The sequence below is a fragment of the Notamacropus eugenii genome, chromosome 4 (assembly GCF_028372415.1).
Source record: "Notamacropus eugenii isolate mMacEug1 chromosome 4, mMacEug1.pri_v2, whole genome shotgun sequence".
Taxonomy (NCBI): Eukaryota; Metazoa; Chordata; class Mammalia; order Diprotodontia; family Macropodidae; genus Notamacropus; species Notamacropus eugenii.
The window spans coordinates 453,934,430-453,995,377 of NC_092875.1; the positions used below are offsets into that span (position 1 = coordinate 453,934,430).

At 36.7% G+C, this 60,948-nt stretch overlaps 1 protein-coding gene and 1 long non-coding RNA gene across 3 annotated transcripts; one reads left to right on the top strand and one right to left on the bottom strand.

Moving 5' to 3' along the window:
- Nucleotides 1-34,749: 34,749 nt before the first annotated feature.
- LOC140501976 (uncharacterized) lies at nt 34,750-37,379 on the bottom strand. The gene is made up of 2 exons (XR_011966467.1): nt 37,089-37,379; nt 34,750-36,141 (listed from the first exon to the last, which is right to left on the bottom strand). It is a non-coding gene; the product is annotated as an uncharacterized lncRNA (long non-coding RNA).
- A 165-nt stretch (nt 37,380-37,544) lies between these two features.
- CCNH (cyclin H) lies at nt 37,545-60,694 on the top strand. 2 transcript variants are annotated; one of them, XR_011966466.1, is made up of 10 exons: nt 37,556-37,862; nt 41,101-41,223; nt 43,796-43,869; nt 44,026-44,236; nt 45,809-45,972; nt 48,972-49,042; nt 54,602-54,713; nt 55,977-56,037; nt 59,050-59,275; nt 60,536-60,694. XR_011966466.1 is itself a non-coding variant. In XM_072606202.1 (9 exons), the coding sequence occupies exons 1-9, from the start codon at nt 37,746-37,748 to the stop codon at nt 60,572-60,574; spliced, it is 972 nt and encodes a 323-aa protein (XP_072462303.1). In that variant the 5' UTR covers nt 37,545-37,745; the 3' UTR covers nt 60,575-60,694. The 2 variants fall into 2 exon arrangements, 1 of the variants encoding a protein (XP_072462303.1); XM_072606202.1 differs by lacking the exon at nt 59,050-59,275 and having other exon boundaries at nt 37,545-37,862.
- Nucleotides 60,695-60,948: the final 254 nt, after the last annotated feature.

Below are 60,948 nucleotides of genomic sequence, written 5' to 3' on the forward strand. Positions count from 1 at the left end.
GCAATTGAGTGAGAGAGCCCCTTCCTCAGCATTTCTACCATAGAGAATCATAGAATCTTGGAATTGGAAAGGACCTTAGAGGTCACTTAGTTCAAGTTCCCATCCAGTGCTGGAATCATATGAGCTTGCACACACCTCAGGGGTGGCATGTGGATAAAATAAGGGCTTCATAAGGAACAGTTCCATAGAAAGTGATATAATAAAGTGTACTCTGCTTTGTCTCAGCACAAAGAATTTTACTATACTTTTCAGGAAAGGTGAGTTTTAGACAGAGATCATAAGAAATTTCAAATAAAATAGATCTTTTGTCCCCCTCTTCTAAAGTACTGAATAGTATTGGCTAAGAATCCCAGAATTTCAATATTGAAAAAAGAAAAATATTAGTAAGGAGAAACTTCCACTTAACTAATAAAACTGTATATTGTATGTAATTTAGTCAGGGTGAGTTTGCTGGGCAGAACCTAATTTGGCAATATTCACTCTCATAGAATGTTAGAATTGACTTAATGTTTATGATTTACTCTTTAATGCATTGTGCTATCTCTGTATTTAGCATGTAAGGTACCAGATAAAGACCCTTAAGTAATCAGAAACTACCCAATTGAATGTCCGTTATTTAACATTCTGAGTATGAAAACTCCAAGAACTTATTTACAAGAATTTCATTCTTTCCTGGTTTATCTTTGGGAATTAAAACAATTAGCCGCAGAAACACTATGAAATATCAGGTGGGAAAATATCTTCACCTCTTCCTTTTGCCTTTTCTTTACTCATGAGACATGAGCTGTAGCTAGGGTCATCATCGTCATACTCAGACAGGACTCTCTTCACTTTCACGTATTAATCTAGCTTTTCTCATCACAAGATTCATTGCAAAGATTAGCTTCTATGTGAAGTCTGATCCCATTTAGAGGGTAAAGCAACAGAAACTAAGGGACTCTATCAATTCTGTTTAACCTTATCCCTACATTGACTAAACCTACTTCAAATTCCACCACTCAGAGTTGATATATTTCAGCACACATTTCTGGCTGAAATATCTCTTTTGAAAAGTAACTGGGTTTCATATCACAAGGATGTTGGTCACTTCATGGTGTTGGTTATACATAGTGAGCTATGTTATTTTTTTCTCACTTCTTAAGTACATATTGTGTGTCAGGATCATTTGAACTGTAGTAATTTATTTCTGAAAGATTGAACTTTAAGTAAAAATTTTGAGTTTCTACCATTATTCATCTATCAGCCTGTTTGACTCTGGACCCAGATCCCTTTCTTTGGTCTCCTTACTTGACCCAAGGGCAGATATGTTTTGTGCCTGTTAAGAACAGTATTTCCTAGGATCCCACCATCTTGGCTGGGCTAACTTTTCTTAAGGTCCTACACTATTTGGGTTAAGCCAGTTTTTTTTTTTTCTTAAAGAGGTACTAAATTCTCCTTGAGATTTAGTTGGTTCATGTCACTGATACAGTTTCCTGATTGAGTATAAATGGCCACAAGATGTTCTAGCTCCCTCTCTCAGGCTTCTGATCATAGACTCACCCACACTGGGAATCTGGGATCAGCTGATTTAATCAACTCGTTGGTGTCTTCACTGAAAATCCTGGTTGAAAATCCTTCACCTGCTATGGCTAAGTAAAACTCCTTTTGTTAACTGTTGAGTGACCCATATGTATCTCATTTCATTTCAATATTGGATCTAAACTACTACGACCGGTTTCAGTCTGGCTCAGCCCACATCTGGTTTCTGTGACCCATTCCTTGGTCCATTTTCAGGAAATTGTTCTAGCCTAAAACATCCTTTTTCTTCTGAACTTTCCCTTGAAATCAAATAGGCAAGTATTTAATCATCATTATGTCATATATAAAAGAAGACAAACTACTGATCTCATGGTACTTACAACCTAAATGGGGAAATGATAAAAAAAATAATAACTATAAAAATGTTTAAAGGAGATAAACATGATTATTGACAAATGACCGGCATAGACCATGCATCATAGAATCATGAATTTAGACTTGGAAGAAGCCTTACAGGTCACCTCATCCAACCCCTTTACTTTACAGATAAAGGAACTGAAGCCCAGAGATGACTTGCCCAAGGTTACATAATTAGCAAATGACAGAAACAGGATTTGAATCTAGGTTCTCTAATTCCAAATTGAGCTGTCTTTGTACTGTACCATACTGGATGGATTTCACAAAAGAAGAAAAGATTACCAAGCACTGGAGAAGTCTGAGGTTAGCTAATGTATACCTACTGGGGAGGCAGTGAGCCCAGGGAGTGCGACTCTGCCAACCTATATTTTTCTTCCGGGTGTTCATTTCTTTATCCATTCCTTCTCTCAATCTACATGTACTCAATATTGTAAAACACATGAAGTCTAGTACCTGACCATGACCTAAAATGATGATGAAAGGAGCACTGATAGACTGACAGAGGAATCTAGAGGAAATCTGAAGGCAGATTGTCACAGTTCATCAGATTATCTACCCAAGAAAGAAGATAAAGGAATTTGGTGGCATCAGTTCAAGCATCTAGTAAAAGCCTTCCTAATATCTGCCCTGTGGTACTGTAACATTCAGATAACTGAAAGAGTAAATGGTAGGAGAATCCATTGTCTTCTCTACGTTGACATATACATGAGAATGTTGGGCAACGCTGAAATTCTGAATGTATGGTGTATAAATGGTATATGGTATATATATATATCTCATGTTTAATAGATGTATTTATTATTCACTATTAAATATTAAAACTATATTCCCTTGAAGCAATATAGGCATCAAGAAAGAACAAAAATGGCACGCTATCTTTTTTTTTTTTTGACAAGGTGAACATTGAAAACTGTTCAAAATAAATACTAACTCTATTATGACAGGTGTGCCTGGAAATAGCATGATACTCTCCTAGGAGAGCATGTTATTTTCATAGGCTTATAACAGCCTGCATACCATCTCCCTTCATAGAATAATTGGAATAGTACCAGACAAGGAATGAGTATCTCTGAGCTACATTCTGCCACAAGAGAGCTTTGTGGCCTAAGATAAGTCAGTCAGTCAGTTGAAAATTGTTTATTAAGAGCTTAACTAGACTAAACTCTAGGGATATAAGGAAAGCCAAAAGCATGCCTCTGTCCTCAAGGAGGCCATATCATATTGTAATAGAGAAGATAACATGCAAACAACCCCATACATAAAAAATATTGATGAATAGGTACATAGTGTTCTACGTAAAGAATAGCCCCTTGATCTTTATGCCTGTTTCTCGTCTATTATAGAATCATAGCTTTAAAGCTGGAAGTGACATCAGAGTCATAGTCCAATCACTTAATCTTTATAATGAGACAACTGAGACCCATTGAGATTTAGTGGCTTTCCCAAAGTCACATGAAAAGAGTTAACAGTACTTAACTCATGAGTTGTTTTTGTTTGCTTTTACAATCTTATAAGAGAACAGAAAATATGTGTTTTGAAAAGATAAAATACTACACAAATGTAAATTATTATGTCAGAGTCACCAGACACTGACATACGCTAGCTATGTGACCATGGGCAAGGCACGTAACTTCTCAGTGCCCCTGCCAACTTGCTACAACTCTGGGAGCTTATTAAGTACTCTTAATAAGAAAACTTAATAAGAACTGGAAGGAAACCTAAGAAACCACAGAGTCCAGCTGACCTCATATACACCAGAGGAGCTCCTCATCTATATCAGAAAGAGATTCCATGCCAGGAAGTTTCCCACAGTAATCACCAGTCCAGACCAAAAACAAACAAACAAAATTACACTAAAATGTTTGAATATTTCAGATAAATCTGTTATGCTACAGATGGATAAAATTGCTTTTTCAACTAAGCCAATAATAATGGAGTTGAGGCAACCAAATGAAATTAGAACATGCAAACCTATAACTGAGTAACAGATACAAAGAAGGACTTCTGTGTACTGTTGAAAAAAAATACAGGCACCATCTATTTAAGCATGGATTGTGTAACAACTCTCCTGCGCTTGGAGATGATGTACATATAGGATGACAGAGTTGAAGGTGTGAAGCAACTTCATATACCATATTATAGAGTCTTCCTATTTTGTAGATGAGGAAACTAAGACCCGGACAGGCCAAGTCATTTCTTCAAAGTCACTACAAAGTAAAAATGAGTGAGAATTTGAATCTAGATCAGTGATCTTGCCACTAGTAGTGGAGACCATTTGTTTTTGCTGTTCTTTGTCAATTCATCCACTTCTTCACTGCCAAGTGTGGGAGTCTCCTAAGCTTGGAGCTTCTTCCATCAAGTCTCAATGACAATTTGGCCTTTGACGATCTCATCTTCCCATGTAGACACCTCATTAATCTCCAAATTTGAGTAAACCCCACCTTCTACTTTTTCCACTCATGCTCTTGAGCTCTGAGAAAGTCATGAAATTGGCTTAATTTGTTCTAAGAAACATCCATGCAAAGAAACTCAGTTATTGGATCATCGATCCTGATTAGCAAGTCATTTCTTCATCTCCTGTTGATGACGTACTGGATTGCTCATGGTGACCATTCCAATCATTTTCCATATCTTCAGATCTACCCAACCTCACATTCTGCAGATCATCTTGCTTCCTCCTTCGCTGAGAAAATTAAAGTTATGTCTCCTCTCTACCTTCAAATTTTGGGTTTCTTCCATTTCTACTTTACAGAAAAGGAGTCCATCTTCCTTTATAAAGTTTATTCTTTTTCTTGTGTCCCACCTCATCCTCTCCTATCTCCTACTATTTAGATTATGCCATCAATTCTCCTCTGTTTATCTTTCTGTCTCTCCTTCTTACCTTGTCCATTGTCTTTTTTCTCCCTGCCTACAAATACAAATTTGCAAGATTTAGAGAATCCACCCCAAAATGTTCACCCAGAGTATTTGTGCCTGACCTGTGGTAGAGCATGCCAAGCTCATATTGGTCTGATCGGCAACAGTTGGACACTTTGTAACTTGACTGTAACATAGTGATGTCACTTCAGTCCTCTTCAAGAAAGAAGGACAACAACCAACCAACCAAACAACAAATATGTTTAAATAGAAAACCCGTAGAAGACTCTGGTACTTTTTAATCTCCCACCTGTCCCTTTCCTCTATACTGCCAAATTTCTTTAAATAAGTCATATATATTTAGGGTCTCCCTCACAACTCTATTTACTTTATAATACATTACAATTTACTTCTGCCCCCTACATAACAGAGGTTACTGTTGACCTCCTATTCTCCAATTATAATGACCTTTTCTCAGTCTTCACCTTCCTTAACCTCTCTACAGAATCAGACACTATTGACCACCTTCTCCTTTTTAAGCCTGGGACATGTATCAAGGATGATATAGAAAAACTCTCAGGAATTGTCAAACTTGATGATAATTACTGATTTTTGGTGATTCAGATGGGCATAGATGAACATCCAGAAGTAATCTGTGGCTCTTGCCCATGTTCTTCCGTAAAGCCTATGTGAGGTGAAGGAACACCCAGGATGCTGGGGCTTTCCTCTAGATCTTTTGACACTGAGTAGACGCCAGTGGAGCATGTAAGCTATTGCAACATGGCCAGTCTAATTTATTTTCTGATCATACATCTCTCTGAAAAATAACATTTATGCCACTTTTCTTGCACAATTCTTCATAGTTAATATGCTACATCCTAATCATCCTACCCTGCATCTTTCCATTAGCCACTGAAGGACATGTAACTTTAACCCTTTTAAGACTGTGGTATTAAATGACTTGATCCATATAGCATCAGCAGAAAAATATTGACTAAAAAATAAAAGGTGGGCCCTTGTTTTCAGGAGATGCTTTTTACTTCTCAATCTATTATACTTCTCTGCAGTTCTGAATGCCTTAAAAGTCACTACTCCTATACACTTTCTCCTCTCTTGGCTTCCATGACACTACTATCTCTTGCCTACTTATCTGACTATTTCTTATCAATCTCTTATGCTAGATCATGCATCCTCTTAAATGCCTACTAAATGTGGGCATCTCTCAAAGCTTTAACCTGGATAAAAATTCAAAATGCTTAGTCTTGTTTAAAACCCTCCATTGCCTGTCTTCTACTTACCTTTCCAATCCTATTTTGTGTGGCTACGCTTTAAACACTCTCTTTTAGCTAGCATTCTGATTGTTCAGTGTACTCAGTATTCTGTGTTACCTCTCCATGCTATATACCCTCTCCAGATGGGTACCCAGTTCTGAAGTGTAGAATCACAACTTCCTTTGGTACCGTATGAGGCCTTCCCTCTACCATGTGTTAGCATTCTCTCTCTTTGACATACACATTTTATTTAGCTATTTAGGTTTACAGTTTATCCCACTCCCTGAGAGCATTGAATGTTTTTTCTTTGCATTCCCAGCACATTTAGAACAGAACAGAATAGAAGCAAATGGATATATCCTATACCTTAGTGGTGTCACAATCAAATAGAAACAGGGCCTCAAATTGATAGATAAGGATCCCTGTGACCTACATATTGATTTAGTTTTAAAATGTAATGGTATCTATGTTTTATAATTTTTATTTATTTTATTAGTTTCCAATTACATTTTAATCTGGTTGACAAATCTACTACATATATCTTAATTTGCTTTGTTAAAGCAAGGCTTTTTCACTTACCTGGCTCCCTATTACTTACCAAATAAAGTCTAAAGTCATACGCAGATATTCAAGACCTTCCATATTTAGGCCCTAACTAATCTTTCCATACGAATTTCTTACCTATCCCTATTCTGTGCCCTCTCCTTCAATTAAACTGGACAACTCATGATTCTTCTGATTCACGTTATACTTCCCAGTCTCCATTTTCACTCTCACCCCTCACATTTGGAATGTTCTTCCCATAGTCCCACCAATACTTTCTTTATATACATCCTTCAAAGTCTGTCTGAAACATTGCCTCCTCCATGAATCCTTTTCCAACATGAGGAAGTCATGTCTGCCTCCTCTGACCTCTCAATACTTTGTGCCTCAATTACTGGATTTTTTTTTTATTCTACCTTGTATCACAGGTATTTGGATAGGTTTTTGTATCTTCTAAAAGATTGTAATCTTCTTAAGAACAGGACACAATTTTATTCATCTTTCTTTCTTTTAGGGGCCTGACTTAGTGGCATATATAGGAAATATTTAGAAAATATTTGATAAATTTAACTGAATAGTCATATATGTATTATCTCACGTGTCAAAAATATTTACATTGGAATCAGGGATTTTGAAATCAGAGGTGCCATTTCAGCTTCTAACACTTTAACTGGCTAGTTCTCTAACGCCCTCACAACTAATGTTTTACACAAATTAGCAGAATCCTCTGCCACTCCCTTTTTAACCAGAAAGCAAGTTTTGATGTCTGCCTTTCCTTTCTAGGAGAAGCCTGGAGGTTGGCTAGTAACTGGGGACTTCTGGGTTTTTCTCAGTCTTGGCTCCAACACTTAAGTGTGTCTACACATTGCTGTCCACCTTGCTTTCTCCATCTGTAAAATGAGGGAATGGTACCTGCACTACCTCTCTCATAGGGTTTTGGGAAGAAGGCAGTTGGGAAAAACTAAAGGACTATGTAAATGTGAATTATTGTTATTCTGGGGCTAGTTTCTGCCCAGTTGTATAGAGCAGATGTTAGAGGTAGCTAATATGGGACAATTTTCACACCTCTTAATTCAACCAGACAGAGTTGTAGAAATTTTCCAGTACCAGTGGAGCTGTCAAAACAGCTGTGACTTATTCAGAAGACCCTGGGGTTTTGTCACTTAGAACCTATGCTCAGATTCTCTCACATTCCTCTGACCCCTTACCTTGAGGCTCTGAAGTATGGATCTACATACTACTCTCACACATACTACAGCTCACTTTTTGCTCCACCATCTTTTCCAACCACCAGCCTCCTATGCCCAGTCTTAACCCCAGTGTTTTCTCTAGTGCTCCTGAAGCAGTCTCCTACCAGCCCCATGTGGAACCACCATGTCTTGCTCCCTGTCAGGATTCCCTCAAGCCACATCTGTTCCTGCCTGCTCTAGAAGCTCCTAGAACTTCACAGGACATATCACAACCTGCCAGGAAATTGGGCATCAAGGGAAGACCTTGAACAATCTGGTCCCCTGCTTCCCTCTATACACCTTTCTCCAGCCACTAATAGTATGGTCTCAATCCTCAATGATTAGCATACTCCTCCCTCAAATTCTATCTATTCCAGTGATGCTGAAGCCAATGTCATTACATAAACTCCATTCCCTATTCTTCTACTACCTGCTCCTTTACTCTCATTCCCACTATGATCTTATTCTGCTAAAAGTCTCACTTCTGATCTATATGTCTTTTTCACTGTGTTCTTAAATGCCTGTTCCATAATCAATAAATATGCTTTCATTTTTGATGTTTTCCCCCTTTCCTACTCCTCCCGTTTATTGGATCTCAGTAAGATCTGATTGCCACTGCATCCATGACCCCATTTTCCATACTGGATTTCACTTTCATTCATATGCCTTAATTACACTGGTCATGACAGGGGAGTCAGAACATTCTTTGATCCCCTTTTGCCACTTTCGAGCTATCTATGATGATTGCTTAGCCACATCTCTTTCTCTAAAGTTCATCCTAAGTTTATCACCCAATAAAGATTCTGGTTCTGGTTATTTACCAATATCCAGGACATTCTTTTTTCTTTCTCAATTAGTTCAATACCTGGATCACAGTCTTTCTCTCTATTCAAACTGCTACCTTCATACCAGGGGACTTCAAGATTCTTATTGATTGTCCCTTAAATACCCAAACTTAACTTTTCCTCAGTCTGTGGGCTGCATATTGACTTAGTTTTAAAATGTAATGTTATCTGTGTTTTATCATATTTTTGTTTGTTAAATATTTCCCAATTACATCTTAATCAGGTTTAGGTCACATTTAGAAGTATAGAAATAGTATCAGTACTTAGGAATAATAGAAGGCTACATGTTTGATGCCTCTGCTCTATTCCATCTTCTCTGTTAACCAGACTTCCAACCTCAGTGTCATTCTCAACTCCTCATTTACATTGATACCCTTGCCCCATATTCAACCTGATGCCAAATCTTGTCATTATACCTTCATACTATCTCTCATGCAAGTCCTTTTCTCTCCACTCTCCACCCTGATTCAGGCTCTCCTAATCTCATGATTGAACTTCTGGTTGGTTTCTTTATCTCATCTCTCCCTTCTCTAAACCATCTCCCAAACAGCTTCCTAAAGCATGGGTCTGATCATGTCACTACCCTACTCAGTAAATTCCAGGGACTCCCTACTGTCTTCAAGATGAAATATAAAATCCTATTTGGCATTTAAGTCTCTTCATAACTAGGACACTTGTTGGCTTACTGACCTACTGTCAATCCTAAGCAGAGGTGTGAGGTAGGATGAAGTTTGTTTTCTGGGGTTTCCCATTTCCCATTTCTGAAAAAAGTTGAAAGTTGCCATTCCTCCCCACATACATTTTGTTCCACACTCCCCCAACACACACACACACACACACACACACACACACACACACACACACACACACACACTACTAATACTCTCATTACTATCTAGTAGTCAGTAAGCTAATTTTCCAGGATAGCACCTTATGCTCTAGGAGTCTCTCACCAAAATTCTCTCACCAATTTGCCTGTCCTGTGTTTTAATGTCAGGGTTTTGTTGGGTGACTGGTTTGCTTAACCTACTGATATCGTCTTTATGAGGTTTAATTGGAAATAATAGAAGGAACACTGGCCTGGGAGTCATGAGATTTTTCTTATCTGGGATCTTTAACTAAATGCTGTATGCAACATACAGGCAATTCAATTACACACAAGAACCTCACTTTTCTCATCAGCAAAATGGAAAAAGCAGAGTGAGACAGGAATAAATGATCTTATAATAGTCCTTCTAACACTAAAATTCTATGATTCTCATATTATGCTACAATCATGTTGGCTCAATTAATTTGTATTTTAGAATATGACTCTTAGAGAGCATTACCTTAACCCAAAGTAATGAGTTCATAATGGTGGACATTTCAGACATCTTTGTGTATCTTAAGGAGGGTAATAGAGGGGAAGAAATAGTATTTGTTAGCAGAGGAACCTTTTGTCTATACCCCTCAAATAATGCTACCTCTTCTTCATACCTGTAGTTCCAGCCCTGAATACCTACTTTTGCTTGGCCCTCTGCACTTACAGAACCAGAAGTATTATAAGCCTTGGTTTCCCTAACTTAAAAAAAATAATTACAGAAACTAGGAATTGTAGTTCTTCTAATTCAAATAAGAATATCTTTATAAATAAACTGCCACCAACATGTAATTATAGAATGTCGGAACTGGTAAGAAATTTAGTTGGGGGGGCAGAGTCACGATGGTGGAGTAGAAAGACACACCAAGGCAGGCTCTCCCCACACAGCCCATAAAACACCTGTAGAAAGGGTGTAGAGAGGCTCAACAAATTTTGGAGCAGCAGAAGTGGAGAACAACAGAGTGGTGGAGATTTCCAGCCCAGGGTGACCTGAAAGGCCCATGGGAAACATCTGTTGCACCAGACACGGAGTGGAACGTAGAGCCCAGCTCAACCTTGGCTGTGTGATTGGCTCGCGAACAGCCCTGGGGGGTAGAATCCCCAGTCCCAGCAGTAGTGGTCCACAGATCCCTCAATCCACAGGCGCCAAAGGTCAGTGACTGGGTTTTTTCAGCTGGCTGGGAAGGGAGAAGGGCCTTCCCATAGCTCTGGCCTCAGGCAGCGACCCACAGAGGCCATGGCAGGTGGCAGCAGTTCCCATCTCAGCCCCTACAGAAGCCATATCCATTGTTGGATCATAAAACTCCTGGGGGCACTGAGGAGCTGAATATTACCTTAGCCCTGTGTAGAGGCCCTGAGGGACTTGGTCTTTGTCTCACACTGAATGGCAGCCTTGCCCCCACAGCTTGACCAAATCCCAGCCCCCCCAGTGTTGGCTTGGTGGAACTGGAGGCCAGGTGACTGTGGAGAGGTAACTGCTAAGATTCTGGGCACAAAAATCTCATCCTACTCCTAGACCAGTGTACAAGCTTGATTGTGCCACCTTGGAGGAACTGAGATTTTACAGATTCCCAGAGTATACCCTACTCTTGACAAAGGATCCAAAAGTCAAGTAACTGGTTGGGAAAATGCCCAGAAAAGGGAAAAAAAATAAGACCATAGATGGTGACTTTCTTGGTGAACAGGTATCTCCTCCCACCCTTTTGGATGAGGAAGAACAATGTTTACCACCAGGGAAAGACATAAAAGTCAAGGCTTCTGTATCCCAAACATTCAAAATAAATATCCAATGGTCTCAGGCCATGGAAGAGCTCAAAAAGGATTTTGAAAATCAAGTAAGAGAGGTGGAGGAAAAACTGGGAAGAGAAACGAGAGAGATGCAAGAAAAACATGAAAAGCAGGTCAACACCTTGCTAAAGGAGACCCAAAAAACTGCTGAAGAAAATAACACCTTGAAAAATAGGCTAACTCAATTGGCAAAAGAGGTTCAAAAAGCCAATGAGGAGAAGAATGCTTTAAAAAGCAGAATTAGCCAAATGGAAAAGAAGGTTCAAAAGCTCACTGAAGAAAATAGTTCCTTAAAAATTAGAATGGAACAGATGGAGGCTAATGAATTTATGAGAAACCAAGAAATCACAAAACAAAACCAAAAGAATGAAAAAATGGAAGATAATGTGAAATATCTCATTGGAAAAACAACTGACCTGGAAAATATGGGGGAGAAGGAGATAAGCAGGGTGAGGGGGATGATGGAAGGGAGGCCAATGGGAGGAGGGAGCAATTTGAAGTCAACACTCTTGGGGAGGGACAAGATCAAAAGAGAGAATAGAAACAATGGGGGGCAGGATAGGATGGAGGAAAATATAGTTAGTCTTACACAACATGACTATTATGGAAGTCACTTGCAAAACTACACAGATATGGCCCATGTTGAATTGCTTGCCTTCTCAAAGGGAATGGGTGGGGAGGGAGGGATGAAGAGAAGTTAGAACTCAAAGTTTTAGCAACAACTGTTGAGTATTGTTCTTGCAACTAGGAAATAAGAAATACAGGTAGTGGAGTATAGAAAATTATCTTGCCCTACAGGACAAAAGAGAAGATGGGGACAAGGGAAGGCAGGGATGTTAGAAGAGAGGGCAGATTGGTGATAGGGGCAATTAGAATGCTCAGCGTTTTGGGGTAGGGGGAGGGAAATGGGGAGAAAATTTGGAACCCAAAATTTTGTGGAAATGAATGTTGAAAACTTAAATAAATAAACTTAAAGTAAAAAAAAAAGAAATTTAGTTGGTACCTAGTCCAACTGTCTCATATTAGAGATGAGAAAACTGAGACCCAAAGATGTAAAGTGATTTGTCCAAAATCATACAGCAAGATGTAAAGAAGTAAATCCAAGCTGATTTCACTTAAATCCTGAAGTTATAAGATTCTTGAAATTGTAGAATGAAAAAGTAGATTTCCAAGAGATAAAGTGCAGTTTGTCTAGTTCTCAGGTCCCCCATTGCCCACAAGATGGTTCAGTATTAAGACAGATCAAGGTTATAGGTTCAGACTGGGATAACCTCAGAGTTGATCCAATCTCTTGAGAATCTTTGGAGTGAGGGTAGTATAAACACAGCCCTGACCTTTTCATCCTACTATGCTTGTCACATAGCTCAAGCCCTTGGATCCTCCATGAGCAGGTGACCACAACCTTTCCTTCATCTGAGCTCATAGCAATTATTGTGATACTGCTTGTGTTGTATTGTTATTTAACTTTTTGTTACATCTTTAACTTGCTTCTGATACACTTATGCCTTGTCATCTCCAGGGACTAAAGGTGATTATAATTCTTTGTATTCCCCCACAGCACCTAGTGGTTCTATAACTAGCTAAGCTTATGCACAATATATGGATATAGAATTAAACTAGTGAGGGAGAGCGTGTATTCATATACACACACACATACACATACACACACACACACACACTCACACACACTCTACCATCATCACTGTCATCATAATGGAATGTTATGCTTGGAATAGTAGATATGTATCTACACTCTTCAGTTTTGCCTAACTGAGGCAATTTGTTTTGACTTGTTACAGCTCTGTTACCTAACACAATGCCTTACATAAGCAGGCACTCAATGTATGCTCAATAATTGAACTCCCTGTATGCTATCAATTAATTAAAAAAATGCAAACAAGCCCCTCTGGGTGGCATGATAGAAATCAGCATCCTATTGTGGAATAAAGAAGAATGTGGTATCACAGGACTTTGAGTCTAAACCCAATTGTGCTACTTAAAAATTTGTATGACCTTGGACAAGTTCAATTAACTGCTTTTCTGGCCTCCATTTCCTCATTCCTAAAATAAGGGGACATAATCTCTAAAGCCCCTTCCAACTCTAAATCCTGTGATAACAATCCCTGGTTTAAACAAAATGAGGCCTTGCTTACATCACTAGAGAGAAACGATCTGGGCATAAACTATTTGGTCAGCTGGGTTCACCATGGGCTACCTTAAAACCTTAAGAGCAACATAGTGCTTCCAGGTTCTAGCCACATGGCTCCACCATGTGGATGACTGTGGTGTGTCATGCTGATTTTTTTTCCTAGTCCAGTTTGCTGTTGACATGTAGACTATGCCTGAGGATGTTTTTCTGGAAGCAGGAATAAATAACACTAATGCTATCAATGCTTGTATGTTTTAATAAAAGGGAAAGTCACCTAGTATATTGATATTTGGGAAAGGTCTAAAATGTGACACTTTATTCAAAATATGGCTTTTTTGCCTTATATATTAAATGAAAATTTATACAATGAAATTTCTTTTTAATTCACTTTTGTGTGCTAAATTGGTATTTTTTAGCTTGGACAAAGAGTGAACAATATCTCCTAAAGCAAAAATACTTACATTATGGTTTATAAGTTATTGACTTGAAATATTTTGAAAAAAGAATAAGATTGAAAATGTGAATGATATACTATACACATGAGTATAAAATTCTTAGAAAATAGCTTCACAAAACTCTGGTTCTTTGGAAAATATTGGAAAATGACGGTGGAAAATTTAAACCAGCAAGTTAACTTTTTTATTATATCCTAATTTACTACTCAAAAATTCTATTTGAACATTCAAGAAGATTTGATTCTTAATGGCAAAATAAAGCATTTTCTTCATCTATAAATTTTCATATTTGACTATTGCAATTAATTGATATCTCTTGCAGTAAATTCCAAAAAGGAAATTATAAGACTAAAATTAATATCACATTTCAAATTTTTAGCCTTAGGACAATTTGCTCGATGAGCAATTCCTTCCATTCATAATTTAGTTGGACTTTTCATCTTTAAGGCTGTCTCAAGTTTATATTTCAGTTATACAACTTGATTCAATGTAAATTGCATGATTTGCATTTTGCTTTATTAATGTAGTTTTCTTAATTTAATAGAACTTTGAAACAAATGTTCTTTTTGTAGTATACAATATCTGAATTTCAATATTTGTGAAAAATTAAATTAGTTATGAAAAGGTCAGTGTTCCACTTCAGGAAATGATGTTCCATTGACAACAAAAAATCCAGAGGTGAATAAGAAGTATGCATTCAACAAATTCATTCAACAAATATTTACTGTATGATCACTGTGTGCCAAGCATTTTGTTAAGTGCTGTGGGGAATATAAAGAAGCATAAGACATTCTCTCTGCTTCTAGGAGTTTACAATCAAGGTGATGGGAGAGGATATATACACATGAAAGGTTTTTAAAAATAAGAGAATCATGATATGTATGATAAGGACCAAGTGAGTGGTTGAGTCAGTAAATGCTTGTCAAAGTTCAGAAGAAAGGTCATGGTGGACTGGAGTATTCATATAAAGCTGTATAAAGAAAAGCCCTTGAGGTTTGGCTTTAAAGGATAAGTAAGGTTTGAACAGCCTGAGAGGAAGGAAGTAAGCACTATAGGAAGGGAAAAATGATGTGATCAAAAGTGAAGGGAGGTATATGGGAAATGAGGTCGAAATATTCCAAGGAAATCAAGTAGTTGAAAATAAATGTTGAGGACATTTCACAGAATGATAGTATCTCTGAGTTAAAGATTTCAAGTTCAACCTATAACTAAACTTCTACAACATCTCTGACAAGGAGTAAACCAGGCTTTGTTTGAAGACCTTCAGCGATGAGTAACTCACTACCCTATAAGGTTACCAGACCATAAAGACAACACCAATTGTTGGGAACTGTTTTGTTCTATCAAACCAAAATCTTCCTCTGTAATTTCCATTCATTGTTACCAGTTGTTCACTCTGAGCTCAAATAAAAGTCTAATCCCTCTTCTACCAATAGAAAAGGAATATATCTTCCTCTCCTCTCAAAGCTAGAAGTTCTCAGTTCCATCATATAAAATGATCTCAAAACCCTTCAACATCCTAGTCATCCTCCTCTGGAAATCCTTTAGTTTGTCAATGTCCTTTCTAAAACATGGTACCTAGAAGTAAACACAATATTCCAGGTGTGGGCTATCACCTCCCTCACCTAGATATCAGAGATCACCTAATATAATAAAAAATCATTTTTAGCTTTTTTCTTCTCCCTTATCCTGTACTTGGGATTTGATTTTTGAATCCAACTACAGAAACTTAAATTTATCTGTTAAATTTCATATTAGAGTTGGCCCATTCTTCTGCCTGTCAAGATTTGGGGGTGATCTTAATTCTTCTGTCAAACATTTTAACTCGTTCTGCCAACTTTGTGTCATTCACAAATTTAATAAGCACATCATTTATATCTTTACCTAAATCATTATTAAATACATTGGACAGAATAGAACAAGGAGAGGTCCTCTAGGTAATCCACTAGAGTCTACTACACTCCCTCCAGGCTAAAATAGGTCCATTAATCACTACTCTTTGAGTCTAGTCATTCAACCAGAGGGCAGAGGAGTGTTCTTTTGCCATCTCCTTTTGGGGGCTTCATCTCTCTAACAAGCATTTTCATTCTATCCTTCTCCATCTAAAAATCATTATTCTAAAGGGAGCTAACAAAAACAAGACAAAAGTTTAATAGTTTTTCATTCTCTTCACCCTGTGCATCCATCCTATGCCTTCTTTGATTTTCCTCTTCTCCCCAGCATGGCTCATTTTAGAGTCCTTTTTATTGTCCTTAGCAATTGTCATCAGCCTGAACTTTAGTATATCTTACATTTTCCTGTTTTAAAAAATTGATGTATCTTGTTTGAACACAAGCATTTCCCATAAACAAGCCAAGAGGAAGGAAGAATGTATCCTTAAAAGTTGAAGGTATAGTGCTGCCCTCTTAAAATGTAAGCTTATCAGTGAGTTCTATTTTATTATGGTTATCCTCTAAATTACAATAAAATCAAGAAAATTGGACAATGGTGTGATTTGTCACTACGTCTTTAGAGAAAGCTGTTCCAAATGGCAGTGAGACTATTTCATCATTTCAGTCAGAAAAAATCCAATTTATTAATAATAAAGTTTTACAAATGTCTGTTAGATTTCTATCATATTGATGACCTACATGTATTTTTTCCATTTGATTTAAACAAAATATTATTAAGCATTTACAGTATATATAACATATATTGGACAGCAGGGGTAGTGAAGGTATTGATTTCTCTTAAATTGGCTTTAGAGCTTGCAATGGTAATTTAAATGGGAAATGTAATGGTAATTTAAATGGGAAGATCTTTCCTGTTCATTAATAGGCCCATGTGACCTGCTTGGGTCACCTGGAAGTCTGAGTCACATGAGTCTGTGGTGGGAGGAGCTTGTTGAACAGGTGGAACAGGAAGAGGCAGAGCTGGAGCAGAGCTGAGAGGAAATTGGTCAAACTAGTCAGAGTTGGGAAGGACAGAGAAAGCAGACAGCTGGCTGTGAGCGAGAGAAGGGCATTTTTCTTCAGGGCGTTCGTTTGTGGGAAGGCCTGATAATGCGTATAGACTTCTTGGTTACTATGATGGATTTGACTTTGTGGTGTCTGAATAAATCTTTTTCTTCTGCCTTCTGTATGGAGAATCTGTTATATTTTAAGATTTAGAACTACGCCAGCATATTCATCGTTGTGGTACAGAGATATCTTTTAATTGCTCTGTATTTTCCCATAGGTAATCACAGGTTCACAGTTCAGATGTATTTCACATAATACTAATTGCTTTTGCTTTCAAGGAGATTACCTCCTAAGAAAACAACACAAAGCAAAAACTGAAGAGGAAGAAGTCTTCATGCATTTATTCTTATACCACTCATGGTAAATAAAACCTGCCTGATTCCCAGACTACTCTGCTTTCATATGTTTTCAAGCCCTCCCGGACATAACTAATAGCCCTGGAACTAAAATCAGATTGGATTCAATGAGATCATATCAGAGGATAGGACAAAAATGAAATCTAATATGCCCCATCTCTCCATTCTATTTCCTTTTTGCTTTTAATAGTAATCTATTTTTGAAAAGAAAATTCAGTGTATGTGTTACAGAGAAACCTCCTGTATTCTCACAGACTACAGATGTGGGAAGCAAAAGGCAGCATGATTAGTGGGAATATATTGGTGGAACCAATGCAAATTTGACATTCCAAACAGGGTTTGGCCAGGGCCAAGGGACAGGACTAATCATTTTTGAAAACTTTGCAAAGCTGTGCCTAATAAAATGTTCAAAAATCAGAAATATATGTCAGTAGCTGGAGGTACAGTTTTTTGTCAGGTTTTAAGGTGCAAGGAATTCTATTGTTTGTGTTTTATTTAACTTTTTAAAACTTTTTTATCTCAGAAAATATCTGAAAAGTATCTATGCAGTGGAAAGAATACTAGAATTGGAGTCAGGGACCAGGAATTGAATTCTGGTTTTATCAGTTACTACTCGTGTGATCTTGGACAAGTCTTTTTACTTTTCTGGGCCTCCATTTTCTCATCTATAGAATAAGGAGATTGGACCAGATAGCATTTGAAGTGCTTTCCAGCTTCAGATCTAAGATCCTTTCAACTCAAAGTCTATGATTCTATTTCAAGGCTATAAAACATAGACTTACAACTCATTTTAGAAGCAAAATTGACTTCTAGCACAATTTTCACTGGCTTCATCCATACTGATAATGCCATACTATACCTCCTTAATCACCCTGATCTGCCACTACTGAGAGCAGGATAAACAAGAGGCACTTTTCATTAACCTAAAACTTAGAATGATAGGATCATTGATTTAGAGGAGAAAGGGCCTTTGATGCCATCAAGTCCAACTCCGTCATTTTACTAATGAGGTATTCAAGACACGAGAATTTAAGTGACTTGTATGGGGTCACACATCTAGTAAAGAAATATCTAAAATATTTAATCCAAGGCTATACTACAGTGACCTCAAACAGACTGGCTATCAACAATTATTAACAATGTGAGCATTTACACTTCAGAAATTAGCAAAAGCCTAAAAAGAAAGGGGTTGACTTATTGCTCTGTCTAGACCTAGACTCTAGATTTAAGAAAGTGATGAAAAAAATGTTAGTAATGCAGATTAAACTTAAGAGTGTCATGTCTCCTTGTTTCCACCAAAGGCACCCAGTTGTTTAACGGCACACCTTGATTTAAGCACACCCTGACCTCCCTGAACTCAAGTCTAGAGCTCTATAGATGATGCCATGCTACTATGTTGGGGAAGTTAGAGATAAGGAGGGCTGAAAGTGACATACTATAGCAACAGGGTACAAATAATAAAATGTGATGACAAAGAAGGAGGCACTATTGCTAGCTGCCATCGCTTCCCCATTGTGAATTCAGATAAACCATGGAGAATGAGGCTTGGAAAACAGAATAGAGGTCCATCAGGTTAGAGTGAGATATAAGAGAAAATCCCAGGCTTACAATTGGGACTTTCAGCTTAGAGATGATACCTAGCCAACATATTCAGTTTCCTTATGAACATGAGCAAAACTTTTCATCTTCGTTGTATATTAGTCTCTCTTCCTATACTCTATAATATAGCCAAACTGGATTTCTCTTGTTCCTCACCCAAAAGCACTCATCTTATAGAATCTTCCTCTTCCTTTAAGATGCAGCTAAAGCCCAACCTTCTATGAGGAGTGTTTCCTAATCCCCACACTCCACAGTTCTCTCCTTTCTAAATTAGTTCATATTTAATGACTTCATATTGATTACCTTTATATTTATTCTATATATACCTATATTTGAAATTCTCTCTCATTTGAATGTGAGCCCTTAGTGAGTAGGAACTGTTTATTCCTTGTATTTTTATCCCAAGAATCTTGCACAATTCCTGGCCTAATAAATATCTGTTGATTAATTGACTGATTTATCAACATACAAGATTGTACACTACATGACGAATACCATAATGACCTATAAAAACAGATAAAAAATGCTGGGAAAACTGAGGCAGTTTTAGACCAATATCTAACACTATATGTAACAAAATAAGATCCAAATAGATTCTTGCCCTAACATAAAAGAGCATCATTAAAAAAAAAAAATTAGGGAGGTAACAAAGTACCTTTTACAAGGATGGCTGGAGGACAGCAAGAGATAGAGTGGTTATGGAAGGCAAAATAGTTTGGATTACATAAAGTTTAAGAGCTTTTGCAAAACAAAATCAATGTGGCTAAGTTAAGAAGAAAAACCATTGAGTTCAATAATTCTCTCCTGGTTCTGCTACTGACTTTCTTCCATGAAGGAAAGGGAGAGAAGGGAACATGTATTTAGCATTGCCTACTGTGTGCCAAGCACTGGCTAAGCACTTTACACATTATCTCCTTTCTTCCTCACAATAAGCCTGTGAGGTATATGCTACTATTATCCCCGTTCTACATTTGAGAAGACTGAGAAGAACTCAACAGAAGAGTTAAGTGACTTGCCACATAGTTAGTAAATATCTGGGGACAGATTGAAACTCGGGTCTTCTTGATTCTTTCCTAACTCCAATGCTCTTTATCCACTCTGCTCCCTAGCAATCATCACCTCACTCTGGATCATCTTTAAGTGCTTCAGACCTCCTCATCCTAAAGCAATCCTCTTGACCTGAAGACTTTGCTTCCTAGAACATGCCTCTACCATGTTGACTCCCTTATCCTATGAGTGAGCTCTTCCTAGGGCCACCATTTTGGAGGGCCCAGGCCAACCAACCACCATTTCCCTCCTGGTTCTTCTGACTTTCCAAACTTCATGACTGACACCATGCCTTCATTTGGGTCCCTTCCGCATTTGACCTTGCACCTTGTTTTTCATCTCCCTTTTGTGTGTTGGCTTCCTCCACTGGAATGTAAGTTCACTGAGGACAGAGACCATTATTTTGTTTGTTATTTGTATCCCCAGATCTTACAAAGTGCCTGGAATATAGTAAGTGCTTAATAAATGCTTGTTGCTTGAAAAAAAAATCTTTACAGCAAATATCTGGGATAAAAATATTATATTCTAGAGACAAATGGAATTGATAAAACAAATATACTAGGGGGAAAAGTCATTTTTCTAATAGCTAAGTGGTCAAAAGATATGAATAAGCAGTTTTCAAAAATAAAATACAAATTGATTGAGAGAATCAGCACATGAACAAAACCTCCAAGTCACTAATAAGGAAATAAACATTACAACAACCCTGAGGTTTTACCTCATACTCATTATACTGTGAAAGTTAACCAAAATGAAAATGGTTTATATTAGCAAGGCTGAGGGGGGAAAAAACACATTAAGGTATTGTTGGTAGAGCTATGAAATGGTCCAACCATTCTGGAAATCAATTTAGAATTATAACTAGAAAAATCACTAAATTTTATATATTATTTGATACAACAATATCTCTATTTGGCATATAACTGAAGGAAATCAAAGACCAAAGAAAAAGTCCCATTTATTCAAAAATATTTCTAAGTGGCACTTTGTGTTGTAACATAGTACTGGAAATAAAATGAATGTCCATCAATTGGTGAACGTCTGAGCAAACTGTAGGATACTAATATCATAAAATACACACATAATATATTGTATACTATGCCATAAGAAATGATAAGCATTGAAGAATATAGGGAAATTTTGGAAGATTTATATGGCTTGATATCAAAATAAACAGAAGCAGGAGAACAATTTACACAATTACCACCATAATGAAAAGAAAAACAACAATGAAAGGCATTAGTACTCTGATCAGTACAGTGACAGACTAAATTCAGAAGACTGATAATGATAAAAAGAGCTACCTTCTTTTCAGCAAAATGCAGCCTATATTGTAAGATAGGCCAATATGTCCGTTTGTTTGTTTAGCTGTACTCCTTTGTTACAAGGGAGAGTTCTCTTGCAGGGATTAAGGAGTGTTATTGGGAAATGCCAGAAACATTTTTTGAAAAGAACATAAATAAAACATTTTAAAACAGGCACACATACCTTCTATAAATTGAATAAATGTCTCATGCACATTATTTTTCAAATGTATGTAGCAGCAGTTGGGATTAATAAAATACAAATCCATTTAAAACTGTTACTGAATTTTAAAGCTAAAGGTGGTAGAACTTTGGGCAAGTCTAAAAGGTAATGTACCAAAAGCATCTTTTTTGCTTGTTTGTTGTTTGCTAATCTGATTCTGCCCCATTAAAGGCTATGGAATAATATTTGGCCTGTTCTGTCTATTTTTTTGACTGTTAGGTTTTGGTAACAGTTATTAAGTTGTAATAAAAATGTTTTAAGTGCAGCTGAACATAACATTTTTTTCGATGTTTTAATGAATCTAAGGTTCTGCAGGTACTCCCTCCAGTGGTGCAGAAAGCAATCCATCCAAGCCTTCTCATGCACTCTTACCTATATCTTCCCATAAGTCCTACATAGGGGGTCTATCAAATATGTGTGGGGCCTTTTGCTAGATTTCATAACATTACTAGGTTATTAGGATTAGAACATAAGGCTGTCCATGATATCTCTTGCATTCATTATGTGACCAGTGAAGCTTCTTGGAAATTTTTCTTTTCAAAGATAGGAAAATTAGAAATCATCTGAAGAACTGTAAGCTTTTTGAAGATTTCTCTTACAGAACTTTTGATCTCAGCCAGTTCTTGAAAAATGCAACATTTCTTGAGTTATGGTGTTACAGGGCTTAAAGATAGTAAGCTGCCATTTCGGTATAGTTTAGAGTACTCAAGGTAGCTATGTTAAGATCCTCAATACCCTTCAATAGAACAGATGAAAGATATCCAATCTTATATCACAGATATAAGGGTCACTTCAAAGAAAAATAATCAAAGGAGCATATCTATGGAACAAATGAATGACGCTTGACTGACCCAAGTGACTAAGGGATTGGCAAAGTCCTGTGGTTACACATCTAACAGTGCATAAGCAGCAAGGATAGTCATCAGCTTACTAGAGATAATACTTCTTACAGGAAAATCAAAGTGAATATGAAGGACAGAGTTGGAAGCAACAAATACAAGCCAGCTGTGTACCTAGGACATATCTTTAGGGTGGACTAAGATCAAAAGATAGGCCACTTCCGGCGAAGACGGCAATATGACTACTCTCCCATACGTATACCTGCCATAGAACAGAAGTTAGCTGTTTCATCCATCCAGGAATTCACAAAACACAGAATCTAATGGAGGGGAAGGAGTTTACACTAGGAAAGGTAACACAAGCTCTGATAAATTGATCTGAAACCAGAAAGTACTGTAAAGGAGAAATTCCAGGAAAGATATGAATAAATAGAAGAAAATACTGAATACAGTGAAGAAATACTTTGCTGAAAGAAAACCAATCAGTAATCCTGGACACAAAGGAGAGCTTAACAAGTACAAAGAAAACTGCAGAGAGAAAAAAAATTGGTCTGGTCACAAGAACTATAAGAGGAAGAAATAAAGTAATAGAATCTAACATAATTAGAATTGAAATAAGAGCCTAGAAGGAAAATTTTGGAAGAAGAATAAGCAACTTTAAAAAGAAAGTGGAAACCCTTATCTAAATAATGGTCTCCCTGAAAAATTGAAAGGAATAATCAGAACTAAATGACTTTATAAGACGACAAAGGTTATTAGAACAAAACCAAAATACTATAAAAGAAAAGGTAAAGTATCTACTATTAAAAACAACTGACCAGGAAAACAAAGAAATATTTTGGGAATCATCAAACTCACTGAAAACTATGGCTAATCAAAAAACCTGGATACTATATTTTATGAAATTGTAAAAGTTCCCAGATATATTAAAAACAGAGGGTAAAGTAAAAACAGAATCTACATGTCAGTTTTTGAAAGAAAACCTAATGAGAGAAAAGAAATAAGTGCCCATTCAAGAATCCCACTGTCTTCAAAGGGCACAGTAGGTATTAAGAATTAAATCACTATATGTGATTTTTATTTTGGTTTGTTGGTTTTAGGAGAAGAAATAAAAGGGAAGGAAAAGGAATACACTGAGAAAGAAATAAGGAAGAATGGGGAAGGAACTTACTATTTCATGTAATTGGAATACATAAGAAAAAGCATATACAATCATGGAAGATACAGTGGGGGAGTGAGCAGCTTATGGTCCTCAGTCTTATTTCGTAGGTAGACTGAACATAAATACAAAGAGTTTGGGTTTAGCAATACATTGAATTCAACAAGGAAACAAGCAAGAACAGGGAATGGGGAGATATGGAGTTTATGGAGTTTAGGCAAGGAAAGAGAATAATTACAAGCAAAATAAACCTCAGCCTCAAAAAGTAGATTATAAAAAAAGAGATTGCAAAGAAACAGAGAACAGGGTCTTGATTGTGAGTATAGCGGGGTAGGAAAGAGAGAAAAAAACATTTCACTTACAAATTACTAGTTTTTCTCAGGTTTCATCTCTTTATCCAGCTCCTTCTTCTTTGCAAAAAAACAGATGAGGGAAGATAGAGAAAACAATGTAAGAAGAACATGATGAAAGGAAACACTTCTAATCATAATATGAATGTGAATGGGATGAACATACCCCAAAACAAAGGAATGTAGGAGATGATTGGAAACATCCATAAATGTATGTTTACAAGAAACAGACAAAACGTAAAGATTCACACAGAATGAAAATGATGGGTTAGAGGACGAATCATTATGCTTCAGGTGAATTTTAAAAAGCAAGGGTGGCAATCATAATCTCAGATGAAGCAATTATAAAACATACAGTTGAGGGAAAGGGATGAGAAAAGAAATGACATTGTGCATAGAGGTACCAGAATTAAGGAAATAATGCCAATATTTCATATATATACACAAAATAACAAGCATCGAAGTATGAAAGGAAAAAGATAAAATTACAGGGAGAAATAGATACCAAAACAATAATAGCTGGATCCTACAATGTATTCCTTTCAAAGCTATAAAATTTAGTGAAAAGATAAACCAAAAAAGAGTTAAGAACCTGAATCCTAAAAATTTTAGAAAATTTTAGAAATTTCAGAAAAGTAATATATTGGTAGGCTTCTAGAAATTAATGAATGAGAAGAGAAAAAGTTATGTTTTTCAGTTATTTATGGCATCTTTACAAAACTGACCATATGCTATACTGAAAAGCTGAAATATTAAATACACTTTTTCTCACCTCAATGCAATAAAATTATAATCAATAAAGGGTATTTGAAGAAAAGATTCAAATTTAAACAAAAACTAAATAATTTAATCTTAAAGAATTGGTGGGTCAAAGAATAAATCAGAGAAAAAAAATAGATAATTTCATTAGAGAAAATGACAACAATGAGAAAACTTACTAAAGTATTTGGCATACAGTCAAAGCAGTTCTGCAGGAAAATTTTTATGATGAAATTCTTTCATCCAAAATAGAGAAAGAACACATCGAAGAATTCAGTTTCACAACCGAAAAAAAAAAAGCTAAAAAAGCAACAAATCAAAACCCCTACACACAAAACTAAATAGAAAAATGAAATTCTAATAATAAAAAAATGCCATTGTAAGATAAAAACCAAACTGAATTGACAAATAAAACTAGGAGTTATTTAATCTGAAAAAAGGGAGGAAAACCAAATTGTCACTTTCATAAATGAAAAGGGAAAATTCTCAGCAAATGAAGAGAAAATGGAGATTATCAGAAAGGATTTTGCTCATTTAGATGCCAATAAAATTGATAACCAAATGAAATGGATATTTTCCAAAAAATAAGATAAGGTTAACAAAACAAGAAATAAAAAAACATCTCAGAAAAAGAAACTGAACAAGTAGTAAGAAATTTCCAGAGGAAAAAATAAGCCAAGGAATTGATTCTTTTACAAGTGAATTCTATCAAACCCTCAAAGAACAATTAATTCTAATATTACATAATTTTTTTTGTAAAAGGAAGGAAAGAAGAGATTATACCAAATTCCATTACTGAGTTAAATATGAAACTTTTGTATAATTCAGGGAGAGTTAAAGCAATCAAAGTAAACCAATATCTCAAGTGATATCAGTGCAAAACTTTTGAACAAAATATTATTAAAGAAGCTTCAACAAATGTAAAAGATTCTTTTATATATTGTTAATTGCATCTATACAAGAAATGCAGTGATGGTTCAATATTAAGAAATTTATATTCACATTAATAACAAAAATTTTAAAAGTCATAATTACATCAACAGATCCAGAAAAAGACTTTGAAAAAAAATCTCTATGTTAATAATAAATAAGCATGGTAATAAATGTACTATTTCTTAACATGGTAAATGGTAGCAATCTAAAACCAAGAACTTTTCCAATAAGATCCGGGATAAAGCAAGGATAACCATCATCACCACTATTTTTTTATATAGTTCTAGAAATGCTAGCAATAACATTTAGACAAAGAAAATCAGGGAATAAACGCAGGAAAGAGACAAAAGCATTATTGCTTTTTGCAGATACTTTAGTTTACCTAGAGAAACATGAAGTTTCAAATAAAATTAACCAAACAATAACTTCAGTAAAACAGCAGTATATGAAATTAATCTATAAAAATCATATTTTTCTATATATAGCCAAGAAAATCCAGCAAGAAAAGGTAGAGAAATTCCTGTCAAAATAACTACATAATATATAGAATACTTGAGATTCTACCTATCAGTCAGACAATAAACATTTATCAAGTGCTTACTATGAGTCAGTCACTGTGATAAGTGCCATGAATATAAAAGGCAAAAGACAGTAAACACCTTCAAAAGAGCTCATAACTGAATAAGGGTAACCACAAATATGTGTAAACATGCTATGTGCAGGATAAACATGAAATACTTAATGGAGGGAGGGCACTAGAATCAAGAGGGATTGGGAAGAGCTTCTTGTAGGAAGTGGGATTTTAGCTATACATGCAAAAACTATGTGAATATAATTAGAAACACACTTTAAGGAAATAAGGGGCAAACTTAAAAGAATTGGAAAGATAATTGTTCATGGTTAGGATATGCAAATATATTACTGAGAATACTGTCTGAAGTAATTTACAGATTCAGTGCCATATCAAACAAAAGAGTTACTTCATAAAACTAAATAATAATAATATTAATGATGATAGTAATAACAATACAATTTATCTGAAGGCACACAAAAGTAAATATCAAGAGAAAAATTTTAAAAAGGGTAAGGAAAAACTAGAAGTATATCTAAAATTATACTATAAAACCATAACCACCAAAATCTTCTGGTACTGAATTTAAAATAGAAAAATTGATTAGTAGAACATATTAGGACCAGAGTCGATCAAACACAGGAGTACAATCATTTAATAAACTCAAGAATATCTATGTCATGCAGCTATTTTGACCTTATCTTGGTAAATTGTGTAAGATACTTATCTACGTCCAATTTCTGTCAGACTACTTTCCAGCTTACCCCATTTTTTTTTTTTTTACCAAATAATGAATTCTTATCATAAAATCTTAAGTCTTTATACTTGTTGAACCCAAGGCCACAATGATCATTTGCTGCTGTAAATTGTATGTCTACATTGCTCTACTGTTCTACCTTTCTATTTCTTAGCCAATTCTAGATGGTTTTTGCCTCATAATATAGTTTATGATCCTTCCTTTACATTTTTTCATTAGTTCCTTTGATATTCTTGTCCTTTTGTCCTTCCAAATGAATTTGGTTATTATTTTTCTCAGCAAAATAATTTTTTGGTAATTTAATTGGGATGGCATGAAATATATATATATATGTAATACCTGTTATATGCATAAAATATATTGTATATATATGTATATATATATATTCTAAAATATTTATACCCACTCTGTAGTGGCAAAGAACTGGAAATTGTGGGTTGGGGAATGGCTAATCACATTCATCCATTAACATCATTAACAAATATGACTGTGATGGAACATTGCTGTGATATAAGAAATGATAAGCTCTATTATCTTAGAAAACAATGGATGAACATCCATGAAATACTGAAGAGCAAAATGAGAATCAAGAGAACAGTATATACAGGAAGAACAATATTGTTTTCAGAACAACTTTGAGTGTTCTTATTTTGACTATTATAAATAAACAAATTTACTACAAAGGGCCATGAAGGAAGACATTATCTGCACCCAGAAAAAGAACTAATCAATAGAAGTACGTATAGAACTGTTTTAATATACATACATACATACATACACACATACACACACATATTTATATCTAATAGTAGTCATCCCTGGTGGCAGGAGGACTGGGAGGAGAGAAAAAAAGTAACATGTTAATTTCATTCATTACATTATTTCATTCTTTATTTTCTTGTTTAAAATTTGTATTAAATATATTATATTTAGAATTTAAATTGTAACGAAATATAATTCATAACAAATTATTTATATTTATTTATAATTTTATTATTTAAAAGGAATAGAAAGTTTTACGTAATAGATCTGCAGTTTTGTGTGCAATCATCTTTTTTTTTCTATTTTACTATGTTATGGAAATGATTATTTTATTTCTTAAGTTTAGAATAAGAAAAATTAAAAAAACTCAAGGATACTAACTATTGATGTAAAGAGTCACTATTATGGAGGCAGAGCCAAAATGTTAGAGGAAAACCAGAAAGTAGCCTGAGCTTTCCCCAGTTTCCTTTGGAAACATTAAATCAATCCTTTAAACAGATTCTGGAGCCACAGAATCTACAAAAAGAGAGAATGAAACAATTTTTCAGCTTAAGATAATTTAGAAGGACTTCAGGAAAGGTCTGTCTCACTTGGCAAAAGGGGAATGCAGCCCAGCACTGTCCAGGTATCTGGGAAAACCAATGGGAAACTCTTAGCTGCAGCACAGATCAGCAATTAAGGCCCCTAGGTCCTGGTTTGGCCTCCTAATGGCACAGCAGGTCAGTTGTGAGGCCTCCAACCCCAGTGCAGAACACCTGGCACAACAGGCAGGACTAGTCCATACCACCCCAGCACTTTGGGCAAATTGCCAGCATCCAAGGTCCCAGTGCAGAAAACCACTCACCAAGGCCCTAGCCCCAAGCACATAAGGCTTGGGACAGTGTCCCCTATGTCACAGAAGCACAGCTCAATTTTAAAAATCACAAAACATATTAAAAAAGAATTTAAAAAAAACAGAAAGGAGCCCTGACCATAGAAAGATACTATGATGACAGGGAAGATCAAAGTACAAACTTAGAAAAGGACAATAATATCAAAATACCTACATGAGAAACCTCAAAAGGGAAGATGAATTGTCTCAAGATGAAAAAGTTTTGGAAGAGCTTAAAAAGGATTTTAAAAAATCAACTAAGAGTAGCAGAAGAAAAATGGGAAAAGAAATGAAAGTTATATAAAAGAGAATTGATAGCTGAGAAAAGAAAGGACAAAAATTTAGGGAAAAAAACAATTTCTGAAAAAATACAATTGACTAAATGCAAAAAAAAAAAATCACTGAAGAAAACAATTCCTTAAAAAGTAGAATTGCCCAATGATAAAGAAGATACAAAAGCTAACTGAAGAAAATAATTCCTTAAAAATTAGAATTGGTCAAGTAGAAGCTAAAGACTCTATGAGACATGAAGAGTCAGTCAAAAAAATCAAAATAATAAAAAAAATTAGAAAATGTAAAATAATTCATTGGAAAAACAGTTGATCTGGAAAACAGACAGAGGAGAGATAATTTAAGAATTAATGGACTACTTCAAAGTCATGATCAAAAAAAAGGGGGGGGGGGGGCTGGAAGCACCTTTCAAGAAACTACCAAAGAAAACTACCCTGATATCCTAGAACCAGACAGTAAAATAGTCATTGAAAGAATCCATGAATCACTTCCTGAAAGAAATTCCAAAATGAAAATTACAAGGAATATTGCAGCCAAATTCCAGAACTATCAGGTCAAGGAGAAAATCATCTGGAAAGAAACAATTCAATTTTCAAGGAGCCACAGTCAGGATTACACAGGATTTAGCTGCTTCTATATTAAAAGATCACAGAGCTTAGAATACGATATTCCAGAAGGGAAAGGAGCTTGGATTACAACCAAGAACCAACTAACCAGCAAAACTGAATATAATCTTTCAGAGGAAAAGACGAACATTCAGTGAAATAAAGGACTTTCAAATTTTCCTGATGAAAATATCAGAGCTGAACAGAAAATCTGATCTTCAAATAAAAGATTCAAGAGAAGCATGAAAAGGTAAACAGGAAAAAACAAACACGTTATGTAATAAGGTTAAGATGTTTACATCCCTACATGGGAAGATGATACTTTATAACTCTTGAGTACTATATCTCTATTAGGGCAGTTAGAAGCATACACAGGCAGAGAGTATGGATACAAGTTGACTTTGATGTGATGACACAAAAAAAAGGGAGGGAAAGGATTGTAATGGGAGAAAAGGAAAGGGGAAGGCAGAACAGGATAAATTACATCACATCAAGAGGCATAAAAGACCTATTACAGAAAAGGGAAAAAAGGAAAGGGGTGACCACTGTTTGAAACTTACTCTCATTGGATTTGGTTCAAAGAGGGAATAATATACCCTCTCAGTTGGGTATAGAAACTTACCATACCTTATATGGAAGTATGAGGGGAAAAGGGAAAGGAAAGGGAGGGGGGCTAATAGAAGGAAAGGCAGATTGAGGGAGTTGGTGGTCAGAAGCAAAACACTGGTGAGGAAGAACACGGTAAAAGGAAAAAGAAAAATATAAATGGAATAATAGGATAAAGGAAAATACAGTTAGTAATCATAACTGTGAATATGAATGGGATGAACTCTCTAGTAAAATGGAGTGGATAGCAGAGCAGATAAAAACCAGAATTCTAAAATATGTTGTTTGCAAAAAACATATCTGAAACAGAAAGATACACACAGTGTAAAAGGCTGGAGAAGAATGTATTTCACTTTAGCTGAGGTAAGAAAAAAAAAAAAGGAAGAAGGCATAGCAATCCTGAACACAGACAAAGCAAATGCTAAAATGGATCTAATTAAAAGAGATAAGAAAGGATACTGCATCTGGCTAAAAAGTACCAAAGACAATGAAGTAATATCAATACTATAAACATATATTCACCAAGTGGTATGGCATCCAAATTCTTAGAGGAGAAATTAAGTAAATTACAGGAAGAAACAGAGAGCAAAACCATACCAGTGGGGGGACCTCAACCTCTACCTCTCACACCTAGATAAATCGAACCACAAAATAAACAAGTAGTTGAAGAGGTAAATTGAATTTCAGAAAAGCTGGATATGATAAATCTCTAGAGAAAATTGTATGGGGATAGAAAGGAATATACCTTTTTCTCAGTGGTACATGGTACCAACACAAAAAGTGACCATGTACTAGGGCATAAAAACCTCAATCCAATGCAGAAAGGCAGAAATATTAAATGCATCCTTTTCAAATCATGATGCAGGAAAAATTGTGTGTAATAAAGGGCAATGAAAAGATACATGAACACTTAATTGGAAACTAAATAATCTAATCCTAAAGAATGAGTGAGCCAAACAACAAATTATAGAAACAATTTCATCAAAGAGAACAACAATAACGAGACAAAATACCAAAATTTACGAGATGTAGCCAAAGAAGTCTTTGGGGAAATTTTATATCTCTAAATGCTTAAATGAATAAAATAGAGAAAGAGATCAGTGAATTAGGCATGCAACTAAAAAAGCTAAAAAAAGAACAAATTAAAAATCCCAAATTATAAGCCAAATTAGAAACTCTGAAAACCAAAGCAGAGATTAATAAAATTGAAAGAAAGAAAACTACTGGACTAACAAATAAAACTAAGAGCTGGTTTTATAAGAAAAAAAAAACAATAAAATAGATAAACTTTTGGTTAATTTGATTAAAAAATAGAAGAAAACCAAATTGCCAGAATGAAAAATGAAAGGGGGGAATTCACCACCAATGAAAAGGAAATTAAAGCAATAATTAGGATTTATTTTGCCCAACTGTATCCGAATAAATCTGACAATCTAAGTAAAATGAATACTTACAAAAATATAAATTGCCCAGATTAATAGAAGAGAAAATGAAATACTTAATCCCATTTCAGAAAAAGAAATTGAACAAAGGACCAAAGAAAAAATCTCCAGGACCAGATGGATTTACATGTGAATTCTAGCCAACATTTAAAGAATAATTCCTTCCACTACTATATAAACTACTTAGAAAAATGGATATAAAAAGTGTTACCAAACTCCTTTTATGACACAAATACGGTGCTGATACCTAAACCAGGAAGAGCCAAAACAGAGAAAGAAACTTATAGATCAATTTTCTTAATGAATATTGATGCAAAAATTTTAAATAAAATATTAGCAAAGAAATTAGAGCAATTAATCATGAGGATCATATACTATTTCCAGGTGGGATTTATACCAGGAATGTAGAGTTGGTTCAATATTAGGAAAACTATCAGTATAATTATTCATATCAATAACAAAGCTAACAAAAATCATATGATAATCTCAATAGATGCAGAGAAAGTTTTTGACAAAATACAGCTCCAATTCTTATTAAAAACAATAGAGAGGACAGGAAATAAAGGGAGCATTCCTTAAAATTAAGTATCTATCTAAAACCATCAGTAAGCATTATATGTAAAGAGGATAAGTTAGAAACTTTCCCAATAAGACTGGGGGTAAAACAAGGATGCTCATTTTTCACAACTATTATTTAATACTGTACTAGAAATGTTAGCTTTATCAATAAGAGAAGAAAAAGAAATTGAAGAATTAGAATAGGCAATGAGGAAACAAAACTCTCACTCTTTACAGATGATATGATGATATACTTGGAGAATCCTAGAGAATCAACTAAAAAACTACTTGAAGTAATTAACAATTTTAGCAAAGTTGCAGGATATAAAATAAACATCCAGAAATCATAAGTATTTCTATATATTACCAACAAAGCCCAGGAGTAAGAAGCAGAAAGAGAAATTCCATTTAGAATAATTATAAACAATATAAAATATTTGGGAGTCTACCTTCCAAGACAAACCCAGGAACTATATGAACATAATTATAAAACACTATTCACACAAATGAAGTCAGATCTGAATAACTGGGAAAAAAAATACCAATTAACCATGGATAGGCTGAGCTAATATACTAAAAATGATCATTCTATCTAAATTAATTTACTTATTCAGTGGGAATACCAAACTACCAAAAAACTGTTTTATAGAGCGAGAAAAAAATAGTAACAAAATTCATCTGTAAGAACAAAAGATCCAGAGTACCAAGGGAATTAATGCAAAAAAAAAAAAAAAAAAGGGCAAAGGAAGGTGGCCTAGCTGTACCAGATATAAAACTATACTATAAAGCAATAATTATTGAAACTATTGGTACTGGCTAAGAAATACATTGGTGGATCAGTGGAATAGGTTAGGTACAAGACAACAGTAAATGTCTAGAGTAATCTACTATTTGATAAACCCAAATATTTCACCTTCTGGGATAAGAACTCAGTGTTTGACAAAAACTACTAGGAAAAAATATGGCAGAAACTAGGCATAGACCAACATCTCATAACATAAACTAAGATAAGGTCAAAACAGGTACATGATTTAGACATTAAGCAGAGCAAGGAATAGTTTACCTGTCAAATCTAGGAGAAGGGAAGAATTTATGAACAAACAAGAGATAGAGAATATTATGAAATGCAAAATGGGTAATTTTATTACATTGAATTTGCACTAATAAAACCAATGCAACCAAGATTAGAAGGAACGCAGAAAGCCGGGAAACAATTTTTACAGCCAGTGTTTCTGAAAAAGGCATCATTTCTCAAATACGTAGAGAACTGAGTCAAATTTTTAAGAATACATGTCATTTCCCCAATTGATGAATTGTCAAATGATATGAACAGCCAATTTTTAGATAAAGAAATCAAAACTATCTATAATCATAAAAAAATGCTTTAAATCACTATCAATTAGACTAATATGAATCAAAACAACTCTGAGGTACCACTTCATATTTATCAGATTGGCTAATATGACAGAAAAGTAAAATGGTAAATGTTGGAGAAGTTATGGGAAAACTGGAACACTAATGCAGCGTTGGTGGAGTTGTGAACTGATCCAACCTTTCTGGAGAACATTTTGGAACTATTCCTAAACGGCTATAAAACTGTGCATATCCCTTTGATTCAGCAGTACTACTTCTAGGTCTGCATCCCAAAGAGATCATAAAAAAGAGAAAAGACCCACATGTACAAAAATACTTATAGCAGTTCTTTTTGTGGTGGCAAAGAACTGGAAATTGAGGGGAAGTCCAACAACTGGGGAATGGCTGAACAAGCTGAGGTATATGAATGTAATGGAATACTATTGTGCTATAAGAAATGCAGAGCAGGCAGATTTCAGAAAAACCTAAAAAGACTTACATGAACTGATACTGAGTAAAGTGAGCAGAACCAGGAGAACATTGTACACAGTAACAGCAACACTGTTCAATGATCAACGGGGACAGACTTAGCTCTTCTCAGTAATACAATGATCAAAAACAATTCCAAAAGAGCCATGATGGAAAATGCTATCCACATCCTGAGTAAGAACTGTGGAGTCTGAATGCAAATCAAAATATATTATTTTCATTTGTTTTTTTTCCTTTCTCGTGGTTTTCCCCTTTTGTTCTGATTCTTCTTTCACAACATGACTAATGTGGAAATGTTTAACATTATTGTACATATATTACCTCTATCAGATTGCTTGCTGTCTTAGGAAGGAGCCTGGGGAGGGGGGAAGGAAGGGAGGGAGGGAGTATAATTTGGAACTCAAAATCTTATAAAAGTGAATGTTGAAAACTATCTTTACATGTAATTGGGAAAAATAAGATATTATTAAGTGAAAGAGTCACTATTTGATAAAAATTGATTAGAAAGCATATTGTTGTATGTCAACTCTGAGATGACAAAGGACCCTAGGACAGAGGTTCCCAAACTTATTTGGCCTACTGTCCCCTCTAAAAAAAATTACTCAGTGTCCCTACTTTCTTCAACCTTTTATCCATTTGCTTTTAAAATTTGTGTCATTACTATATATATATATATGTATATATGTATATATAGCATGTATATTTTTACAAATTATTCAAATGTAATTAATAATTTAAATAAATTAAATGCAAATTTAATAACTTTTTTGTAAATTTGTGTTTTCCTGCATTGAAATGCATTGTAACCGTATAGTATCATATTGTAAACAAGTCATTACATGTACATATTCCTAAAGGTTGCACTTCCCAACAATGCTCAACATGCTCATCTGCCAACACTTGCTTGTTAAGACCCGTCTGTAGACTTGACCATTGATCAGTTATAACTTGAATTTGATGTGTTTATTTGGAAAACAATATAATCATTATGACTTTAACTCTGCCACAAAACAGATGAAACACATGAACAGTTTTCAAAATTTCCTAGTTTTCTCTTCTTTCTTTGTACTTCTACTGCCCCCTTATTTTAATTCAATACCCCCAATTGCACCTAAGGTTACTATTGCCCCCCTGGATCATTCCAGTGGCCCCCAGGTGTCGGTGTCACCCACTTGAGAACCTCTGCAGAACCACAGACATGTAGGGAAAGTCATCCCCTCAAGAGCTCCTAACTAAGACTTTTATTATCTGAAGCCCTAGAGAATGCTGAGTGGAATCCACTTTATCACCTCCTCCCCTGATTCATTCCCAATAAGATAATTCTTTTTCCTAGTTTGAGCTGATCTGTCATCCCATTTCCAGCTAAAGAATGTGCTTGCTCTTGTGTATTATTTAGCATATTCTAATCTCTAATTTCTCTAATTCATTTGCTGATTTGTTTGATCAAATAGGTTCACTACCTATTGATAAGGCTCTTTGTGCAACCAGTATTTGGTGGGAAGGGACTAAGTTCCATAGCATAAGCTAAGGGCTACCTCTGTCCTTGAGATCAATCAGGGAAAGAATTTTCATTCTGAACCCACACTCATATCCTTAGAACTCTAGAGACAGCAAAGGTTGACAAAAAATGTCATTCTAGCCCAATACCCTTCAAAGAGATAGGAAAGACCTCTCCATCATGGTATTCCTGGATCCTACCTGATCTTTGCTCACAGCTACTGTCCTGATAGTGCCTGCATGACTCTCTTTTACTCTCCACAAAGATGGACAAAGATTCCGGATCATATCTCCCCATGCCATCTGTGACACTACCGCCCCCCCCCCCCATATAGTTTTAAAACAGATAGCACACACATATATCTAGGGAGTTTCATATCAACTGGTATAAAATGAAATGAATACAACAATTTAAAAAACAAGCACAACCCAGTAAAGGCGAGCAAGTTTGAAAGACTAAAGAGGACCGATCTATCTTACTTCCCTGTCAGAAATGACAAGAGTCTGGTTCACACAAATCTGACGTGATGAGAACAATATCCTCAGTCCCTCTTATTCTTCTTCCTCCCCAGCAAGTTAGGTTGGTTTTTCCTTAAGAGATATCAAAACTATCCTGGAGAGTTAACTGCCTCAAGAGTTTCCAAGTCAACCTGAGGACAAACTGCGAAGATATCAGCTGATGGTGACCCTTAGCCCTGAGGCTGTCCGTGTAGTAGCAGGATCATGCTTTTCCGGATGGAGGGAAGCCTCTTTTCATTAAGTGTCCAAAGGACCAAGAATGACTCATTTATTTCCATTCCACACCAGAGTACCAGCAGCAGAGGGATCCAGCCCCCTGTACCTAAGGTTTGTGTGAAGAGATGAAAAGTGAGAATAAATGGAGTAATTTATACAATGGCTTCAACATTGCAAAGACTACTTTTAATCGATCCTATCAGCAACGCCTGGTAGAGCTGGCGCTTAAAGATCGTCTATAGTACTCAGTAAACTGGGGCTTAGAGGCATCAGGTGACAAGGACACACAGACAGACACAACAAACACACACAGACACAGACACACCCACAGACACACAAAAAGGCAGACACAGACGCACACAGACATACACACACACAGACACACACAGACGGACATACACACACGCAGACACACCCACAGACAGACATACACACCCACATAGACACACCCACAGACACACAAAAAGGCAGACACAGACACGCACACAGACAGACATACACACACAGACATACCCACAGACAGACAGACACACACACATACACACACCCGGATACACACACGCAGACACACCCACACAGACACACCCACAGATAGACAGATACACCCACACAGACACACAAAAAGGCAGACACAGACGCACACAGACATACACACACACACACACACACACACACATACACACACCCGGACACACACATACACACACCCGGACACACACATACACACACGCAGACACACCCACAAACAGACAGACACACAAAAAGGCAGACACAGACACGCACACAGACAGACATACACACACAGACATACCCACAGACAGACACACACACATACACACACCCGGATACACACACACAGACACACCCACACAGACACACAAAAAGGCAGACAGACACGCACACAGACATACACACACAGACATACCCACAGACAGACACACACACACATACACACACCAACACAGACACACAGACAGACAGATACACCCCCACACACACACAGACACACCGCCACGCACCCCGGGCCTGCACACTACATCTGCCTGGTTCTACCTCTCGCAGGGCCAGGAAGGCGCGCCCATCTCAGTGCAGGGCACAATCGCTTCCAGCTTTTCCTCCCTCCGCACATTTTCCTGCCCAGCCCTCCGGGCCACCCTCTTAATAAGACCAGCTGACTGGTCCTTCTAGGTACAGTCTAATTTCCTCTCACAGGGGCTGGGGAGGGAGATTCCTCTTCTCCATCCACAGAGGTCACTGACACCCTAAATCCGCTTCCTGGCACCCCAAATCCTCCCTACTTCGCGCGTAGCCCGACTCTCTGCCCCCTCCCATACCTAGTAAGGGGAGCGCGGGAGGGCGGCGACGACGCAACACGCGCCCTACGGCACACGGCGGGAGGAGTCGCTGCGCCGCGGCCACTCGTCGGCGCATGACGTCACAGGAGAGCTCCCTCCCACGACCTCTACGGCCATAGAAGAAATGCTAAAGCCGGCCCCTCCCCCGCCCCACGCAGAGGCGGCAGCGCCGTGACGTCAGCACGCCGGCCGACGAGGAGAGGCGAGGCGGGGCTTGCTGCGCTTCGTTGTCGGCGTCTCGCGAGGGCTGCGTGCGTTCTCCGGTGCGCGGCGGGCGGCTCGCTCTTCTCCTCCCCGTGTTCTCGGGGCCGTGGGCCGGCCCTGCCGGACCCCTGAGCCTCGGCCGCCGGCCGGGATGTACCACAACAGCAGCCAGAAGCGGCACTGGACGTTCTCGGGCGAGGAGCAGCTGGGGCGCCTCCGCGCCGACGCCAACCGCAAGTTCAAGTGCAAAGTGGTGGCTAACGGGAAGGTTAGTGCGAGCCCCCGGCCCCCCGCGGCCTGGCCCGTGGGCCCCCCCGGGGGTCCCGACCCCCCCGGCCCGCCTTCTGCGGCCTCAGAGTCAGCGAGCCCAGCGCGCCTTCCTGGAGTCGCGAACCCCGAGCTCCGATCCAGCCCCCTGCCTGACCCGCTTCTCTGCCTCAGTTTCCCCGTCTGTCACTTGGAGATAGCAGCACGTGCCTCGAGGTTGCTGCGACGATCCAAGTAGACGTCGGTGCCCCCCGTGGCGGGGCGTAAAGAGCTGCGGAAGTGCTGGTTGTTCCTGTTGTTGAGACTCGAGAGCCGGGGAGCCTCTGAGGCACGCCCCAAGCCTGGAGGGCTAGTGCCCTGCCCGGGATCTCCGGGCTTAGACTCCAACCCAGGACTTCCGGCTCTCTTCCAGGTTCTTTATTTTGCGGAGGGTTGCAGATTGTTTCCAGCTAATGGTTGTGCCTTTTAAATTGGCAGAGGGTCGGTTCTACACTGCGAGAACCCTGACTTGAAATGCATAGCTGCTTTAGGGGTCGCTAACTTGTGGTGTGGAGTTGTGTGGTACTTTCCTTCCTCAGAATAGACCGTGGTGGTCCCAGCCGAGGAATTCATTCTCTTGTGACCCACTAACTGGTGAAGATCTTTATACCTGGCTAAATAGGTCGTAGGACTGCAATATTTATTAAGCACTTAGCATGGCAAGCAGATGCCAGGTATTGGGGATAGAAAGACAGAGAGAAACAGCCCCCACTTTCAGGCAGCCAACATCCCACCAGAGCAGACAGCGGGTGCATCTGTAGGCATGCACAGAATGTAACAGATAATCTTGAGGAGAAGGGGCGCAGCTAGGAGGACCAGGAAAGACCTTGTACAACAGGTGAGGTGGCACTTGAGAGCAGTCACCCTGCAGAGGTAAGAAGGGAAAGCATTCCAGGCATGGGCAGCACCTGGCGTAAAGGCATAGGTAAGAAAAGGCAAGAAGACGATGAGTATGGCGAGGCTGGGAAGTCTTGGTGGGGTATGAGGTGTAACAGTTTCAATCCTAGTATCTCTTTCCATTGTGTCAGACACATGCAAAGATGGTTACTGTTACTCAGAAGTATTCCCCTTCCCTAATTGGAAACCTCTTTCCCCTCTCTGACTTTTGTAAGCCTTACCCCTTCAGAATCTCTTCTTTGCCTTCATTAAGCTCTCCAGTCTCAGCATTTTCTCAGGCTCTGACGAATACTAGTTAGCTTTTTCCACTCCATACTGTCTTCTGCTCTATGATACCTTGCTCATTTGTCCTGTTGTCATTCATCTCTGGACTACCCTCATCACTTTACCTCTCCTGTTCCAACCCAGCTGACCTCAGCTGGAGGAAGACTTCATAAACTTTCTGGCCAGGTACCATTACAAGTTCATATTATCCAGCCTCAACTGAACCTTCACCGCCCTAGGGCAGTCGTTTTAGTGTTCCCTAATAGAGTCCTTATCCAGTTGCCCAGAGAAGGTGACAAATTTGAGGCCGTTTGACAGGAACTCCATTTCCTACTCTGTCCTTCTTTCCTCCAGTCTCAGAGGTGACTTTTTGCCTTGCCAGAGCCAGCCTTTCTACTGTGTGCACCCTTGAGCCCATCACCTTCAGCAGATTGACACACTTAGTCTTCCTTAACCGCTTCTTCAGTCTCAATTTCACTACTGCTTTCAAATATACCTCTTTTAAACATCTCTTGACCCCGCCATCACCTCAAGCTATTGTTTAGTATCCTTTATTTTTCAACCAAGCTCCTTGAAAAAGGTTTCTGCATTCATTGTTTACACAATGTTGAGCCCTTTGTAATCTGGCTTCAGACTTCTTCACTTAACTAAAACTTCTCCCTGCAGAATTGGTAAGGATCTTTTAATTGCCAAATCTGTTGTGGCCCTCTCCTCCTGGATAGTCTCTTCTAGTCTCCCCTTCATCCCCTCCCCCACCTCCAGACTTTTCACACCAATTGCTTATTGGACCAGCGCTTTCAAACTGGATTTCCTGGTGACATCTCAAATTTAACATGTCTTCAACTGAACTCATTAACTCTTCCTATCCATCCTTCTTCCAAACTTGCCCTGTGAAGGACACAACTATCCTTCCTGTCCCCCAGGTTTGTAATGTCAGCTTTATCCTTGACTCCACTTTCCCTTACCCCATGTATCTAATCAGTTGCTAAAGTTTGATATTTCTACCTCTACATCTCTTTCATCTAATACTTTCCGTCTATTCACGCAGCTACCACCTTAGTTTAGGCCCTCATCGCCTCTCACAAGAGTTGCCAAGTTGATTAAGTGAGGTAAAGTGAGATAAAGGTAGTTGACAATAACATTGAGAGGTTGTGAATATGGTTGACTGAAAGGATGATGGGGCCCTTTGGAAGAAGATTATAGGTTTTGGACATACTGTGTTTTCAGTGCCTATGAGACATCAAATTCAAATGTCCAGTGGGCAGGTCATTCAGATCTGGGATTGAACTAAAACTGGGGGATTGGATTTGTAGGTCTGTTCATGTTATGTGTAGATACGCATTGCAACTAATGGTGTAGTGGTTAGGACACTGTAGACAGAAAGCCCTGGATTAAAATCTTGCGTTAGAAACTTGTATAAGATGAGTTTGGATTCAGTGGCTTCTTTTTTTAAAAATTCTATTTTGTGGAATGAAATAAACATTTCCATAACATTGTACAGTAAAAAAGGTGATTGTACACAGTAGATTTGTAGTTTTATGTACAGCCTGCTGTTCTTTTCAAATATACAATACAGTTCTTATGTACGTTTCTTTTTCCTTTTTTGCTTCCCTTCCCCTACCCCCACCTTAGAGGTGACTGCCATTAGACACAGGTGTGTGTGTGTGTGTGTGTGTGTGTGTGTGTGAAATTATTCTCTACATACTTCTGTTCATCAGTTCTTTCTCTGGATGCAGATAGCATCTTCATGTGTCCTTTATAGTTAATTTGGGTATTTATAATAGACAATTCAGTGACTTCTTAAGGTCCTTTCAAGCTCTAATCCTAAGTCTTATCCTATGATCCCGTATCTAATGTTCTTTCCTCCATAACTATGTATCATTCTCTTCCTGCTTACTAGCAAAATTGGTATTTGTTGTGAAGCAGACATGGATTAGGCATTGTGCTTCTATTTATTTGGGATGTGTGCAAAGTTTGGTTTGGGGAAAAGAATGCTAGATGCTTTGTCTGAAGTTATTTGGTAACTTTTTTTCTTAAAGGTTCTGGCAAATGATCCAATCTTTCTTGAACCTCATGAAGAATTGGTAATCTGCAAATATTATGAGAAAAGACTGTTAGACTTCTGCTCCGTATTTAAGCCTACGATGCCAAGGTCTGTTGTGGTAAGTTATGGGCAGGGTGGGTGAAGAATAATACTTGAAAACAAGCTTAGTCAAATCAGACAGGTTTCTAAACTCTGAACTGTCCCAGCTTTGTTCACTATTTACACAAAATATCATTTCCACATATGTATGTAATCAATATTGATGTCATTTTTGTGCTCAGCCATAACAGACAAGGTTATAGGTACCATAAATTGACTTCGAAGTCTTCATAAAACCTGATTTCTTCTCAGTATCAGAAGTTTTTTCCTAACCCAGACTATGCTTTTCATTCATCCTTTGAAAGCTGTAATCCTCTGATATTCTGTCATGTATTTATGGAAATCAAGCCCTGCCTATTTACAACCCAACCTGGTAATCTTGCTCCTTGCTATAACAGGGACCTGCAGATCATAGCTTTTCCCTGTCTTTCTCCCCATGAAAAAAATTCTTTTAATTACCATGTATTTATTTTTTATATCTTGTATTCTCCCCAATGGAATATAAACTGTTTGAAGACAGAAACTTTTATTTTTTAACTTTGTCTTTATTATCTAACACAGTGCCTAGTATGTAGTAGGTAATTAATGCATGTTGATTGACGTGTTGGTCCTTGTCAGTTAAGACCTCCTAAATACTTACTTCTGGATCATGACTGGTCTAACAGGTTGAACCTAATAGAAAATAATGTGTTCTTCAGATGGAAAAACTTAAGCACATTGAAAACATGAAGCCCATTTAAAAAAAAATAGCATGCATAATATTTTGTCTCTTTCATGAATAATGTGCTATATAAGTATTTAAATTTCCTGGTTCAAATAAATTTATGGAATGTGTATCGCCAAGGCAATTATTCACAGCACTGGTGGTGAATATGAATATGCCAATGTAGTTCTCAATCTCAACGTATAAAAGACTCTCTATGTAAAAGGCAGAAGACAAAACATTTATTTAAACACCAGAAAGCCAAATCTGTTATGGTGACCAAGAAGTTAATAAACATGATCACAGCAGGGGGCAAAGCCATTCTCAAACCTCCCCTCCCTCAGCCAGAGCCTTCTCACTATCAACTGTCACACTGTATCAGTTGCCTGTGTTCTATCCCCTCTGAGCTGAGCCCACTTGCTCACTTCCTCTCAGTTCTGCCCCACCCTTCCTGTTCCACATTTTCAGCAAGCTCCTCCCTCCACATGTGACTCAGGGCTTCCAGATCATATTGGCCTACTAATTAATGAGAAAGATCTTATCATTTGAATTACTATTACAGAAGGCTTTTTATATACTCTGAGATGTAGCTGTCTCTTTAGCCTTGAAAGCAGTGAATGTTTTGCTAATATACTGTCTTCTATAAATCAAGTGTTTAGAAGCATGATACGTGAATGATCTCGTTGAGGGATTGTGAATTCCTCAAATAGTAAGAACTTGAAGAGAGATTTGATATTTTTAGGTTTGAGGACAACCTGAGCACATGATCTTTCAAGTACGTAACTACAGTACGTTGAATTTAGTAATTTACGGAATTGGAATTGAATAGGATCTCAGAGTCTATCTAGTACTTTACAACATGTTTAACAAGTGGTCTTCCAGGCCTTGTTTGAAGGCTTCCAGTGATAATGAACCCCAATACCTCTTCATTTATGTAGCTCGTTCTACTTTTGTATAGCTATGATCATTAGGTAGTTTTCCTTATATCCAGCTTAAATTTCATGTGGCTTCAGTAACATTACTATTAATTCTGTCTTTAAGAAAGATTTTCCATTTTGAACTTTTCTCATGTTGCCTTTATGGCAGCTTTCATCATTATTGAGGATGAAGATGATGATAGTTGACATTGGGCTTTAAGGTTTGCTAATATTTTCTGTACATGATTTCATTTGATTCCATTGGTTTTGATGGAAAGTTCATCTTCATAGTATGCCTATGGTTCATGGAGGCTTTTTTCCACCTTCTAGCCATAAATGACAGCAGATGAGCTGACAGATGAATATTGTTTAGTTAGTGTTTACTAAAAAGTGATAGACAAGTAAATGAGAATAAATATGTTTTTAGATCTTATGATGATTTAACCCATTCCTGGATCATTCTCTGTTACACCTTTGGGGAGTTGAGAGGTGGTATTGTTCATTCAGTTATGTCCATGACCCCATGCTATAGTACTGTCTGTGGGGCTTTCTTGGTGAAGATACTGAAGGGGTTTGCCATTGTCTTCTCCAGCGGATTAAGGCAAACAAGGTAAGTGACTTGCCCAGCATCACACAGCCGGTAAGTATCTGAGGTCACCTTTGAACTCAGGTCTTCTTGACTCTGGGCCCAGCACTCTTATCTACTGAACCCTCTCATTAAAATTAATTAAACTACAGATATGTAGTAAGAATAAGAGGAAGGCTGTGGGTGAGCTGTTTAAATTCATATATTTTAAAAGAGCCAGTTATTGGCTGTGGGATCTTTTGGTTGTTCAGAAACTTTTGTTATTATGGCACTGCTTGTATTCCAAATAATTGCATTTGTGGGGATCAAAACCTTAGCTAATTTGTGATGTTTGTATTGAAACTTAGTTCATGAGTGGCTATAATAAATATTTTCTTTAACTTAGGGTACAGCATGTATGTACTTCAAACGTTTTTACCTCAATAACTCAGTGATGGAATATCACCCTAGGATAATAATGTAAGTAAAAACATAGCACTTTAAAAGTCTTTGTCTAATTGGTTATTTAAATTTAGGAAGAGGTTTTTCTGTTGTACAACTGAGTCATTGAAGACTGAATTTTCCAACTTACCATACTTTTAAAAGTTTAAATGTGTGGAATTCTTTTCCTTGTAGGCTTACTTGTGCATTTTTGGCATGTAAAGTAGATGAATTTAATGTGTCCAGTGTGCAGTTTGTTGGGAATCTTCGAGAGAGCCCTCTTGGACAAGAAAAGGCACTTGAACAAATTTTGGAATATGAACTCTTACTTATTCAGCAGCTTAATTTTCACCTCATTGTCCACAATCCTTACCGGCCATTTGAGGGTTTTCTCATTGACTTGAAGGTAAGTCTGATAATTCAGAAGTAAACTAATACAGTGTTCTGATTGTGGTATGTCACTTAATATGAAAAGATATTACTCTTAAAATGACCTCTTAGTTAAAAGTATATAAGTATCAACATCACTTTATTAGGGTTACTTGAGCCATATACAAATTAGAATCTCATTTTAGTTTGGAATCCTTACAGTAGGTCTATTTTCAACACCTTTTTAAATTTATGTATTTATTAAGAAATATTAGGAGAATCTTGTCATATTACAGCAAAGCTAACAATCAGCATTTATAAGAAAGCCCTCTATGTTGTATTACATAGTATATCTGGACATAACGAAATTAAGGACCACAGTTCTAACTTTTAGGTATACTAGATTATGATTTGGCTAATTACCATTTTGCCTGTTACTAATAGAACACCAACAGGGACGCACCTTTGAATTATTGAAGAGGAATTGACCAAGGCCTTGATGGGTTCTGGGGGCAGTGTGATCCATCAAACAGTAGCTCACCTTAGTGCTTCAACTTGCTATCTTGGAACAGAAGAGAGATTCTTCAGTTCTACTTTGATATGCAGAAATCTTGTTGGTGCTCTGGTCTCTTGAGGTCAGTCAGTTTAAATATTCACATCAAAGGGAGTTTTGGAGTCATAGATTGACCATGATAGTGGTCTGCATCATTTGGGGAGAATTGACAAGTTTTCATCAACCCAAGTTTAATTTCAAGTCACTCCTTTTATAGGCCAGACTTAAGGTCGTAGCAACATCATTAGTCTAGTTCATGAGCTCACTTGTCTGTGTTGGCAGAGTGGATAAAGGACTAGTCTTGGAGTCAGGAAGATACAGATTCATATCTTGCCTCTGATAATCGTTCTTTTTGTGACCCTGAGCAAGTGATATCATCTCCCTGAACTTCATTTTCCTCATCTGGAAAGTGAAAATAATAATAGGGTTGTTTCTGAGGATCAGATGATGTAACTTACGTAAAATACTTTGCAAACCTTATAATATTGTATATACCTGAACTTTTCTATTTTATGTGCCATGGTACTCTTGTTGTCTATTGTGTGAAACGGGACACACACAGAACAAAGAGATCAGTACCTGGGGTGGTATTATCTTGCCTCCTCAGTGGTTTTTACCCACTCATTCCTTTTAATGTGACACAAGGGAAGGGCAAATGGAAGTAAAGGATCAGTGATTTTGCATCTGCCTGGCATTTTCCCTAGTGGCTAGCATAGCATCTACCGTTCTGAAGACGTCCTCCTAAAAGTACCCTATTCAGAAGAAACCAATTTCTCAAATTATTCATCTGTTATAAATAAAATATTTTACAAGTATTACATATTGGTCTTTTTTTCTGCCTCAGGGAACAGTGGTGTAGGAAGCTAGCAAACTGCTAAAACATTGACCTTAGTTATTTGTTCTTTGCTGTTTTCTAATAGAACATACAGTTTTACGTGGGAAATTTTATTAAATTGCTTATCATTATTAAGCACAAAAATAGTGCTTCTTTAATAAGTATTTTCCTTTTAATATGATTTAAAACAAACTGTTTAATCCCTGCTCTTTGTTTTTTAGACTCGTTATCCAGTACTAGAGAACCCAGAAGTTTTAAGGAAAACAGCTGATGACTTTCTTAATAGAATTGCTTTGACAGATGCTTACCTTTTGTACACACCTTCACAGATTGCTCTGACTACCATTCTATCCAGTGCCTCCAGGGCTGGAATTAACATGGAAAGGTAGAGTTTTGTTTTACGTTTTAGGTTCACCCTTTGCATTTATTTACCACTGATGGAGACCCTGTTTTTTTTTAGTAAAGTACTGTTTTAAAACGTTATCAATTCATGTCCCTGAGTTTAAGGGTTGTCTAATAATAGAAATTTTTAAGAAGTGGAACAGAGTGATTGAATCCTTTTTCAAAGTTCTCTAAAAATGATTCATTCCTGTCTAAAAGTTGGTGTTGACAAGATTCTTCAAAACCTTTCACAGGTTGGTATGGCATATATAGGAATTTTTTCACTCTATTATCTAGAGTTTTAGCAGAGACATAGCATGTATAAATGGTAACCATATGTAGATTATATACAAGCAGTTGGGTGGCACAGTGAATATAGAGTCAGGAAGATCTGACTTCAAATCCGGTTTTAGATGCTTACTAGCTGTGTAACCCCTAGGAAAGTTACATAATTTTTGTGTGCCTCTATTTCCTCATTTGTAAAATTAGGATAATAATAGCCCCTGTCTTCCCAGGATTGTTGTGAAGATGAAAAGAGATGATAATTTTAAAGTACTAACACAATACCTGGGATCTAATAGGAACTTTATAAAAGCTGGCGGTTGGTATTAATGTTATAGTAAAACCTTATGATTAACTTGGGAATAAGAGATTACCAAGGGAACTGATTAGAGCAAAATTGACCACGTGAAATGACATTTGCAGCAGTCCACATTAGCATTCCCACACCTCGGGAGAGAAGCGTGTTTTCTTATTTCTTTTTCAAAGACAAATTCATTCATTCTAATTACATAGCATTCAGTTTCAGGGTTTTTGTGTTTAATTTTTGGTGATTTTGTTGACATGGCTATAATCATTGTATATATTGTTTTCCTGATTCTGCTTATTTTACCATTACTTAACAGTTCATATGTCTTCCCATGGTGCTCTGAAATCTTATTCATCGTTTCTTGTGGAAATATAGTAAAATTCTACAATACGTTCGTGTTTTAGTCATTTCCCAACTGGTGGGCATCTAGTTTGTTACCATTTCTTTGCCACTACCATCAGTGCCCCATGAATATTTTGGTGTATGTGGGACCTTTAATTCTGTCTTTGACTTTCAGTGATCAGTGCCTGCCAGTGGAATTTCTGGGGAAAAGGGGGTGCACATTTCAGTTCTTTCCTTCACCTAATTGCAGGTGACTTTGCCGGGTGGTTGGAGCAGTTGTTAGCTCCTCCAGCAGTATTTTAAAGTGCCCGTCTTTGTACATCCCTTCCAATATTGACTGTTTCCGTCTTCTGTCATACTTGCTGGGTTTAAGAGGTGTGTTGTTTTAATTTACCTTTATCTTATCATTAACAATTTGAAACAGTCCTTCATGTGGGTGTTAATAGTTTTCATTTCTTTTGAGAACTGTTCACATCCTTTGACCACTTAACCACTGGGGAATATTTTTTAGTCTTACATATTTCTGTTAGCTGCCTCCATTTCTTAATCTCAAACTCTTATCAAGGATACTTAATGCAAAAGCTTTTCCCCCCAATTAATATCTTTTCTTTTTATCGTAGTTGATTTGATTTTGTTTTATGCAGCTTTTCCATTTTCAGTAATCCAGGTTATCTGTTTTATCTTTTGTGATTACTTTTGACCTTTGATCCAGAACTTTTACCATAGCTTGTTGGAGGTACTTAATTGGGTTCTCTTAGTTTTTTATGGTGTGATCTTGAATATTTGGATCATATCTCCATTTCGAACTTGCTGTAATATATATATATGTGATATATATTGATCTTGTGGTGCTTTTACAAGATACTGTGTTCCATATTCCAGATAATCAGATCATAAATTTGAGGAGTATCTGAATGTTCAGTTCTGCTACTCAGTGCCATATGGAATTTGGAAGGAAAATACTGTATTATAATCTTTTTTTGACACCCAACAAAAAGTTTGATAGAACTTCAAAAAGTTATTTAGATTACAAAGTTTTGGGGTTGGAAATTAAATGGCAAAAATGTTCTGGTTATTTTTTATCATTCCTGTGTGTGGTTTGTTTTTTTCCTATTATCCTCTACAGTGCGTTCATGCTGCTGGTCCTTTCCTTCCTTCACTTTTTTCCCATTCTTTCCTGTCACATTGTTTAGGTCTCCATTTATTCTGTAGTGTCTGCTTTCTTTGACTTTTTTACTTACTTGGGTTTATCCTTTTATCTTCAAAAGCGACAACTTGATAATTTTAAAAAAAAACACACAATTGATATTTAATTGTAAAGCAGTGGAAATTCTAATCATCCTAATAATTCATAAGCAGAAAAAAAAATCTGAGACTATGTTAAGTAGATGTTTTTTAATATCTTTATATTGTTAACAGAGTCATGTCAGGGTAAAGTATATCCCTGACCACTGACATGCATGATGCATTGTACATGCATGCATATACATATACATGCATGTGTGTATACGTATATACATGTGTGTGTGTGTGTGTATGTATGTAAAATGCTTAGCAAGTTTTCATTGGGTAAATGAATGCCTGAAAGATGAAACCTAATAGTCCTAGTATTCCGCTTCTTTTATTTGTTAAGCTTTATGACATGTAAAATATTTTAAATAACAGGATATTAATTCATTTGATAAAGTAGTAGATAGAGACTGCTTAGCCCTGGTGTCAGGAAGACATTAGTTCATATTTGACATCTGGTAAATATTGGTTACATGACCCTGGACAAGAAACTTCTCTTTGTTCCAGACAGCTTTCTTAAACTAATTATCATTCAGTCTGCATTGGCGGAGAAAGTTTCCATACTTATTATTTCCCCCACCCAGTTTATTACCAGAAAATCTTTTGTCCATTATAATCCTTGTGCGATTTATTTCTACCTCTAAAATTTTGGTTATTTTAAAAATATTGAAATTTTTTTTTCAAAGAACAGAAATTGATTTCTTATAGTTGCTATAAATCTACAGTAATTGCAAATTATTAACAAAAAGATCAGTCTATAATTTTCTTTTTTCTTTTTTTAGTTACTTATCAGAAAGTCTTATGCTAAAAGAGAATCGAACCTGTTTGTCACAGTTATTAGAGACAATGAAATGTAAGTAAAGAAGCTTTTTGAGGAAATACTTGTTGCAAAATGGTATTTTCTATTAATCTTGACTGAACTACATTTTTCTTAAGGTAGATTTATAATTATATATAGGCAGAAAATACATATTTGTGACAAAAGGCACATAAAAAGAAACACTTTTCATTGCAGATAATAAACATGGAATTCACTTCAGAGATTGAACATACTGAAAATACTATTGGGACAACCTATATAAAATATGTTTAATATAAATTTTAATTTATATAAATTCATAGAGTCAGAATCTCAGAACTCAAAGGGACCTTTGAGGTTTTGTACTTGAACATGAGAGTCCCTTCTACAACACCCCAGGGAATAGAGATTGAACCCCTTGGAGACAGAACTTGCTACTTCCCCAAGGTAGCTTATGCTATTTTTGGATAACTATAATTGTTAAGAAATTTTATTCTATTAAATCAAAATTTGCCTCTTTGGAACTTTGACCCATTATTCTCATTTCTGCCATCTGGGGCCAAACTGAGTAAGTTTAATTCCTCCTCCACAAGATATTTTTTAAATTAATTTGCAGATGACATTAAAAGCAAGCTGCCATACTATATAATAGACTCCAAAAAGATTTTGACACATTAGAACGTTGGAGTGAATCTAATGTAATGAAATTAAGTTTAATAAATGTTATAAAGGTTGAGTCTTATTTGTGAAGTCAATTTTTTAAACCTAGATACAAGATGTTCTCTGCCTCTTTTGTTTTATTTTTAAATCTGTGAGAGGGTTTACCAGTCAACAGTGTGATGTGGCAGCCATCAAAAAACTAAAGCTCTCTTGGACTGCATTATAAAAGGCCAAGCTTTTAGGAGTAAGGAGACAGTCCCTTTGTACTCTAAACAAACAAATCTGGAATGTTATCTTCAGTAGCTAAAGGTACTATAGTTTGGGAAAGACATTAATAAGCCAGAGAATTCCCAGAGAAGAAAGCCGGAATGGTGAAGGGCTTTGAATCATTTGATTATCTGTTGAAGGAGCAGGGGGTCTGTAGCCTTGAGAAGAGAAGACAGCCTGTGTTCAAGTACTTGAAAGGCCTTCTTATGTTCTGTTAGACTCCAAGGGCCAGAACCAGGATCAGTGAGTGAGAATGGAAATGAGGTGGATTTAGGATCAGTGCCAGGAAGAATTTTCTAGCAATCAGCTGTGTTGGGAAGTGGTGGGCTTCCTTTCACAGGCAGCCTTTAAGCAGAGGTTGGATGACCCAGATGTTAGGTTATCCTAGGTATTCTTTTTCAGATATTGGTTGGCTTAGATAACTACTGCCATCCCTTCTAAAATTCTCTGAAAAATATTTGAAGGCACCTGTCCTATAATGTTTTTTCTTTCACAGTCTTTATATGACATGATATCCACCACCAACAATATGCTTCCTAACATGTGACCTTTGGAATCAAACATATATTCCAATTGTAGTGTTAAGAAGGGCAGCATAGAGTAGAACTCTCTCTTCATCCTAAATACTTTTTCTCTCTCAATAAAGCATAATCATTCAGTAAACTCTTAACAAGACTGTATGATGTACCAGGCAATGTGTTGGATGCCAGAGATAAAAAGACAAAAATGAAACTGCCCCTGGCGAAAAGGAGCATATTATATTAATATCTCATTAGTTTTTTTGACTGCCATGTCACACTTATAATAGATAACTGAACTTTCCATTCCCTGAAACCTCAGTCTTTTTTCAGAACTGATCTCCAAAGGTGCTTTCCTTATCTATACTTGGGAAGTTGATTTTTTAAAAACTGAAATATAGGCATTAACCTTTATAAAGCTCTGTAACATATTATTTTGTTAGTTTTGTGCCAGTGCCCTAGACTAAGTCTTTTAAATTTCTGTCATCCACAGTATCAGCTGTCTCCTAGTTTTGCATATCATCTACAAACTGATAGGTATCTTCAGCCAAGTTATTGATAAACACCATGGTGTCAGGGGTAGAGATCCATGCAACCTTCCATCTGAACTCCATCTGAGGTTTTCTTATAAACGGCCATTGGCCCATTTGAGATTGGTGTTATTCAGTGATTTCCAGATCTGCCTAATTGTATCGTTATCTATCCTACATTTTTCTACCTTGCCCACAGAGGGAGCATGAGAAAGATGCTTTGCTGAAATCTGGGCAAAATGGGTCCCTTAGGGAACAGGGTAGTCATTGATTTCAAATACTTCTCTATCCCTTCCTTGTCCTCGTAATTTTTTATTTGTAAAGAGGTTGGGAAACCCATTAAGACTGATTTTCAGAAGAAACAAGGCTAATTTTAGACCCTGTTGTTTGTTGACCCTTCAGCTACTTGTGTGAGGTACTTTGGCTATCTCAGGATTAATATGAGATAGTATGAGTGAAAGGGAAGAGATAATTGACCCACCTGGAGTCATCAGACCCAGCTAGTCTCACTTTGCTTCCCCAAACTGTTAACAACCTTGGGCAAATTAGTTCCCCTCAAAACCTCTTTCCCCCCATCTGGAAATTGAGTCTTAGACTAGATAAGTCCCTGCTCTAAAAAATATGAATGTTCAAAAATGTTCATATTTAGTAAATTCAGAGTTAGCTAACATTTATTAAATACTTACAGTGTACTGGGCACTGCTCTAGGCCCCAGAAGAGATAGAAAGTTTAAAAATAATGAGCAGACCACATCTTTGTGCAATGTCCAGTAGAGTGCATTGGAATGATACCCAAGTCCAAAGGGAACCAACAAACATAGGTAATAGTGATAAAACAAATTGATTCATTTAATAAGCCTAGAATTAAAGAAAAAGAAATAACCCCTACCTTCAAGAAGTTTATATGCCCTGCTAATGAGATATACTCTCAGATAATTAATTCAAGATATTTTGAAGAAGGGAGAAGCACTGACATCTAGAAGGATCATGAAAGGCTTTTTTCTAAGGATTCTAATGGGTAGAGACAACAGGGGAAAGCTCATTGATTACATAGTGGTAAGAGATGGAATGTCAAGGTCAGGGAACAGTGTGACTGGAATGAACAGTGCCTCAAAGGGAATAATAAGCTGTAAGGACAGAGAGAAGCCAGACTGTGGAGGACCTCAGTTGCCAGGCTGGAGAGTTGGCATGTCTTCGAGACAGGTGGGAGCTCCTGAAGAACATATTTGTTCTTGTAGCAATATGGGTCTAGTGGAGAGTGAATAATGCAAATTTGTGACAAGCTTTATGGGACTTCTTCCTTCAGTTTGGATTAGAGGGAAGCTGATAAAAGTACTAGGATTAGGTGGTGGGGGATAGTGCATGATTAATCTAATTCTGGGATCAGCATTGGAAAAGGAAGGGGAAAGGGAGTCTAGAATGTAGATGGACAAACCATAGTAATAAGAGAGAATAAGTTTAGGAACATTGAAAATGGAGAGGGATAGAGGATGGCAGTAGATTATGATCAATGTTTGCTGCAGTCCATGAGAGTTGAATAAGATTCCTTCCAAGTTTCTCTGACATTAGACCTAATTAATTAGCCTGATGCAATATGGATTTTTTTGAAAGTCCTTAAATTTTTTAAATTTGAAATTGGTTCATATTGAATATTAGTATGTTATCGTTGGCATCTGTAAAGCCTTATATCTCTGAGAATGTTATCTTATGAAGTTACAGATTTAATTTTCAATTTTGCTGTGTCAATAAAGTAACGCTTAACCATTTTGTCCCTTATTTACTACTGACCTTTGTTGAGGTTGGAATATTTACTTACAGATTGGTCAAATTAAGTTGTACATCTTTAGTTGTACCACTAGAGGGTTCACTTTCAAAGTGAACTATGGTTTTGATTCTGTAGATTTAGGAATCATTTAATGAATTGTAAAATTGGAAAGAAACTCGGATAATTAGACCGACATTTTCTTTTTAGAAAAGAGGGCAACAAAATGTTTTTGTTTTTTTAAAATGTCTGTATTTTCATTCAAGATATATTTTTAAATGGAAACTAGATATTAAATTTGTAAAAATACGGTATGTTCTTTGAAATAAAACATATCTGAAAAAAAATCACATTGGATCAAAACTGTTATCCTAGAGAATGTTTGAATTCACATAGTGACTTAATTGAATGTTTTATTTGTTACACAACTGGATGATAGACTAATTAAAATCTGTAGATATGTATAATTAACTAACACTGGAGCTGGATATAGGCCCAAGGGTTCTCCCACACAACAAATTCTTAAGGGGTTTATGTAATCCTTTCTTTCCCCCTTAGCTTAGAGAGTCTATTTAGCAATATAAAAGAATTTGATTACTCACAGAGTTATTGCTGGAGTTATTTGCTTTTGTTCTAAAATGATTTTTTTTAAACTTAGAAATCATATAACTCCTGATAAAATTGCTACCTTTTAGTTAAAGGGTTAGGGAACATTCTTCCCAATTACTTTGGGAAAAACAACCCTCTACCCCAGATTGTCTGTATGATGATATAACCTGTACCGTACCAGGTTGCTGGACTATTTTCTGTGTATAGAGATAGTAGTGCCTCATCCTCTCAGGGTGTATGTTTCTGTTTCTTTTTCCAAATGTAATAAGTTTGCCCTGATATTTTAACTCTTTTACTCATTCTGTAAAGCATTTCCAAAATAACCTGCCAGTGTTTGGGGTGTGCAGTCTGTAGCAAGGAAACAGAATAGTAATTAACCCACATACAGTTTAAACCCCATAATCCTGAGATGCCTTGCCAGACTACTAGGTACTTCATAGTGTGTTATTATGCATCGGATTGTGCTAAAATATTAACCACAAAGCATATGAATTAGGATTCTTTTTAAAGGTGGAAGGGACCTTATATTAGAGATGCATTTGGTCTGGATTGTATCCACTTCCCTTATTTTACAGATTAGCAGCCTGAAATCCAAGAACGTAACATACCCAAGGCCACACAGCTAGTTAATTGCAGAGACGAACAGAATTTAGGTCTCCTCCTAGGGCTGGAAGACAAACATAAAAACCTATTGCTTCTTTCTTCCAGTATCTTGGGTACTTGTCTAACTGATTCTTGAGTAGAACTGGAAAAGAACATCTTTGCTCAGCACAGGGGCTAAAGACAAGGAGCAGAAGTAGTTCTTGTATATTGGGACAAGAGCTTCAAACCAAAGAAATGTCAACAGATGAGATCCTAGTATTGGAGAAGTGGGGATAGGATAGTGCATAGATTCTCCATGGCAGTGCTTTCATGGGATAGGCTTGGACCCATAATTAGGCAAGAACTGTAAAACATACTAAATATAGTATATGTACATGTCTATCTGTATATAATATCTCTACATATAACATAACTACAATTTAGTCTTAATTATACTTCAGTTATTTAATGATAGTTGTCATTTCATGATGTGTGTTCCCGAATGTAAGACTTTTATTTCCTAGATTTTGGTACAGTATAATGTTGTTATTTCAGCTTCTGTTTTGGTTTTGAAAGCATGAGATATTACGGAAACAGTCTTGTTCTTTAAAAGATCATTCCTGTTTTTCTCCCTTTTGGCAGTGGGCTTTATTGTGTTTAAGTTAAATATTTTCATATCTCCATAGGCATGAAAACCTTAGTAAAGAAGTATGAACCACCAAGGCCCGAGGAAGTTGCTGCCCTAAAACAGAAGCTAGAGAAGTGTCATAGTGCTGAGCTTGCATTTAATATAAATGTGTAAGTCAATGAGGATGTTACCTTTGGGCGCTAATTTAGTCCTAGAAGCAGTCATTTACATTTTTCTATATAAATATAACATACATTAATTTTTTTTCTTGTAAATTGGTAATGCGTGGACCAAGATGTAACGATGTTTGTAGGCCCACTTTAATCTTTTTATATTCACTAGTGATTGCGATATAGGGCTGCTACTCGACAACACAACATATACTCTGTATTGGGAAGGGAAGGTAGGACAGGTAGAGTAAGATGCAATTATTTCCTATAGCTTTTCTGACTAGAGGTAGTTTTCTGAAAAGGGAAATCCTATAAAATTTTCTTTTGTGGAAAGATTGGGGAGATAATGGAGTACCTGTCATTGATTTGGATATTGAATTTTAAGGTGTGCTGTTAGTGCTTGATCTTCTTTGCAAAATAAAGAATCTTTTCAAACATAATTTTGTCACTGTAGAAGAACGCCAGGTAAGAGTGGGTGTGGGTGATTGGTTTGGGGCTGGGAATGATAAGACTGTCATAGTAAAACATGCAAAGACATTAACATTTCTGAAATATTTTAGGTGTAATTCTTAATTTACAATAGAGATTAAACTTTCAGTCTAATTACAGTTCTTTGTTGGACTTGAATAATTTAATTTGAAAATATTTGGGTTCTTGATCACATCAGAGATAATGAATATTTTGCTACATGGATGGCTATGGGTGGAAGCATTAGTGAAGTAAAAGGTAGAACTGAAACTTAGATCACATGTATGTGACTGACTTTTATTCACTGTAGTTATGGATTGGTGCAGATTCATGATACATTAAAAGACTGATGGAATACACACATATCTGTAGTTATAACCAGAGTTATTAAAAAATTCCCAGTTCATCTCGGAAGTTTAAATTTGTAGCTTATCTCTCCTGCGTTTTAATGGCAAGGAAAATAAATTGAAGGGATTGTGGAGAAATAGCAAAACACCCCAGAAAAGTATTTATAAAAAATTATTGAGTGGAACTTGCCCTAAATAGATTTTATAGTGGGCTCAAACAGCTTTCCCCTTAGCTACTCTTATGTTAGTTACCTTAGCCTGTAGAACTGAATTGTTTTCCAAAGCACCTAATAGGTAATAAACATTTTTTTCATTTTTTTCCTCCAACCCTGATTTTTTGTGTTTTTGGCAAAATTGTACATTTTACTCATAGAAAACACTGGGTTAAGATAGATATGTAATTTTGTTATGTTACTGAAACTTTATGAATATTTTTCCTTTAAATCAGAAAGAAGAGGAAAGGTTATGAAGATGATGAGTATGTCTCAAAGAAATCTAAGCTGGAGGAGGTTAGTATTTTTCTTCATTAGAGAATTTATACCCTAAAAGTAGTTACTCTCATTATATAATACAACTTTGTTCCTGTTCTATGGTTTTGGGCAAGGCCTGAATAACAAACTACCCAGTAAACTGCAAATAGAGAAAGATGTGTGCCCATTTTTAAACTTTTTGATTTAAAAAATTCTTTATTCTGAATTTAATGAGCAACCCACCGCCACCCTCCCTGATAAAAAAAAGAACATTTCTGTATACAAAGTACAACAAGAAAAGTGGATATATGTGAATCCATGAATCTGTTAAGTAAAATTTGCTTTTTTACAAAAGCAAATAAGAAATTTAGCTTGTTACTTTCAAAGCTATCCTGCTTGTGTCCTTCTTTGGGACCACCCTGCACTTTTCTGCATTTAAAAAATGCTTCATTCACTGCTTTTTTTCCCTCCACTCAAATTTCTCCTTACCTCCATAAAAAGAAGAAAAAAATAGTCTTTGAAGCAAATGAGCATGGGCAAACAAAACAAATTCACATACCATGTCTTCCCCCCAAAAAAGTATGTTTTGTGATGCACTTTTCGTCCATTATCTCTCAGTCAAAATGTGCTTTTTTTTGAGCCATCTTTTTTTTCACTTTTTCTTCTAAGTTCTCACATGTCATGCTACTGCAGGAAAAGGATCTTGGCCTCAGCTGTATATGATCTGAAGAAGCTGCATAGGGTTGATTTCATTTTTTTAGTTTTGTTATTATCAAGCACAGCTGATAATTGCTATCTGTTTTTCTGCTAAATAAAATTAGGTATTTGTTAGATTGTTGTGAAAAGCAGCATGGCTGGTGCAGTGAATAGAGAGCTGGCCTGGGAGTCAGGAATGTCTCAGGTTCAAGTCCCTCCTCTGACATATATTTAACTGGGCAAGTCATGTCACTTTTCTTGCAGTGTTGTGGGTAACTCTTTTTGAGACCATCAGTTGTGAAGCAAGTGTCATCTGCTTATGCAGCTCCCTTAGGAAATCACAGGTTCAATACCAAAAAAATTGTGTTAGTAAGTTTGAGGATTTTTTAAAAAGTCTGAACCTATAATTTAATTAGTATAGGAAACTGTAGTGAGGAAACTCCCTTACAAATGCAGGTCACATTTGTCCTGCACCTTAGAATTTTAGAGTTGCTGAGGCTTAACTTATATAAGTTAAGTGACTTGCCTAGGATCACACAGCTAGTAAGTATATGACACTGGATATAAATTCTGTTCTTCCTGACTTCAGGGCCTACACTTTATTCTGTCTGCCATAATCCATAGCTGCCTCTTAATAAATTGTAGTAGTTCATTATGATCTAACAAAAAAACATTACCTATTAAATTTAAGGGACTATACTAAAAGCTGGCACTACAGAGATAAAGTAAATGTAATAGATGAAAAACTGTTCTTATGGAGCTTATAATCAGAGAGGTTGGAGGGAGCATGTTTGAGACATACTACCAAGGTAGGAGTAACAAAGACAATTACCAAGAAGCTAAATGTGGGATGTGAGAAAAAGAGAGACTGGGCTTAGGAAAAATTGGCAAGATAGCGGTGTCATTAAGCAGGTTTTTATGGGGAGAGGCTGAATTCCATTTAAACATGCTGAATTTGAGGTAATAGCTAACTTAAGGTAGCTAACAGGTAGATGGAGAAGAGAGACTGGAGTTCTTGGGAGAATTTTGGAGTCAATAGATAGATTTGAGTGTCAGGGTGCATAAGGGTAGCAACTGGAGCCTTGGGAACAAATAAGGTCATTAAGGGAAAGGATGTAGAGAAAGTAGTCGAAGGCCCAGAACAGAATTCTAGGAAGCAGCACCTAACAGGACAAGAAAATAAGGGCCCACCAAAGAAGAAGGAGCAATAGTCATAGTGGTGTGGTACAATATCAAGAAGGCCAAGAAAGTAAAGATACCAGGAAGGAAGGCGTAATCAACACTGTTATGCCAAAATTAAGGGGTGATTTGTACTGCAAATCACCTGCAAAAAAAAAGAAGAAATGGGACAAACTTTAGAAGATCTGGCACAGGGACTTTTATTAGATTTGTCCTGGAGTTATTTTTCAAAAGTTATACAACTAATTTGTTGACAATTTTATCCTTCAAAAGGGTGATAAATCAAGAAGGGAGAGCTTTTCTTCTGGATCTGATTGTCAGTAACCATGGAAAATTAGGGAGGAAATGGTGGGAACCTCAGAGGAAGTAACCACCACTGTGGAGTTTGTGACAGAGGAGGGCTGAAAAAGTTCTGAGTTGCAACTTACATTTAGAGACAGCAGACCTCAGCTCTATAGTGTTCAGAAGAGTATATGTAGGAGCCCATGGTCTAAAGTTCTTTAGAGCAGCACTTAAACTGTGGGTTGCAATTCTGTATGGAGCCATCAAAAATTTGGCAATGGTAGAAGGTTTCTGAATGCACAGTGAGCAAAAGTTAATTAAAAATCATACACGTAACGAATCTGAGGTATCTCCGGCAGCGCTTGGCCATGTTTCACCGCAGTTTCACTGCAGCCTTGGTTCGGAACACGAAGCATGTGCACTGTTGCCCTGCACATGCCCTCAAGCTGTGCAATTGCAGATAACCTGCTAAAATTAGGAAAAGGAATTTTTGGTGGAAAAGGCTGAAGAAGCCCTAAGTCCAGAAGGGAGGAGAAGCTCTCAAATGAAATTCTGAGTACGGAGACATTTCTCCTAAGGAAAAAAAAAGGGAGTTGACTCAAGGGAACTATGTGTATGCACAGGCAAATCAGCAATCAATTTAGAATTAAAAGATAAGTACAGAAGGTAAGACAGAAAAATGGGTCACAGTCACCTAAAGATAGCATCAGGAGTTCTAAAGCTCAGAATAAGTTGAGTCTGCTTAGGAATAGTAAGAACCACAAAAAGAGCTTGAATTTTTTTTGAGCTCTCTCAGGGAAGGAGGAACTTCCAGTAAGATAGTACTGACAACTCAGAGTGGATGGACAGTAATGACAAAAACAGCTGCTTGATTCTTGTATTTTCTTTGTTCAGAGATCGTCATCTTTGAACTGGAAAGGGCAGGACATTTATGGCTGATAGAGAATTGATACCCCAGGACAAGTCATGTAAAGAGAGCGCTTGGCTGTTCTCAATGAATTCCAGTAACCTGCTTTAAATGAACCACATCAAGGGGGTACTGAAAGAACTGGATTAAGCCACTATCAGTTGTCTTTGAAAGGCTGTGATAAACAAGGGAGATGTTGCAGGAATGCAGAAGGTAAATGTCCCAAACTTTTAAAAAAGAGAAAAAAATAGACTTTGGAATCTATAGGTTTTGACTGATTCTGGATAGTATCCTACAACATATTATTCAAAAGGTGGTTAACCATCTAGAAAAAATCACTACAGAGATCCAAGACTAAATTTTATTTCCTTTTTCATCAGGGTTACTTGTAGATCTAATTAAATTCTAGCAAAATATGTGCTAGTTTTTGAAATTCTTGTGGAGAAGGTAGAGTTGCCAGCAGAGTTTATACTTAGTTGGATTTGGAAGTTGTTGAACGATAGGAACCAGAACCACCATTGATGGTTAATGTTTATGGGATCTGTGCTTGGCCCTGTGCCTATTTAACCATCAATAACTTACATTAAGGCTTATACTAAATGTCAGTTTGCAGATAACCCAAAGCAGGTATAAAGACAGGCTAGAACACTGGGTGGAATTGAACATGAAATTGAATAGGGATCCATATTTTGTCTTACAACTGTGAGGTTGATTTCTGTATTTAAGTCCAAGTATAAAAAAGGAGGAAGGGTGGCTGAAAAAGATTTAGTAGTCTTAATGGCTTCTGTGTTCGCATGACTCAGCCTATGATATTGGGGTGTGTTTCCAACAGGCACAGTGTCCAGGGGTGGAGGCAGTGTTCCCATCCTGCTCTGTCACATCAGTAGGAAATGGCAATTACCCTGAAGGACCACCAGAAATGTTCAGCAGACTTGAGTTCCGTCATAAGGAGTTTGGAATGTTTAAAGTCTGAAGAAAAGACTTAGGGCAGATGTGCGAGCTGTCTAGATATTTGAAGGAGTATCACCTGGAAGGATAGATTTGATGTTTTATAGGTGACCCCAGAAGATGGGAAGTACAGTTAAATAGGGAGAAGTTGCAAAGAGGCAGATTAAGGTTTGATGAAAAGAAAAAGTTCCCAATAAAGCTATTTTAGGATTGGAAATGAATTGTTTTCAGGAAGTAGTAGGCTCTTAGTTATTAGAGCTCTTTTTTACAAAGGTGGGATTACCATTTCTTAGGTATTTTAGGTGATTTTTTTTTCAGGTATAGATTCAATTAGGTGGTCACTTAGGTTCTTTTTAATTCAAGTTGTGAGATCATTGGTGAACTTAAATTTTTCAGTAGTGTTGGGGGCCAGCTGTCTGAATTGTACGGCATATGAGTGAAGGATTACAGAAATTCCAGTGTTTGCCCAACTTTGTAGCAAATAAACTTGTTTCTTAAACAATGTATATATTTTTTTCCTTTCAGGAAGAATGGACTGATGACGATCTTCTAGATTCCCTATGATTTTATGAGTATAACCAAAAGTGTTACGTTGGAACATTTAAAGTTAGGATTTCTTTATTTTGGGTCAAAAGTGTATGGTGAAAATAACTCCTTTTCATTAAACTTTTTCTATTTATCATACTTTCTCATTGCCTCCTTCTTTGGGACAGATGGGTTTTATATGAAGTGAAGTATGTCCAGAGTTCAGCCACATGGTTTGGACAAACTGTCTTCAGCAAAGCTACACTTAAGCTGTAGTTTACTTAGCATCCATTGTTTCTCAGACAGAAAGATGTTTTCAGATAAGCTACATGAGAAATTACCTGTGTTAAGAAAAAAATACTCTGATAAAGGATAAGCCTAAATTACCATTCAAGGCTGCACTACTCTTTCTG

What these genes read in the sequence shown, in the direction of transcription:
- CCNH (XM_072606202.1), top strand. Translation starts at nt 37,746, where the DNA reads ATGTACCACAACAGCAGCCAGAAGCGGCACTGGACGTTCTCGGGCGAG. An exon ending in CTTGCATTTAATATAAATGT is followed by an intron (nt 54,714 to 55,976) that starts GTAAGTCAATGA and finishes CCTTTAAATCAG; the next exon opens with AAAGAAGAGGAAAGGTTATG. An exon ending in AGAAATCTAAGCTGGAGGAG is followed by an intron (nt 56,038 to 60,535) that starts GTTAGTATTTTT and finishes TTTTCCTTTCAG; the next exon opens with GAAGAATGGACTGATGACGA.